Source organism: Phocoena sinus, chromosome 17 (genome assembly GCF_008692025.1).
Source record: "Phocoena sinus isolate mPhoSin1 chromosome 17, mPhoSin1.pri, whole genome shotgun sequence".
Taxonomy (NCBI): domain Eukaryota; kingdom Metazoa; phylum Chordata; class Mammalia; order Artiodactyla; family Phocoenidae; genus Phocoena; species Phocoena sinus.
The window spans coordinates 29420222-29481169 of NC_045779.1; the positions used below are offsets into that span (position 1 = coordinate 29420222).

The 60948-nt window shown below is 39.5% G+C and overlaps 1 protein-coding gene across 1 annotated transcript; it reads right to left on the bottom strand.

Annotated features, from left to right (window-relative positions):
• Window positions 1–31898: 31898 nt before the first annotated feature.
• PSKH2 (protein serine kinase H2) lies at window positions 31899–57867 on the bottom strand. The gene is given in 8 exon segments (XM_032609562.1): window positions 31899–32083; window positions 32086–32116; window positions 52685–52792; window positions 52795–52907; window positions 52910–53015; window positions 53017–53353; window positions 57215–57287; window positions 57738–57867. Coding segments are annotated over 8 exon segments (1083 nt in total).
• Window positions 57868–60948: the final 3081 nt, after the last annotated feature.

The following is a 60948-nucleotide window of genomic DNA, read 5'->3' on the forward strand; positions in this document are numbered from 1 at the left end:
AATCTTTCAGGAAAATGCCAGAAAGACAAAATTGGTTTGGGAATGTGCATGCAATATTTATAACTCAGTAGAAATGCTGACTGAGGGATTAACTGAGATTGTGAGACCTTTGATGTTCTGTGCTAACCATACTCAGTGTAAAAATTACCTTCCAAAGAAAGCAACCAGTCACACAGAAAAAACTGAAAAGCATCATTTTTGCACAAATGTTTGCTTTTCCAAAACACTCTGTGTACATTTTCTTGGCACATTTCTGTATGTAAGCAGCTCTAGAATGCAGAGATATAGGAAAGCCAGCATGGTGCACAGTGGAGCTGATGTCTGCAGATATGAGCTTCCTCGGGAAGAGCTTCCCAGCCCTATGAGATGTGACTCTGAGAGCCACCAACACTTTTACTGCACCTGAGACATGTTTTAGATTATTTTAGCTAAGATGCATTGCAGAGTGATGGCCATGTGATAGGCTTCAGCATACAAGAAGCATGATTAACATGAGCCTTAGGCCTAGCCAGCTTCCAGAAGGGAATACAGACATTTAAGAACCAAGATGATCCCTTGTACACCTGAAACTTACATAATATTGTAAATCAACTATACCTCCATAAAAAAGAAAAAAAGAACCAAGATGATCCTAAGATCACTTTAGACTGAATTGTTTCCTTCTGAGAGGCCGGGGACAAAGCACAAACCTCACTGTCTCTGTTTTCTAACCTCTGAACAGGGAGTAATAACACCTTTGTTTATGGGAGTTCTCAGGAACAGTGATGAGTGAGGTCAATGACTGATATGTAAATGTTGCTCAATAGATGTTCCATAGTTTTTCTTGCTGTTATGCAGATTTTTGAACTGAATTTCAAATAATTGGGTTCATTCCTAGAAAATAGAACCTATCAAAATTAGATACCCTTCAATAAAAACAATGAAAACATAAAACAAGGGTGAAGTGGTGAGAATAATTGTTGACCAATGACATTCTCTCTGAGGAGGTGGGATTAAAGAGGCCCTCATGTAGCCTTGGATCTGAGCCACTTCGTGAGGTTGGGAACAGAGGCAGGAGGCCCAGGCAGGAGACTGCTGCAGGGGTCGGAACTAGAAGCTTACCAGACAATGAATTGGGCAAGGGGTCTGGAGTCCAGCTTTCTAGCCGTGCCCCATCCAGTAACTACAGGAGAGTCAATTCCTGCACTTCTGTCTCCCTTATCCCTTTAGTCGTTGGTACTGCTCAGTCATTTGCCAGTCAAACGTTTATACTGCTCTTCTCAACATGTGCTCCTTCAAGTTTGGACAACATTACAACTTAGTTCTGACTTCATCGAGATCCCACAGAGTGAAAAACGGAGAGATTGACCTTGCTAATGTGGGTGGGCCTCATCCAATCAGCTGAAGGCTTTAGGGAAAAATCTGCAGTTTCTCAGAGAAGGAGTTCTGCCTCAAGACTGTAACAGAGGAATCCTTCCTGAATCTCCAGCCTATTGGCCAGCCCTACACACCCCACACTCAAGACTGCAAATCAGGGCTTCCCTGGTGACACAGTGGTTAAGAATCCACCTGCCAATGCAGGGGCTATGGGTTCGAGCCCTGGTCTGGGAAGATCCCACATGCCACGGAGCAACTAAGCCCGTGAGCCGCAACTACTGAGCCTGCGCTCTAGAGACCGTGAGCCACAACTACTGAAGCCTGTGCACCTAGAGCCATGCTCCGCAGCAAGAGAAGCCACCGCAGTGAGAGCCCACACACTACAACAAAGAGTGGCCCCCGCTCGCCACAACTAGAGAAAGCCCACGTGCAGCCACAAAGACCCAACGCAACCAAAAATAAATAAATTTATTTTTTAAAAAAAAAGAAAAGACTGAAAATCACCTCTCACCTATGGTTTGCCCTACAGCTTTAGGACTTTCCAGCCCTCACAATTGCATGAGCCAGCTTCTTAAAATAAGTCTATACCTGTATCCAAAAAAAATTCTCAAAAAGTTCTCTTCTTGTTGGATCTCCTCTGTAGTGTTTTTCTTGGAAAAATATCTTTCTTTTTTGATGGAACAAACAGACAAAAAAACACAAATGAAACAGCCAAGGCCTTCAACTTCATCTTTGTCCCCTCATCTGTAGCAGGGTGTGTTCTTACTGCCATTTGCTCTGTTCCGAGATTGTTTGCTTTGTGATTGTATTCGGTAATGCTACAACAGAGCCTGGAATGAGAACACAATCATGGGAGTTCCCTGACGGTCTAGTGGTTAGGACTCTGTGCTATCATTGTCAAGGGCCTGGGTTCAATCCCTGGTCGGAGAACTAAGATCCCATAAGCTACACAGCATGGCCAAAAACAAAAAAACAAACAAAATAAAACAAAATCATAACTGATTCAAGATTAAAATCAACACGATATGTGTAAATATGTATAAAGCAAAATGCTGATATTCCATTTGCTATTCATTAATCTACAGTCATATAACTGCAGGAAGGATTTTGTATTAGGGAAAGAGCTGTGAAGCAGAGAATTTGATTTCTAGTCTGCCATAATTCTAGGCAATTTAAGCAATCTCCCTTTTCTCTGTTTATTTGATTGTGAACTACTGCTTGATGATCATATGTAGTCATAGTTTTAACGAACATAAAATGAAGTAATGTTATAGGTTGTGTCACCCAAAAGATATGTTGAAGTCCTAACTCCCGGTATCTCACAATGTGACTTTATAAATAGGATGTAATTAGCTGGAGGTGTAATTAGTTAGGTTGAGGTTATACTGGAATACAGTGGGCCCTTAGCCCACAATGACTGGTGTCCTTATAGAAAAAGGAGAGACAGACTCACAAGGAGAACAGCATGTGATGATAGAGGCAGAGACTGAAGGCTGCAGCTACAAGGCAAGGACTGACAGGAAACCACAGGAAGCCAGGGACAGGCAAGGGAGGAGTCTCTCCTACAGATTTCCAGGGGAGTATGACCCTGCCAACATCTTGATCTTGGATTTTTAACCTCTAGAACTGTGAGACGATAAATTTCTGTTTTAAGCCACCCAATTTGTTGTACTTAGAAATAAGATAAGGGACTTCCTTGGCAGTCCAGTGTTTAACACTCTGCGCTTCCACCGCAAGGGGCACGGGTTCGATCCCTGGTCAGGGAGCTAAGATCCCACATGCTGCAGGCACAGGCAAAAAAAAAGAAGAAGTAAGATGATAAATTTTTTGAAAGATACAACACCCTGAGTGAAAGGTGTCATGGTGCATTTACAAATATGGGGCATTATATTAGTAAACAAAGGACACGTGTCAGGCACCACAATACATGCTTCACTTGTGTCATTTCATTATATTATCACAATAACCAAACGAGGTAGGAACTACTTTTATTCATATTTTACAGCTAGTAAAAGCATGACACAGACAGCTTAGATGCTTACCCAAAGTCACATTGCAAGTAGATATAGGCTGTTGTGAGAACACCATGACGTTTCTTGCTCTTAAGGACTTTAAAATCTAGTAGATAAAAATTAAAATATATGCATGTTAATTTAGCCATTCATTGGTTTTGTTTCTAATGTTTTTCCACTTGAAATATTACTGAAGTGATTCAACAAGGGGATTGAAAGAGAGAGGGGGGCTGAAAAAGAGAGACAGAAAAAACATGTACTGGGGCGATGAAATCCTCAGCAGACGTAAGAAATATTAAGTACAAGCCTACTAGGTTCTCCATATAATCATCACATATGAGAAGAGTTCAGTTGCACAATCCCCAGAGTCATATCAACATTCTGGTTTGAGGTGATTTTCTAAGTTAACGTCATTTTTTTTCTTGGAATTTCTCAAGTCTTTGTGGATTCTGCACATAATTGCCTCCCTCCCATTTTCTGTGGTCACCCTGGTGGCGAGCAAATATGGGTTAAATGAAAAAGATCTTTCCCTTCATGATGAAATGTGAAGGAGAAAAAAATTACCAACATTTTTGTTACCGAAAATCTTTTCTGCATATTTTGTTGTGTTTTCTTTTTTAAACATTCACAATGTCTAGGACTGGACTTTGGAAGTTATCGTTGTCTTGGCTGTGCTAACCCAGCCTCTCAGCCAGTCCCTCCCCACTGCATCTCACCCTCCACTCCTGCCAAGAGAAGGAGAGACAGAGATTAATATCTGCTCCTACCAGCCATTTCTTTTAAAGCTCTTCTATTATGGCCTTTCTCATCCACGGCCTTCCACTTGCCTAACTACAACTTTTCTTTGAATTTTCTAAGCCACGTTGTATAAGAATTTACACATAACTCTCCATTAACTTGCATGTTTTAGCTCATTCCATTCTTTCACTATGATGACAAGAGTAATGACTGCTCCAAAGTTACTCCAATCTTTCTGCCTCCTATTAACCAAAAATGTGATTTGCAGAGCTCTTAATTGTCACAAAAATAATTAAGACAAAACTACTTGTATTCAGATTATGACCTTAATGACTTCAGGGTCTCAGGGTGACAGATGTGCAGATAGCTGTTGTTCATCAGTCACTGGGATTTCATCATACAGAGCCTGGGAAGGAATACTTAATAAGGTCTCAGAAAACAAGACTCATTTCTAACTTCAGTGAATTTCTAATGAGGCAGCTCTCGAGTTGAACAATGACTGATTCAGGCTCCATGGACAGGAGACAGGATTCTGATGTGCACTAAATACATCTCGGATAACAGTTGGACCTTTTGTCAGCTAATATTTATGCAGTGTTTCCCTGTGCCAGAGGTACTGAGCTAAATACTTTACAAGCATGATCTCCATCCTTTTGCAGCCCCATGAGGTGAGTAACATTATTTTCATATCGTTTCACAGCTGAGGAGACTGAGGTTTTAAGGGGTTACTAGTTTACTCAAGGTAGAGCCAGGATTCAAACCCAGACAACCTGAAGCCAAACTTTTTGCTCTGAACCACTGTATTATACTGCTTTCTGTCTCCTTCTAGAAGAACTCCACTGAGGAGAAAATCTGCACTTGCATTTGAAATCCTCTTAATTGCCAAAGTAATAAAGGCAGTCACATTTATGCTGAAGAATCCTCTTACTGTATTTTCTAGTGTGAGAACCTCAGAAAGCATGATTCCACCAGAGATATGCCAGACAAAAAGTGTATCTCCCAGGAAGTTGTTCATTGACGTGCTATTTTTAAATGGACGAAGTAAACCGTTTTCCCATTGTCATCCCTGAAAGATAACTTACACATTTCTCAGTATGGTGTAGAGGGTTCCTCACAACCCAACCACAACCTGGCCTCATGGCCGAGGTCTCCTCACTACCTCACCACCTGTCTCCACCCCGTTTCCACTCAGTGTCACTCTGATCTTCAGATTTCTTCTTCCTGGAATTCCCTTCCTTCTTTTTGCCAGGTTGCAAGCCTCCACTCATCTTTCAGGACCTCGTTTGTGGTCTCCTCCATACAGGCTTCCTATAGATGCTACAAAACAGAATTAATCACTCCTCTGTACTATCATGCATTTCTATTGATATCACAGGTATTGCTCTTATTTGCTCTCTTATAACTATCTGTTCAGTTGCCTCTTGTCCCCAAAGCTTGTCAGTATTGACACTATTTTAAGTCCCGCAGCAGAGAACGGTGATCTCAGTTGCTATGCTCTGCGTGTCAGTTTCCCTCGGCCAGCGTGTGTCTCTCTATTCTTTATGCTCAAGAAACATGAAGTCTCATATCCACAAGATAACAGATGCCATTTTTCCCTATCTTGGGTGCAACCAATCTATGACCTTTCAACTTCAAGTTCATTACCAATCTCCTATGTTTGAACAGTTCATCTATAACTTAATAATCAGAATGCAGAAAGCAAATATACAGCCAAGATGCCCAGTGTGCTAGAGGAGCAGCAATCAGAGTGGAAGGAAGGTTCATAAAGGATATTGGCTCCTTTTAGGCCTTTTAAAAACTCCCCAGGCAAAATAAAAATGACCCTCCAGGCACACCTCTAAGAGATCCATTCAGCTCGCTTCCCAAAGACCTGTGAGGGGCTTATTCGTACTCCCTCCACCCAAGTTCCTTGCTTCTCACTTCCCATCAGTGTCCATTTCTTCTGGTCTACACCTTGCCTGTTTCTTCTTGTCCCCCTGGACTGAGGACCCAACTTTGGTCTGTGGGTTCTGCCCCGGCACATCTTTGGATGCTGTTCCTAACAACTGCCCCTGGGCTCCACGCACTGCTGCTGAGTTGAAGTGAGAAAACCCGCAAGCCTGTGCACTGTCAACTCCCTGGAATAACATCCTGATAGGACCCACAGGAGTTGCCAGTAGGGAAGTTGACAGACAGGCCCATCATATGACTGTGAAGGGCCTTATCACCTGTAAAGGAGTTGCCTTGAGCCTTTGGGTTTGGGGCCGCCATCACCACAGGGGAGGATTGGGGCCAGGTCTGTGTTATTTTTGTTTGTGTGTGTGTGTGTGTGTGTGTGTGTGTGTGTGTGTTTGTTATTTTTTTGCGGTACGCGGGCCTCTCACCGCTGCGGCCTCTCCTGCTGCGGAGCACAGCTCCGGACACGCAGGCTCAGCGACCATGGCTCACAGGGCCCAGCCGCTCCGCGGCACGTGGGATCCTCCCGGACCGGGGCACAAACCCGCGTCCCCTGCACCGGCAGGCAGACTCTCAACCACTGCGCCACCAGGGAAGCCCAGGTCTGTGTTTTAGAAAGCTGCCTCGAATAGGTATGAAAATGGATTTGAGGGGGACAAGCCTGAAGTTAAGGACACTAGTTAGAAGGTACTAGGCAATCCAGGTGAGACTGATAAAGCGTGACCCTAAGTAAGGAAGAGCAAATACAACAGGGGGATACATTTGAGAGGCATTTTGGAGTTAGAGTTGACATGCTTCGGTGAATACTTAAACATAGGGGACAATGAAGAAAATATGCTGAGGATAGCTCTGAGGTTTCTAGCTTTAAAAACTGGGAGGACGGTGACGCCATTAAAAAAGCAGGAAGGGGCCTTCCCTGGTGGCGCAGTGGTTGAGAGTCCACCTGCCGATGCAGGGGACACGGGTTCGTGCCCCGGTCCGGGAAGATCCCACATGCCGCGGAGCAGCTAGGCCCGTGAGCCGTGGCCGCTGAGCCTGCGCGTCCGGAGCCTGTGCTCCGCAATGGGAGAGGCCACAACAGGGAGAGGCCCACATACCGCAAAAAATAAATAAATAAATAAATGTCCTTGGATGAAAGATACCTTCATTACAATGATTCCCTATTAGTAAATTCCCAAAGAATACAACTCTTTTTTTACTGAGGTATAATTAACATGCAAAAAATCTGTCCATGTTTAATGTATACATCTTGATGGGTTTGAAGATAATATACACCTGTGAAACCATCACCATTAAACAATATCATAAAACATAACCATGACCTCTAAAAGTTTCCTCCCTCTCACTCACTTTTTTTTTTCCCCAAAAACAATTTCTGTCTTAGATTCATAACTTTTGGAGGTCAGGATGTGGGGAAGTGGGAAATGGGGACTGAGGCAGAGGAAAGGAGAGACTATTGAAAAGAGAGTGGGTGGCAATAATGGAAAATGTGTTGGCACCATCTGGAGCACCTTCTGTATCAGCCTCTTACAAGCCTGGCAGCTGCAAGGGCCACATTCCAGGGCTCACAAAGTGGGTGTTGCCCAAACTGAGCAGTCATATCACCAGAGATGGGAGGCAGAATCATGGGAGGAGACTGCCTGAGAGGCACAAATCCTGCATTTTCTGCCAACATGAATCCACAGACAGGGTGAGAATTCCAGGGAGATTTCCAGATTGCTTCACCTGGAAGAAAAGAAAAGAGCAAAGTAGCTGTCAGAGCCACCCCTCACAGCTGATAGCCTTCTGTTTGTGATGGGTCAGGCAGGGGAGGCCCTGGGAACCCAATTCACATCACCCGAGAACAACTATTACTTGCTTCCCCTCCTTCTAACTTATCTTTCTCAAGGCAGGGCTCCTTTTCAAATGGTAAAAATGGACTTCCATTTCCTATGAGTAGGTATTACTATCATGCTTTATAAATGAGGAGACTGAGGTACAGAGAGGTTAAGTAACCTGCCTGAGATCACACAGCTCGGAACCAAAGATGTCAGAATGCAAACCAGGCGGTCTGACTCCGGAACCTCCATCTTTATTTAACCTCTGCACTAAATTTCTTCCCCAATAAGCTCTCTACAGCAAGAGGTAATGAAAAAGAGCAAACAAATTTTTTGAAATAAGAAATATAATTACTGGAACAAAAGATTAAAGAGTAGATTGGACAGAATTGAAAGAACTAGAATTGGAAGTTAAATTGGGGGAAATTACCCAGAATATGATATGGAGTGATAAAGAGAAAAAATAAAATATTTGGAAGATAAATGAAGGAGTTCCAATGTTTATTCACTAGAAGTAGCAGAAATAGTGAATCTAGATGGTCAGGGAGAGCAAAAGAAGAATTTTTCAGAATTAAATATTAAAATTCACATCAAAGTACACTTGGTCTTTGACAATCGGACACTATTTTGGCATTTATTTGGAGAGAACGTCATTGCTACTACTCTCCTGCTTTTGTGGAGAATTTTTTTCTGCCTCAGAAGAGTTAGCAGCTGACTGTTTAGCTCCTGACCTACCTGTAACTTATAGGCAACATTACTGCTATTTAAGTGATTATTTGCCTAACAAAGGGTGTTTTGGTTTTTTCTTTTTGGTAGATTATACAGTGCACAACTTTAGTGACTAGGTATGTGGATGATTTGGTGCGAGTAAGTGTACAAAACTTAGTGGAGTGGTATGGTATATTTTATGGAAGAGAATTCATTGGAGGGAAAAGTAAAGTATATTGTGAAGTGGGATTTAAACAGCAGGTACCCTCTGGTTTGCAATTTATATATGCTGTCTTACAAATTTTGTTCCTGTTACCTAAAGGAGAACTCCTAAATCTGTTAAGAAGGCCATGCCTGCCACAATGTTAAAACAGTGATTTTAACCCTGCCCCAAACCATCAGATTCCTCAGGATTTCAGAGAAGCTGCCTAATGGTTAGAATTAGAAGCTGTGCTAGAGATGATTTGGGTTATACTGAGTTCCATATACAAGTGGATGTGAAATCCTGATTAAAGCAAACCTACTACTTACCAGACAATAACCTCTAACCTCACCTCCAACCCCCAAGTATGTGGCCTTGCTGGGTCACATGGTGACTAACGTTTCCCAGATTTCCTCTAAATCAAGGTAGTAGCCCAATTGAACTGGGGGAGGAGGGAGTCAAGGAGGAAAGGCTGTTGAAGATCTTTCTCCTACTCAAGAGAAATATATGCCCTAGAGCTGTGCCAGCACCCTTGATGTCTGATTTTTTTTAATTGAATATGGGTTAGAAGAATGAAATCAGATGACACTTGACTGCAAAAATGTTTATAAGCAAATAGCTTAGCCTTCTTACATTTTGGTATAAAGCTGAAAACTTCCTAACTTTGTAAAGCAAGATATAAAGCAAATATAAGGGGAAAATAAAGTTCTTTCACTAAAAAAAAAAAAAAAAAAACCATCCTGGCATTTATTAACAACACTATCTATTACAAATTACTTAATATCTCTGAGACTTAGTTTTCCCCCTACCATAAAATGGGAGTCATGAAAACTATTTCAAATTTTTTCTTTATTTATGTTTGCAAAACACTTATCCCAGATCCTAATACACAGGGGCACTCAATAATTATTTATTTATTAAATCAAAATTTATTTAATCAAATATTTTTATACTGTAATTCTATTTTTATGATCTATTTCCTTACCAGTGTTATCTCTTCTTTTGTCAAAGTGTTCTGAAAATGAAGAGATTCATGGAATGCATCTTCATTATTACAAGTACTATTAACTTGACTTTTATACTATCTTGATATAGAACACAGTGAGTGCTTTCAAAGACAAATACTATATGAATTCACTCATGCGTGGAATCTAAAAAAAACAGAACAAAACAAACAAAACAAAACTCATAATACAGAGACCAGATTGGTGGTTTCCAGAGAGGAGGGGGGCAAAATGGGTGAAGAGGGCCAAGAGGTAAAAAGTTCCAGATAAATAAATAAGCCATGGGGATGTAACATACAGCATAGTGACTATAGTCCGTAATATTGTACTGAATATTTTAAAGTTGCTAAAAGAATAAATCTTAAAATTTCTCAGCACAAGAAAAATGCTTAATAAGCATTCCTAATTTAGCCTTGAGGAGAAAGTTTTAAAAATAGTGGCAGGGGCTTCCCTGGTGGTGCAGTGGTTGAGAGTCCTCCTGCCGATGCAGGGGACACAGGTTTGTGTCCCGGTCCGGGAAGATCCCACATGCCGCGGAGCGGCTGGGCCCGTGAGCCATGGCCGCAGAGCCTGCGCGTCCGGAGCCTGTGCTCCGCGATGGGAGAGGCCACAACAGTGAGAGGCCCGCGTACCACAAAAAAAAAAAAAATAGTGACAGTAACTAAACATTATGATGATCACTTTGCTGTGTTTTTGTCTAATCATTATGTTGTACACCTGAAACCAACATAATGTAGTATGTCAATTATACTTCAGTCTAAAATAAAAGACAGCAAGTGTTTAATAAAGGTTAGGCCTGAAAATATGAAAAATGGAACATTTTGCCATTTGGTAATAATATCTACATATCATTTTTAAATGAAAAATCTGTTTTGTAACCACATAAAATGTATGTCTATAATCCATTAGGTTTTGAAGATTTTATAACGGTGAAAAAGTGTAGACTTTAGAAACTGTGCCTTTTCCTTAATAAATTTTTTCAACCTCAAACTTTAGTTTGAACTAGTCTCACTGCAGACCGCCAAAATACTAACACATGAATGCCTTATGGCGCCATCTAGTGTCAAAGAGTTATTAATACAATAGGCTCTTCTAGGACTAAAGAATCCCTACTATACAGCGATTTCATGAGCCATTATTTGGAAGGGGCCAGTCCTTTGTCTCTGTTAGCATTATACTCTATACTTATTACCCGTTGAATTCATGTATTTGTTTGTTTTTTTCCCACACATGACCTTTTGCCGTGTCCTGCACAGGTAGGAACCCAGTCTCATTCCTCTCTGTGGCTACCATGCTGTTCGCAGTACCTGGAACAATGGATGAGAATAGAAACATAAACAATGTGGTAGAATTACAATGTGTTTTAAAAGGAAATAAATTATGGTCCAAATAATTTCCTTACAAGATAAAGGCGTATCTTTACAAAGAATAACAAAAATCTCTGGTGGTAAAATTATATACAATCATTTCTTCTGTAAGTTGCTCTTGTTGAGGCATTTGGCATTTTGAGCTTTGATGGCCTGACTGTGTTGATAGCCCTACTCACAGAGCACACCTCACATGTGTGTAGCAGTCTAGAGAGAGGCGCTGAGGCTAAGGGTTTGTGATGACAGTGTCCGCCTGATCAGAAGCACAGGCAGCCTCAGCTCTCTTGATCTGTATCCTTGGGGATGGTACACAAAGCCTCAGTGAAGAATAGCCCATTCTGTTTGTTTGATTCTGTTTTTGCTTGTGTGTTTTTCAAAAGTAGCAATTGGTTTCTTAATTGTAAATTGAATTGTCTCAGATATTTCAACAAAATAAAGTAAAAAATTGGTATTTTTATTGCTTGTGACAAGTTGTTAGCTATTGGTAAGAAGTGTTTCTACGTTTTGCCCTTATTGGATAAGGAAATACCTGTGCGACACGACTTCCCAAGTTTGAGCAAATCCACTTGACTGCAGCTTCCCTGAAAGCATAAACAAATAGAGCCACAGAATTCAGTGAGAGCAGGCACTTAAAGTAACAATAAGGTCGGTGTCCTTTCTTTTATCAGTATTTCAGCTCACAGAAATGCAGGCGCAAATGAAGTCTATCCCTACTCCTGCCTCAAACTGAAGGTCATGATCACACTACGGTCATTCAGTTCAGGTTGACACAGGTCTCAACCCTGACCGGGAAGTCAGGCAGCCCTTTCTAGGCTCTGATGTTGGCAGCAAAAAGCGGGGCACTATGGTTACCAAGAATAGCTCATTAAAATAAGGTCCTTTGTATAATGTGTCAATAAATTATAGAATAAGATATTTCTGCTCTGGATTTTGTTTGTTTTATTCCTGATAGGTAAAACAAAGGAGGGAGGAGGTGTTTGAATGTTAAAAGCTTGCCAAAATGACATAACACACTATCCTTGCATATGTATGTTTAGCTCTGTTCTCTATCCTCTAATTCATCTTTGGAATCATTTACAACTGAAAGGTAAAAAATCCAAGTTAATCAAGATATCATTTTTTTACTTATTTGAGTAGGCCAGATTGTTTTTAAACTACCAGTACCCAGTATATTGGCAAGGATGTAGGAGGTATAAACTTATATAAACTTTCTAGAGAATAAAAAGTGCATGCCTTTTGACACATCAATTCCATTCTGAAGATTTATCCCAAGAACAAATGTGGAAAGAAGGATGTTACATGGATTTTCATTATACCTTTTACTTATAATAACAAAGTTTTAGAAACAACCTAAACACTCAAAAATAGGATAAAGGCTAAATAAGTTATGATCCATCCACATGATGAAGCACCGTGTAATCATTTTTAAAAGTGTATGAAAGAATAAAGAGAAACTATTCACAATATAAAAATAAAGAAAAAACATACTATGAAACTGTGCATATTTATAAAGTATGGCAATATGAGCAGTAGCTATCTTTGGGTGTTGTTATTATGGGTAATTTGATTTTCTCTTTGCAGTTTATGGATTTGTACAATGAGCATGTATGCCCATTGTAATCTGAAAAATAAACAATAAAGGTTTTCTATAAAAAATTAAGAAGAAGAAGAGTCATGTGTTGGATAGAGTCATGAGCCTGAATGAAGAAACAGAAACATCCCTTGTTCTTCCAAAATAATCATGACTCTGTAACTGCAACTCAGCAAATATAACAGGGGCCAGCCAAGTGTCATTGCTGTTTAGGACCTAGGTGATGGGATTACATGAAATTCCTCCAGCTTTTATTTTCATAATAACTTATCCTAATGTCCTGCAGCAGGACTAGCCTAGGCAATGTGCCTGTGTAAGGTTCATGCTGAGTCACATGATGAGAATGGGGTTCACACAGTGCGCCAAGACTACACAGTCATGGTTGGGAGAAGCTGCAGTGTGCACGGTGTTTCAGTAACCGGGAGGCTACAGTGTGACCACAGCTCATGGTGCAATTAGGGAACAGGGAGAAAACCGGAAAGATGACTTTAAATGCCTTGGAAAGATGGTGTGAAAGAATTCTACTTGGAATTTGGACATATTCAGTAGGTCGCTGGCAGGACATTTTTTCAAGCATTTTCAACACATTTATGCCACAATTAACATCTGTGTTTTAGAAACGTGTGTGTGTATGTGTGTGTCATGTGGAAGATGAATTGAGAGAAAAGAAACCAGAGGCAGATTTGCCAGTCAGGAAGCTACTACAGTAGGGCAAATTTTAGGGCAAATAAATGGCCATTATCAAAAAGTCTACAAATGTTGGAGAGGGTATGGAGAAAAGGGAACCCTCCCACACTGCTGTAAATGTGATAATCCAAACTCGTAAATTGGTGCAGCCACTATGGAAAGCAGTATGGAGGGTCTCAAAAAATTAAAAATAGAGTTGCCAAGAGACTTCCCTGGTGGTGCAGTAGTTAAGAATCTGCCTGCCAATGCAGGGGACACAGGTTCGTTCCCTGATCTGGGAAGATCCCACATGCCGCAGAGCAACTAAGCCCGTGCACCACAACTACTGGAGCCCGCGTGCCTAGGGCCCATGCTCTGCAACAAGAGAAGTCACCATAATGAGAAACCTGCACACCACAACGAAGAGTAGCCGCCGCTTGCCGCAACTAGAGAAAGCCTGCATGCAGAAACGAAGACCCAACATAGCCAAAAAATTAATTAATTATTTAAAAAAAAAAATAGAGTTGCCAAATGATCCAGCAATCCCTCTTCTGGGCATATATCTGGAGAAAACTCTAATTTGAAAAGATATATACACTCCAATGTTCATAGCAGCACTATTTACAATAGCCAAGACATGGAAACAACTAAATGTCCATCAACAGATGAATGGATAAAGCAGATGTGGTGTATATATATATAATGGAATATTACTCAGTCATATAAAAAGAATAAATACCATTTGCAGCAACATGGATGGACCCAGAGAATATCATACTAAGTAAGTTAGACAGAGAAAGACAAATATCATATGATATCACTTATAAGTGGAATCTTAAGAACTGATATAAAAGAACTTATTTACAAAACAGAAATAGACTCACAGACATAGAAAACAAACTTTATAGTTACCAAAGGGGAAAGGGGTGGGGAGGGATAAATTTGGAATTTGGTAGATACAGACTACAATATATAAAACAGATAAACAACAAGGACCTACTTATAGCACAGGGAGCTATAAACAAAAAATAAAAATAAGAGGCCTGAAATAGGACTAGAACAACAGAAATGGTGGTGAGAAGGAAACAGATTAAAGAGGCATCGTGGAGGTGGAGAGAACAGGGCGTGGTGATCCAGTGGAATCAGAAAGTGACTGAGAAAACATTTAGGTGACTGCTCAACCGTGATGGTGGAACCAGCACACACTTTGGAAGTTTTGATTATCACAATTTATGTGAGTGGAAAACATCCTACAACTACAAATCTGGTCCCCTTTAGCACGTGACAGTGTGCCACTCTACTCTTAACTTCTTATAGCCACAAAGAGCCCCTACAAACCTTGGAGCAATAAATGGAATTTATTACTATATGTCCAGCTACCTCTGCATCAAGCACAAGGTCAGAAGAGCAATGATATGTATAACTTAAAACTGGATATTTTTTAAATATTAGTTTTAGAATATAAGTTTATTTTTTTTAACTTTTAATTTTATTTTGGAGTATAGTTGATTAACAGTGTTGTGATAGTTTCAGGTGTACAGCAAAGTGATTCAGTTATGCATATACATGTATCTATCCTTTTTCAAATTCTTTTCCCATTTAAGTTGTTACATAATATTGAGCAGAGTTCCCTGTAGGTATATTTATTAAAGAAGCACATTTTGACCTAACCCTCCCACCAAAAAAAAAAAGAATTCATTACAGGTATAGGGGTTTTTTTGTTGTTGCTCCTAGTGCTACAATTTTACTATTAAGTGACGTGTGAAGCAACATCCTCAGCTTTTACCTGAGCCTCGTGTCACCTCTCAGGGTCGGGGCTCAACTTGGGCCAGACAGAAGGGGGCTGGTGGGTGAGGGTGATGGTTTTCCTCATCCAGCAGGGAAGCCACATTTGAGTCATATGTCTGTCTCACTGGCTCCCCGTGGAAACTGCAACAAATCCTTCAGGCAAAGCTTATGTGTATTTTCTGGTCATTGACTCCTATAGGCTGCATCTCACTTCTCATATTCCTCTCATCTACTTACATTGGTAATGTTCATTGGCTGAACAAATTTCAAAATCGGCATTATACTTTTGAGAGTATATTTACCATTAACTTGGAAAGGCTACTACAGTCTATTGAAGACTTAAAATAGAACCTGGTAAATATATGGTTATATTATTCTTTTTTGTTGTTGCTGTTGTTGCGGTACGCGGGCCTCTCACTGTTGTGGCCTCTCCCGTTGCAGAGCACAGGCTCCGGACGCGCAGGCGCTGCGGCCATGGCTCACAGGCCCAGCCGCTCCGCGGCATGTGGGATCCTCCCGGACCGCGGCACGAACCCGTGTCCCCTGCATCGGCAGGCGGACAGCCTGTGCTCCGCAACGGGAGAAGCCACAACAGTGAGAGGCCCACACACCGCAAAAAAAAAAAAAAAAAAGAAATACTCTTTTGATAGCTTAGATAAATGATCCCCAAACTTATCTAGTTTTTATCAGTAAATGTATTTATATATTTATATTTAAAATTATTTGCAAATACCATTATATTAATAGAGACTTTAGGGAAAGTACACAAACTAGTGATTTCAAAATAGCAAACTAAAGGTAAAATAATATTTTTTTAATTTAAATTTTATTTATTAATGATAAAATGTCATTTGTTAATAAAATATATTTCACTTTTATTAAAATATATATTTGATAAGATCATATAATTAATTATGCTTCATTATTGTTGGAAACCTTGTCTAAGCTTTGCAACATTGTAATTAGATATTTGTTTCTAAATGAGATGTATTTCTCTGCTTGTTTTGAATGTCTGTCACAGTTGTGAAATGTCCTCACATAGATGTGTACATTCCAATGGAAGCAATGTATCAAAAGTTGCATTTTCTAAGTTACAACACATATTTCAACCTATCTACCAGTTATATACAGGCTTTTGATAAAGTTGTGTTCATAGGTTTCCTTCCTTCTTGAAGACTTGAATGGGTAGGAATTTTGAGGACCCAATTCTGGACTGATTTTTCCCTCCTTTTTTTCTCTCTCTTTTTCCATCCAGCAGCTACAAGGGTTTTGTTTGTTTGTTTTGGTGTTTTTTTTTTCAAGACTTTAAAGAAAGCCCTATTTTCAGAAACACCCATATCTGAACATGGAAAACAGTTGCTCCTGTAATACTGGTCTTTCATGGAGAATAATTCCCATTGGGAGCAATGCACTGTCCACTAAGAAGACTTTTGTTCACGGGGCACTTCACAGTGGCTTCTGTGTACAGTCACATTTCCAAAGTGCCACCTTCCTCCCTGGCTTTCCTGCCAGACAGCGGTGAGCATGCCCCCCTCAGCTGTTGGTGTCTCCTGCTTTGCCAGGGATGCCAGTGGAGACCAGCCATCCCTTGGAAAGTTGCCTGTCCAGGTCCTCTGTCTTGGCAGGAACCTGGATTAGTGAAAACCTCAACCCAAGCTGGGATTCACGACTCCTTCTGGGTCGCCTTCTCCACTCCAGAGGGCAGCTTTGCTTCAGATTCGCTCTGGCTGGGGAAGAAGAGTCCCTTGGTTTCCTCAACAACATTGGAGTGTATGATAAGAAGCGACCTTGTCCTTGACTCCCTTCCCTTTTGTTTTCTGTTTCTCTTTGAGCACAAATCTCTTCTAAAAGGCCGTGAAATGCTCTCTCCCACACCATCTATCCCCTTCTCACTATTCTGCTTGTCCCTAACCCACACTGAGTAGTTGGCAGTTATCGTGGCATAAATGTTCTTAGCACTGAAGTGCTGCTAATGCCTGGCATCTAGCACTGGGCTGCACTAATCACTTTCAACCTGAAGCCAGCCCTGGCACAGAGTGAGCAGGGCTCTTCTGAAGTTGCTCTAAACTGTAGCCAGAGCCGCCGCATCAAGTGAGTACCAGAAGAACTGCCTGGGGCATGAATCTAACTTTAGATGGTTTGTAAGAACAAGCAGAACTCTGCCTCTGTATCCAGAAGAAAACTATCCAACTGCACCCTGCAAGTTAATCCCCTGGACAGCCCTACAGACACGGAGCAGCATCTGCGCCCTCCTGCTCCAGGCTCTCTGCCACATTTTTTGAATGCTGGAGGTACTGGTGTTTAAGGGGACAGGAGGTATGTGTGGTCAAGGACCCAGCCTAAAAGTGACAATCCTTTCAACCATCCCAAGCCTCTGCAGTGATGGCAAGCAAGTCAAATTGCCTTTTCTCCAGTCCTTGCCACTGAGAGGAGATTATCTTCTATCCGTAGTTAGATCACCTATTTTATTAAGAAAATGTGTTAATTATTTGTAAGGAATCCTGTATAAAATAAAATCATAGGCAGTCACTTTTTAAAATGCAGGATAAGAGGCTCTGTTGCCATGAACTAGGTATGCTATCAGTAGATGAGTGAGCCTATTTGATATATGTTGGAAAGAAGGGCTAGTGATCTTTAGAATCAAAGCCATCATTTTTCTCAGATGATTCCCAACTTTTAACTAGCATAAAGCTATTAAGTCTACACAACATGTTAATTTACTGTTACCCTAGAAATCGTTTTTTATGCTAGTTTATTTCAGAAGTTACACCAAGAAAAAGCACTATTTAACAGTAAAGTTTCTGTGAAACTTTATTGAAATGTTTTTACATATGAAGAAAATATTTTGCCATAGACATTTAAAGATTTTTCAAATAAAAAACATCTACACCATTTGCTGTGGAGTTTTGGTGGCCCTGGTTGCCCTCTCCTCAGGGCACTGCAGCAGGCCCCAATTCCTGGAGAAAATCCTGGTGGCCCCCAAAGCTGTGCCCTCATCCTCCCTCCACGTGCGGAGGGTGGGCAGCTTCTCTTCAGCATGTGCGCAGCATAGGTTGTCAGCTTACCCCTCTGGCTGCCAGCTGGAGCACATGACAGCTGACATTGCAGGGAGCCACCCTCCAGGTTATTTTCACTAGAACAGCCTGATGTAACTGCTGTGCAATACAAGCCAAAATCGTACTGAGAAACAGTATATTTGGAATATCACTTGGAAGACAGGTTAGCTATCCCTTCTTTTTGATTTTCTAAAAATCCCTCCCTCCAGCAATCCAGACAAACACTGAGCTCTGTACCTGGACCAAATGCTTTTGAGCTCCCTGTAACTATTTTCACCAAATCACCCAGAAGTTTATATTGAGGGACATTACAAACAAGAAACCTGTTGAAACTTCTCACTGTGTTTAAAGATGCTGCTAATTGCGTTGCACTTGCTAATTACATAGCACATCCTCACCTGGAGATCCCACAAGAAATTTTCTCAGAGTCAGAAATGAATGTACTTCCTCCAAGCAACTAATTAAAATTAATTTGTTTCAATTTTATGGACACTTTGAAGCGCATACCTATTTTCTTCTTTGAATGGACTGCTAGAAAGCTGAGAGTCAAATTTGAAGTTTACCTTTAGCAAATCATCTTCTACCATTTATGGGTTTTAATATTTTTATTTATAAATTTTATGTAATAATTTTACCTTCTAGCTTCTTCCTATCCCTTCTACTCTCGTTTTCATTTTTCCTGCTTTCCTCTTCTATTTAATTCAAATTGATTTTTACCTCATTTTTATCTATTTATGTAAGATACCTTAAAACCTTTGGAACAGGGAAATGAATAAATAAATAAAGACTGGAATATCTGGTACTTTAATTATTTATCAGAGGCAAATAAAAGTGTTCTCTTTTCCTGATATACTAGGAAATAGAATAGAATTATAGAATTGGAACAATTCTATGGAATATAGTTTTTTAAAAATCCACTAGTTAATACTCTGAGTGCCATTTCATGAAAGATTGGAAGTGGAGCCCCAAGGTCAGGGCCACAGGCAACAGACAATGATTTAGGAAGCCAGGTCTAAAGGAGGACGCCAAGTGTGACCTCAGAGCTGCAAATATAGGTGATAATTCCCATCTGTAATGGGTTGAATGGTGACCCTAAAACACATGTCCAAGCAGAACCTCAGAATGCAATTTTATTTGGAGTAAGGGTCTTTTAAAGTATAAGTAAGGTAAGGATCTAGAGATGAGATCATCTTGAATTAAGGTGGAAAATCCAATGACAAGTGTCCTTATAAGAGTCAGAGAAGGAGACACAGACACACAGAGAAAAGCCATATGAAGACTGATGCAGATACTAGAGGGCAGCTGCAAGCCAAGGAGTGCCAAGCATTGTCAGCAACCACAGGAAGCCAGGAGAGAGGCATGGAGCAGATTCTCCCTCGGAGCCTCCACAAGGAATCAAACCCACAGGTTCCTCGATTTCAGACTCTGGTCTCCAGAACACATTTCTGTTGTTTTAAGCCACCCAGTTTGTGATCATTTGTTCCAGCAGCCCTGGGAAACTAATGCACCATCTTAGCTCTCCAGATTCAAATTCACACCAATCCATGTTTTAGGTTTCAGAACCTTTCTTTATGAATTTGACTCTTGATTAAAGTGACTTTTTGAAAGTGAAGCTTCTTCACTTTGAAAACATATTTCAAACACAAATCAGTAATTATTAAGCTGAAGATATTTATACTGTGGCCTAAATGTTTTGACTTTCCAGAAGTTTGTACACTTAAATACTATTCTCCATCACATTTTTATATTATGCATTTTAATAAACAATGGTATGATTTTCAATAGAATGAAAAACTACAGCTCTATGTGCATGATTTCTATTTCTTTTTTAATTTTAACATTTTTTTTGAATTTTATTTTATTTACTTTTTTATACACCAGGTTCTTATTAGTTTTCCATTTTATACACATCAGTGTATACATGTCAATCCCAATCGCCCAATTCAGCACACCACCACCCCTCCCCCAATACCATTTTCCCCCCTTGGTGTCCATACATTTGTTCTCTACATCTGTGTCCCAATTTCTGCCCTGCAAACCGGTTCCTCTGTGCCATTTTTCTAGGTTCCACATATATGCGTTAATATACGATATTTGTTTTTCTCTTTCTGACTTACTTCATTCTGTATGACAGTCTCTAGATACATCCACGTCTCTACAGATGATCCAATTTCATTCCTTTTTATGGCTGAGTAATATTCCATTGTATATATGTACCACATCTTCTTATCCAGTCATCAGTCAATGGACATTTAGGATGCTTCCATGACCTGTCTATTGTAAATAGTGCTGCAAGGAACATTGGGATGTATGTGTCTTTTGGAATTATGGTTTTCTCTGGGTATCTTCCCAGTAGTGGGATTGCTGGGTTGTATGGTAGTTCTATTTCTAGTTATTTAAGGAACCTCCATACTGCTATCCATAGTGGTTGTATCAATTACATTCCCACCAACAGTGCAAGAGGGTTCCCTTTTTTCACCCTCTCCAGCATTTGTTGTTTGTAGATTTTCTGATGATGCCCATTCTAAGTGAGGTGATACCTCATTGTAGTTTTGATTTGCATTTCTCTAATAATTAATGATGTTGAGCAGCTTTTCATGTGCTTCTGGGCCATCTATATGTCTTCTTCGGAGGAATGCCTATTTAGGTCTTCTGCCCATTTTTGGATTGGGTTGTTTGTTTTTTAATGTTGAGCTGCATGAGCTGTTTATATACTTTGGAGATTAATCCTTTGTCCGTTGATTCGTTGGCAAATATTTTCTCTCATTCTGAAGGTTGTCTTTTCGTCTGGTTTATGGTTTCCTTTGCTTTGCAAAGGCTTTAAAGTTTCATTTGGTCCCATTTGTTTATTTTTGCTTTTATTTCCATTACTCTAGGAGGTGGATCAAAAAAGATCTTGCTGTGATTTATGTCAAAGAGTGTTCTTCCTATGTTTTCCTCTAAGATTTTGACAGTGTCCAGTCTTACATTTAGGTCTCTAATCCATTTTTAGTTTATTTTTGTGTATGGTGTTAGGGAGTGTTCTAATTTCATTCCTTTACATGTAGCTGTCCAGTTTTCCCAGCACCACCTATTGAAGAGACTGTCTTTTTTCCATTGTATATCCTTGCATCCTTTGTCATAGACTAGTTGACCATATGTGTGTGGGTATATCTCTGGGCTTTCTATCTTGTTCCATCGATCTATATTTCTGTTTTTGTGCAAGTACCATACTGTCTTGATGACTGTAGCTTTGCAGTAGAGCCTGACGTCAGGGAGTCTGATTCCTCCAGCTCCGCTTTTTTCCCCTCAAGACTGCTTTGGCTATTCAGGGACTTTTGTGTCTCCATACAAATTTTAAGATTTTTGGTTCTAGTTCTGTAAAAAACTGCCATTGGTAATTTGATAGGGATTGCATTGAATCTGTAGATTGCTTTGTGTAGTAGAGTCATTTTCACAATATTGATTCTTCCAATCAAAGAACATGGTATATCTCTCCATCTGTTGGTATCATCTTTAATTTCTTTCATCAGTGTCTTATAGTTTTCTGCATACAGGTCTTTGTCTCCCTATGTAGGTTTATTCCTAGGTATTTTATTCTTTTTGTTGCAATGGTAAATGGGAGTGTTTCCTTAATTTTGCTTTCAGATTTTTCATCATTAGTATATAGGAATGCAAGAGATTTCTGTGCATTAATTTTGTACCCTGTAACTTTACCAAATTCATTGATTAGGTCTAGTAGATTTCTGGTGGCATCTTTAGGATTCTCTATGTATAGTATCATGTCATCTGCAAACAGTGACAGTTTTACTCCTTCTTTTCCAATTTGTATTCATTTTCTTTCCTTTCCTTCTCTGACTGCCATGGCTAGGACTTCCAAAACTATGTTGAATAATAGTGGTGAGAGTGGACATCCTTGTCTTGTTCCTGATCTTAGAGGAAATGCCTTCAGTTTTTTACCACTGAGAATGATGTTTGCTGTGGATTTGTCATATATGACCTTTAGTATGTTGAGGTAGGTTCCCTCTATGCCCACTTTCTGGAGAGTTTTTGTCATAAATGGGTGTTGAATTTTGTCAAAAACTTTTTCTGCATCAAGATGATCATATGGTTTTTCTTCTTCAGTTTGTTAATGTGGTGTATCACATTGATTAATTTGCATATATTGAAGAATCCTTGCGTCCCTGGGATAAATCCCACTTGATCAAGGTGTATGATCCTTTTACTATGTTGTTGGATTCTGTTTGCTAGTATTTTGTTGAGGAATTTTGCATCTATATTCTTCAGTGATATTGGTCTGTAATTTTCTTTTTTTGTAGTACCTTTGTCTGGTTTTGGTATCAGGGTGATGGTGTCCTCAGAGGATGAGTTTGGGAGTGTTCCTTCCTCTGCAATTCTTTGGAGGAGCTTGAGAAGGATGGGTCTTAGCTCTTCTCTAAATATTTGATAGATTTCACCTGTGAAGCCATCTGGCCCAGCACTTTTGTTTGTTGCAAGATTTTTAATCACAGTTTCAACTTCATTACTTGTGATTGGTCTGTTCATATTTTCTATTTCTTCCTGGTTCAGTCTTGGAACGTTATACCTTTCTAACAAGTGGTCCATTTCTTCCAGGTTGTCCATTTTATTGGCATAGAGTTGCTTGTAGTAGTCTCTTAGGTTGCTTTGTATTTCTGCGGTGTCTGTTGTAACTTCTCCTTTTTCATTTCTAATTTTATTGATTTGAGTCCTCTCCCTCTTTTTCTTGATGAGTATGGCTAATGGGTTATCAATTTTGTTTATCTTCTCAAAGAACCAGCTTTTAGTTTTACTGATCTTTGCTATTGTTTTATTCATTTCTATTTCATTTATTTCTGCTCTGATCTTTATGATTTCTTTCCTTCTGCTAACTGTGGGTTTTGTTTGTTCTTCTTTTTCTAGTTCCTTCAGGTGTAAGGTTAGATTGTTTATTTGAGATTTTTCATGTTTCTTGAGGTAGGCTTGTATAGCTGTAAACTTCCCTCTTAGAACTGCTTTTGCTGCAACCCATAGGTTTTGGATGATTGTGTTTTCATTGTCATTTGTCTTTAGGTATTTTTTGATTTCTTCTTTGATTTCTTCAGTGATCTCTTGGTTATTTAGTAACATATTGTTTAGCCCCCATGTGTTTGTGTTTCTTACTTTTTTTCCCCGTAATTCATTTCGAATCTCATAGCATTGTGGTCAGAAAAGATGCTTGATATGATTTCAGTTTTCTTAAATTTACTGAGATTTGTTTTGTGACCTAAGATGTGATCTATCCTGGAGAATGTTCTGGGCGCACTTGAGAAGAAAGTGTGATCTGCTGCTTTTGGTTGGAATGTCCTATAAATATCAATTGATCTATTGTGTCATTTAAAGCTTGTGTTTCCTTATTAATTTTCTGTTTGGATGATCTGTCCATTGGTGTAAGTGAGGTGTTAAAGTCCCCCACTATTATTGTGTTACTTCGATTTCCTCTTTTATGGCTGTTAACAGTTGCCTTATGTATTGAGGTGCTCCTATGTTGGGTGCATATATATTTATATTTGTTATATCTTCTTCTTGGATTGATCCCTTAATCATTATGTAATGTCCTTCCTTGTCTCTTGTAACATTCTTTATTTTAAAGTCTAATTTATCGATATAAGTATTGCTACTCCAGCTTTCTTTTGATGTCCACTTGCATGGAATATCTTTTTCCATCCCCTCACTTTCAGTCTGTATGTGTCCCTAGGTCTGAATTGTGTCTCTTACAGAGAGCATATAGATGGGTCTTGTTTTTGCATCCATTCAGCAAGCCTGTGTCTTTTGGTTGGAGTGCTTAATCCATTCACATTTAAGGTAATTTTCAATATGTATGTTCCTATGACAATTTTCTTAATTGTTTTGGGTTTGTTTTTGTAGGTCTTTTTCTTCTCTGTGTTTCCCACTTAAAGAAGTTCCTTTAGCATTTGCTGTAGAGCTGGTTTGGTGGTGCTGTATTCTCTTAGCTTTTGTTTGTCTGTAACTTTTTTGATATCTCCATCTAATCTGAATGAGATCCTTGCTGAGTAGAGTAATCTTGGTTGTAGTTTCTTCCCTTTCATCACTTTAAGTATATTGTGCCACTCCCTTCTGGCTTGTACAGTTTCTGCTGAGAAATCAGCTGTTAACCTTATGGGAGTTCCCTTGTATGTTATTTGTCATTTTTCCCTTGCTGCTTTCAATAATTTTTCTTTGTCTTTAATTTTTGCCAATTTGATTACTATGTGTCTCTGTGTGTTTCTCCTTGGGTTTATCCTGTATGGGACTCTCTGCACTTCCTGGACTTGGGTGGCTCTTTCCTTTCCCATGTTAGGGAAGTTTTCGACTATAATCTCTTCAAATACTTTCTCGTGTCCTTTCTGTTCCTCTTCTCCTTCTGGGGACCCTATAATACGAATGTTGTTGTGTTTAATGTTGTCCCAGAGGTCTCTTAGGTTGTCTTCAATTCTTATCATTCTTTTTTCTTTATTCTGTTCTGCATGAGTGAATTCCACCATTCTGTCTTCCAGGTCACTTATCTGTTCTTCTGCCTCAGTTATTCTGCTATTGATTCCTTCTAGTGTAGTTTTCATTTCAGTTATTGTATTGTTCATCTCTGTTTGTTTGTTCTTTAATTCCTCCAGGTCTTTGTAAAACATTTCTTGCATCTTCTCGATCTTTGCCTCCATTCTTTTTCCGATGTCCTGGATCATCTTCACTATCATTATTCTGAATACTTTTTCTGGAAGGTTGCCTATCTCTGTTTCATTTAGTTGTTTTTCTGGGGTTTTATCTTGTTTCTTCATCTGGTATATAGCCCTCTGCCTCTTCATCTTGTCTTTCTGTGAATGTGGTTTTTGTTCCACAGGCTGCAGTATGGTAGTTCTTCTTGCTTCTGCTCTCCCCCCTCTGGTGGATGAGGCTCTCTAAGAGGCTTGTGCAAGTTTCCTGACTGGAGGGACTGGTGGTGGGTACAGCTGGCTGTTGCTCTGGTGGGCAGAGCTCAGTAAAACTTTAATCTACTTGACTGCTGATGGGTGGGGCTGGGTTCCCTCCCTGTTGATTGTTTGCCCTGAGGAAACCCAACACTGGAGCCTACCTGGGCTTTTTGGTGGGGCTAATGGCAGACTCTGGGAGGGTCACCCTAAGGAGTACTTCCCAGAATTTCTGCTGCCAGTGTCCTTTTCCTCACGGTGAGACAGAACCACCCCCTGCCTCTGCAGGAGACCCTCCAACACTAGCAGGTAAGTCTGGTTCGGTCTTCTATGGTGTCACTGCTCCTTCCCCTGGGTCCTGATGTGCACACTACTTTGTGTGTGCCCTCCAAGAGTGGAGCCTCTGTTTCCCCCAGTCCTGTTGAAGTTCTGCAATCAAATCCCGCTAGCCTTCAAAGTCTGATTCTCTAGGAATTCCAACTCCCGTTACCAGACCCCCCAGGTTGGGAAGCCTGACATGGGGCTCAGAACCTTCACTCCAGTGGGTGGACTTCTGTGGTATATCTGTTCTCCAGTTTGTGAGTCCCCCACCCAGAAGTTATGGGATTTGATTTTATTGTGATTGCGTCCCTCCTACCATCTCATTGTGGCTTCTCATTTGGTTTTGGATGTGGGGTATCTTTTTTGGTCAGTTCCAGTGACTTCCTGTCAATGTTTGTTCAACATTTAATTGTGATTCCTGTGTTCTCACAGGAGGGAGTGAGAGCACGTCCTTCTACTCTGCCATCTTGAACCATAACCCGCATGATTTCTGTTATTCAGATTTTGTCAATCAAACATAGAACTCCTCAAAATGTAGTTATCACCTTATATCACAGAAGGTGGATCTTTTTGAGAAACATTTTTAAAATATGCAAGCAAAGATAATAGTAAACAATCACATAACCACCAGGAGACAGGGAGAAAGGGTAAGACAGAATATACTAAGATAAGAAAATTCAGAACAAATACTAATGCAAGACAAAATCTAAATGGATATTAGACGGTGATGAAAGAGGAAGTTCGTATTATTATTCAGGATAAACCTGTTTTCTCTATTAGAGAAAGAGAGAAGTGATTTCATAAAAGTAAAAAAATGAAATGTAAAAGGAAATGTGAGATTTAATTATCTTTTATAAAATAATCTGTTTCTTTTCACTTAGTTCATATTAGCAATGTCCAAGTGAAGAATATCCAAATATTTTAAAATTGGTTTGCAATACCTAATTTCACCAGAGGATGGTAGAAGAGGGTCGACACATATGAAAAAATTGCGAATTTATATTTTTCTCTCAGGAGTTGACTACAAAATTCGGTGATTTGTAGAACTGTCAAAATCATTTTATTCAAAAATAAAATTTTGGAAGATGATACAGCCGGGAATGTAGTTGATTTGCTCCTTAGACTGTTTCTTTGTGGTGGAGAGAAGAGGGTGGGACAAACTCCATCCTGGGGTGTTAAATATGACCTACAAGTTCCTTGTCACATCAAATCAACATAACAAGAAAGTGAGCCTGTGAAAGAACTATGAATTTTTCAGAGAGACAACTAAAACCAAAGTGAGTTGATTTGTAAGAACTTTACAAAAGTTGGAGTGAAGGGGACATTACCTAACCCACAGCCCTCCATTCAAAATCCTTTAAAGGGTTCTGGACTGTTAGTGACGGTCCACAAATAGCTAGCAGGAAAAAGAAGGGTGTTTTTTCTGCTCATGAAAATTCAGTGTACATCCCGCTAGACATCTTGAGCCTTTCCCATCTCATCCACCCAACTTCTACAAATGATTAAGAGATTTAGATCAATGGGAACTTTGGCTGCTAAGCAGGGAATCCTTGGGGCAAGGGCAGGGGGAGAACTGTCCACATTTCAGTTTCAAACAGTGACTGCCTGCTAAGTGCACATTACCAGGCTCTGGGGTTTCAAAAATAAATAAGGTCTGGTCCCTGCCCTTGAGAAGTTAAAAATGTAGGCGTCATGAGCAACTGTCTGCCCCTCGGTCCTTCCCTCTTATAGGTTTTCTCACTAATGGTACCTAGTTGCCATGTAAACAAGGGCTCTGACCCTGAGGAACACTGGACTCAGTGTCAGGCTCATCTCCTGGGGCACTGAGTTCTTATTGTCTCCCTCTACCTGGGTTCCTGATGCTTCTTGTCTCGTCCCTGCTGCCCCAGACTGCCTCCCTGGATTCCAAGCTCCCTGCCGTTGTTCATCTCTGAGGCTCGACCCATCTTCCTAGACAGCCCTACCCCTCCTAAACATTTCTCCATGCCCTGCATTCAACACCCTCTGTTGGCCCCACAATAACCCAGTGCTGACTCTGGACTAGAGCAGCGGTCCCCAATCTTTTTGGCTCCAGGGACCGGTTTCGTGGAAGACAATTTTTCCACAGACTTGGCAGGGGAGATGGTTCAGGCGGTAATGCGAGCGATGGGAAGCAGCAGGTGAAGCTTCGCTCGCTAGCCCACCTCTCACATCCTGCTGTGCGGCCCGGTTCATAACAGGTCTCTGACCGGTACCGGTCCGCAGCCAGGGGTTGGGGACCCCTGGATTAGAGGATGCCTGCAGGTGGGCTCTTTAAATCTGGGTAACCTGCATAAGCAAAGGACATGAAAGTAAATTATCCATGGATATTACAAATATTTATGCCATAACTTCAGGTAATACTGTATTCCACTATTTCTCTGTGTCAATATAGACAAAATCTAAGACCTCAGAGCCTTCGTCTTGCATTCTAATCTCCTAGAAGTAATCCAACATAGAGATTGTGGGCGGAGTTCTGAGTTTCTAATTCCAGAGCTATTTACCTGCTGTGTGATCATGAATAAGTTACTGCACATCTCTGAGCTATGTGTAAAATCAAATTAGGAATAATACATGCATCGTAAATTTGTTGTGAAGAGTAAACAAGATAATATATATTAAAGGTGTTGGGCATAGTTCTTGGCACAGAGTAATACTGTGTTCAATAAATGTTAGAATAACATGACTGAATGTTAAAGCTATTTCTATTCGTTTAAGAAGTCTGAAAGTATTAGCATTAGAATTTTTTATTGTAGTATAGCTGATTCACAAAGTTGTGTTAGTTTCAGGTATACAGCAAAGTGATTCAGCTATATATAGATATATATATATAGATATATATATATATATATATAATCTTTTTCAGATTCTTTTCCATCATAGGTTATTACAAGACATTGAATATAGTTCCCTGTGCTATATATGTGTGTGTGTGTGTGTGTGTGTGTGTGTGTGTGTGTGTGTGTGTGTGTGTATGTTAATCCCAAACTCTTAATTTTTCCCTCCCCCACTTTCCCCTTTGGTAACCATAAGTTTGTTTTCTACATCTAGCATTAGAGTTTTTATTACTTGTACTTTTATTGCTTGTACTTTTTCAATTGAAAAATTTCAATTGGAAAAGATATAAAACTTCCAATTATATAAAGAACTAGTTTTCACAGCTTAGTCAGTCAGTCCCCAATTTTTTTAGGACTGCTTATTCAAGCTTCTCTCTTTTTGATTTTTTCACTTCTGCCACTTGTATTTTCAACTGGATTTTCTTTCACTATAGACAAAGTAAATACATCAGTTTTTAAAAATGTAAGGTAGAAATAGGTATAAAATGAAAATAAACCTTTCCCTTCCACCCCAGACCTCCTACTTTTTTTTTCCCCCAGATATAATCACTATCTTCATCAAATTCTTACAACTTTCAGGCTTCTAAATGCATTTTTCACACAAATGAGACCATACTGTAATAGTTCTCTGCACCTTGCCTTTTCATTTTACACAATAACATATCATACAGATCTACCACGTCATTTTTAATGTGGAGTTGCCCTATGCTTAGATGTACCATGCTTTATTTAAAGAGTTCCTGTACCGATGGGCATTCTCTTGGGATTCTTGTTTATATAAATAACAATGCTTTATACACTTTTTCACGTATTATCTTTTCACACTTTGGCAAGAATATGGATAGGGCAAATTTCTAGAAATGCCACTATTAGGTCAAAGGGGCACTGCATTTTTAATTTGAATAGATATTGCTGCCAAACTTTCCCCCCGTGAAGTGAAAACAGCTTGCACTCCTCTGTCTCAAGGGTGCATGACAATGTCTGCTTTCCTGCAACCTCCACCAGACATTTTATCCAAGTGTCAAACTGCATTCATCTGGTAGGTGAAAAATTCCTATCTCTTTGTTGTTTTAATTTTCATTTTTAAATTATGAGTGAAATTGAGCATTTTCACATGCTTATTAGCCATTTGTATTTTTATGAACTACCTGTCAAGATATTTGCCCATTTTTTTTCTATTTTTTAATGAATTTGTATTTTTTCTACAGTAAAGGAATTAACCACTGTTTTCTGTATATGATACAGCATTACAATTTATACTGGAAATATTTCTGTCAGTAATTAACATTCACATTTATATATCACACACAATTGTTCCATTTATATAACCTAAAAGAGAAAAATAAAATAGAAAATTAAGACTGATTTTATGGTTATACTAAATGTCACTCTAGTATTTTATTATTGTACTTAACAAAATAAAGTGATGTCAGCTGATGAATCACTATTTACTATATTTATCCATTCAAAGAGTGATATTAAGTGATATACTTAATAATATTTCAGTCTTTGTATCACTTTGCAAAAATTTATTGTACAAGGGATCAGACCATATGTGCCTTGCCTGGAGAACTGAGTTTTGGAGTTTATTTCTTTTAATACACCACTTAAAATTATTCCATGCTGGGTATTTAGAGCCGTCAAGTTATTTGATTAAATGATTCTGGAAGAAACCCGGGCTAACCAAAAAAAAGTTGACAGTAGAGGAATGAAGCAAGATGATCACATACATATTCCTTTGTAAACTCTGGTGGGTGATGGATGCTAACAGTAGAAAAATATCACTATTGTCTGATTCTGTAAAATCCCATTTTCCAGTGAATAATGGTCCAATTAGATTGTAAGCTTCTGATGGATAGCTACAGAATCTTAAAATTCATTTTTGGTTTTTTAATTTTATTGTGGTAAGATGAGATCTATCTTCTTAACAAATGTTAAGTGTACAGTATATTACGTATTGTTGACTATAGATACAAGGTTGTACAGCTGATCTCTAGAAACTTGCTTGACTAAAACTTTACACTCATTAATTACTGACTCCCCATTTCCTCCTCCCCTCAGACCCTGACAACTAACCATTCCACTCTTCGATTCTATGAATTCGAATATTTTAGATACCTCATATAAGTGGAATCATGCGGTATCTATTTTTCTGTGACTGGATTATTCAGTTAAGAATAATGCCCTCAAGGTTCATCCATGTTGTCACATACTGCAGAATTTCCTTCTTTTCTAAGGCTGAATAGTATTCCATTGTATGTATACACCACATTTTCTTATGCATTTATCTGCAGATGGACATTTAGGTTGTTTCCACATCTTGGTTTTTGTAAACAATGCACAATGAACATAGGAGTGTTTATCTCTCTTTCAGATCCTGACTTCAGTTCTTTTGGATAAATACCCAGAAGTTAGATTGCTGGATCATACAGTAGTTCTATTTTAATTTTTTGAGAAGCTGCCATACTGTTTTCCATAGTGGCTGTACCAATTTACATTCTCATCAACAGTGTACAAGGATTCCCTTTTCTCCACATCCTTGCCAACACTTGTTGTCTTTTGTTTTGTTAATGACAGGTGTGAAGTGATATCTCACTGTGGTTTTGATTTGCATTTCCCTGATGATGTACCTGATGGCCATCTATACATCTTCTTCAGAGAAATGTCTATTCAAGCCCTTAGCCCATTTTAAAAATTGGGTTTATTAGTTTGTTTTTTTGTTTGTTTGTTTGTTTTTTACTATTGAGCTATACAAGTTCATTTTATATTGGAGATTAACCTCTTATCAGATATATGGTTTGCAAATATTCTTTTCCATTCTGTGGGTTGCCTTTCGGTTTTGTTGTTTCCTTTGCTATACAGAAACATTTTAGTTTGAGGTAGTCCCACTGGTTTATTTTTATCTTGTTACCTGCTAAGCTTTTTTATATGCCCCATAATTAACAATTTCTATGAATACTTGCAGACTAAATATGGAATTAACAGACACCTGTAACTATCCTGAGTGTTATCCAGGGGTTAATAACACCATATACTGGTCTTAACTGCAAATCAGTAATTTCAGGATAAGTACATTTATTCTCCATATCTAACAATGCCTGCTATGTCTCTGATTCATCATTCCCTCACATATTCATCCCTTATTCCTATAATCTCATATTTTATTTAATCCACCAATTATTAAGAGATTTTCTTTATCTACTCTTTCCTATTACATAAATGCACTAAGTATTTACTATGTTAGTCATCGTTTACAACAGTAATTTTGGAGAATTTATTTCCTATATAAATATGGGACAAATTATAGATCAAAAAATGTTAAAAGTGAAAGTCACCGTTATCCAACAATAACCACATACTCTCAGATCCCTGGAGCTTTAGGGTGCCTTAATCATGATGAAATGGTCCCTACTGACGTAATGCTATTAATGAAGTTAATGTATCTGGCTTGAAATTGGATAAAGTGATTTTAAAGTTCATCTGCTCACTAAAGTGCAGATAGTGGTGATTCTTCTACCTTTAAGTTTCTCTTGCTCCACATATGCCTTGATTTATGATAAGAACATCACTTAGAAGATTGTGCAGATCTGGGACTCTGGGGTTGGGGAGATGCCCTCCGCATGAAGTTTTGGGAAATGACCCTCTAAAGATTCTTCATGGAAGATCCTGCAATCATGAGGACCCAGGGATGGTCCAGGGCCTGCCCAGCTGACACTTGATGTTTAGCCTCCAAAATCAGTAGTTTGTTAAGTCCTTCACCCAGTGGGAAATAGTTGGCCAAGGCTAAGAAGAAAAGTAAATAAATAAAATAGAATAAAATAAATAAAATAAAAACACACATACAGAATCATGTTCTTAATTACAAAGGTCAATGCTTATTAAATCCAAATGACTTCTTCAAATAAACCATTCGGAGCTTATATCATTAAACATGTAGTGAACCTAAAATTCCACTTTTGAAAAGACAAAAAAAAAATCTCTCTTTAGCAAAAGAAAAAAAACCAACACAAAAATTCTCTTCCAAACTCTCTGTCCAACGAATGAGAATTCTTTTCCAGAAATCTGTCCAGTGTGCTGCCAGCAGCGATGCAAGTTTCCACATCCTGTTCACGTAAGCTGGATAAGGCGAAGCAGCTCTTGTTGGTGAACTCCACCAGTATCAGGTGAGTATTTACCCCATTGTGGTCAAGTCAGAGAGCCCCTACGATTCCAGGAATGAGTTAGAATGGAAAGTGGAATGGACTGGGAAATCATCAACTTTTCTCTCCCTTTGAAAACTTACTCTGGACTTACGATGCCTACCTCTCCACTGCCTGGAGAGAAAAGAGGACTTTGGGGAAGAATCCCTCACAGCGCCTTTCCTTTGAGCACACAGGGCCCTCATGACTCCCAGTCAGTTGCCTACAAGCGGGATTCAGCCCGTAGCAGAGATATGACATGTTCAACCAGCTATTTGATGTTTCAAGGACGTATTCTGGCAAAATCTACAGCTTTTGCACATAATTTAAGTACAATGACAGAAATTCATAGTGACTTTTGTGAGGATGGGGACAAGAGGGCTGTTGTTTTTCCTCACACTTGTTTTCTGTATTACCTATCAACATGTAACACGTATCTGGAAAATAGTATGGTTTTGTATCCCTCCTTATCTAGAAAGGAGAGAGATTGAGAAAACTGACCATATATTTGCTATATTGCAAACAGAAATTTCTGGTTGATATGTGTATCTCAAGAAAAATAAGGGAATCCTTACAAGCTATTGCTTTGTCCTTGTGGAAGGAAAAATCAAACTCCATACATAAACATCACAGCCTCCAATCTCTTAGCATTCTGAGAATCTGGATCAAAGAAATCAGTAAAGAAATTACTCTTCTTTTTTTCCTTCAGTTTATTTAGATAAGTGAGATACGAGAAATGTTTATCCCAAAAATAAAATTCCTGAAATAAATGAACACACTTGCCAAACACAGGGAAAATAAAACATAAACCTTGCAACTCTAGACAAAACATGTCAGTAGCTGAAACTCATGATGGCATGTCCTCTGATTTTGGCTAGACATTTATTTGGCCCTGGATCCAGACATATTTATCTGGGCTCATGTCTAGTTAAATGAAGGTTAAATTAGATGTCTTCAGTGGAGCATTATAAGACAAGCAACTGAATCTTTCTGGAAAGAATATAAAATATGTGCAATGAGATTTATGGAGAGCTCATTAAGATGACCAAATGAATATATATTGAAAATGCAGTTGCAGAAAATAAGGTAACTAGTGTCCTGGAAAAGAACTCTTCAGACAAAGCTCATTATTCAAACACAGGTTATAAATGACAGAATCCCTGAGCCACAAAGAACAACTAGAGGGTATGTAGAAGACAGTTTCAAGTTACGTATTAGAAGACAACAGGTACAAGGAAAAAAATTTTAGGACTTCTACTGTATTTTTATCTTCTTAATCCAAACTTTATTTTTGTCTCTGTTTTATAAAGTATAAAACAGATTAATATACATACATGTACATATTCTAGAAATGCATAAAAACTGAGTGTGCACGCTCAAAATTTTTGAACTAATAGTGTTATATGACACAAACCAATCAGGTTGTGGCACCACAGGTTGAATCAAATTCCTACTCTGGACCAACTGTCACCTGATGACATCACTAAGTTCTGTCAGCAGCTTTCACATCCACGTTATGTCCAATGAGGCTTTCCTCACCATTTCTCTTCTTAGACATGGCCACTCCCACTCTTTGACTTGAAAATTCCCATTTGGCTTTTCTCCACAGTCTCAGGGAGACACTGCTGTCAGCCAGCCAGTTAACCCGTCTTAATGTGGAAAGAGCTGCAGATTGAGGTAAGGGGGTCTGGACCAGACAGGCTGACTGGCCACACTCAGCTCAAGATCTTGGTTTCCTCATCAGAAAAATGGGGATCATCATATCTCCTATTAGGAACAAATTAATAAAGTATGTGAAAAATGGTTTTCAAAGCATAAAATATTAGGAAGATTGTTGTTGCTTTTGTCGTGGTTACTATTAAATCACAACGTAACTTCCTCCTCAGTACTTCTATAGACACCTCACTAACAATATTTAGAGGACAAGAAGATGCAAATTATCCCAAACTTCTCAGACTAATTCCACTTATTATTACCATGATAAATGTAAGTCCTTAAAAAAAATTATTCTGTGTGAAGCAGTAATGAACCATGTAAAAAGAAAGACAGCACTTTCTTTTATCCCAAGCTCATCCAATTAGTTACAAGTACATTGTAATATTTGTGGACAATATGGGGCTTTCTCCACTTTCTTCTCTCTTCCTTTGTTCATTTCTGCCTATTTCTCTGTCCTCTCTAATAGAAACTAGCTAAACTGTAAAAAACAACAACAAAAAAGGGTATAAAAGTAAAATTCAATACTAGCAATTGCACTATTAGCTTTGGAGGAATTAAAAAATTTTAGAAGGATGGTATCATATTCTATTGATGTCTTGACTCCTTTGCCTCTAAACAGAGACGTAGGGGATGATAGTACTTTATTGCTTTCCAATCTGTTGATGAATACTTTTCTCTTAATGTGACCCAAGTGCGGGGCCTTTGAAAGAGTCTGGCTCTCTGGATCCTGCCCCAGTGAGGCTCTTGCTGGCTTATTGTTCAGCAGAGTCTTCCAGCTTCCCCTTCACCTGGTGCTCCCTGGCCTTCTCTGCAGTATTCCATTCACTGGCTCTGTCCTCCACCCCATCCTTTCCTGCCCTTCTTCCTCATTCTGACAACCAGACCCTACTTTCACCTCTAATTTTATGCATCAGCTCTCAAATTAAATTATTTGTCCAGGATTCTCTTACCTAGGGGTTGCCCACAGCTTTGTATCCTATAGTCTCCTTCACTTTCCTCCCCAGGAGCCCCAGGAGTCCCCATAGAGATTCCCATCTCCCCCTGCAAGAGACTACAGAGTCCTATATTCCAGATTCCCATGTTAATTCTTTTCTTTTAATGAACACTGATTAATAAAGGTAATGTAATAGCTTGTGCAGAAGGTTACCAAATATACAAAAACTGACTATGTAACTAGTTTAAAAATGAATAATATTCATATGACTAGTCAAAGCTTTCATATTTTTTGGTTCCTTTGAGGCATTCCCACAGAGAATCATTATTAAACATCATTATTAAAAACTAGACACCACAAGCACAAGCACATGCGATATAGATGTAGTCCCTAAAATTTTGGATGCAATGTCTTAAATTTTAAACATTGTAATGATGATCATTTTTTAATGTACAGAAATATTGAATCACTATGTTGTGCACTAGGAATTAACACAGTGTTGTAGGACAATTGTACTTCAAAAACAAACAAAACTCATAGAAAAAGAGATCAGATTTTTTGGCTACCAGAGGCAGGTGGTAAGGGGGAAGAGGAATTGAATGAAGGTGGTTAAAAGGTAGAAACTTCCAGTTACAAGATAAATAAGTATTGGGGTTGTAATATACAAGATTTAATAATTAGTACTGCTGTGTGTTATACATGAAAGCTGTTAAGAGAGTAAATACTAAGAGTTCTCATCACAAGGAAAAATATTTTTTCTTTTTCTTTTATTTTGTATCTCTATTAGATGATGGATGTTCACTAAATTTATTGTGAAAATCATTTCATGATGTATATAAGTCAAATCATCATGCTGTATACCTTAAACTTATACAGTGTGGTATGTCAATGATACCTCAATAAAACTGGAAGAAAAAAATTTAAGGATTATAATTAATGTTGAAACTTGATAAATATAGAGCTTATAGAAGTAAAGTGTAATTACTGGTGGATTTAATCATAAGTTTTCATAAAACTACAAACATCTATTTTTCTAGGTAGATAGTTAAGCTATCATTCAAATCCTTGGAATAGGAGCACTCAAGGTAACATTAATCCCCTCAGAAACTGTAGTTTTTATTAAAATTTCTCCTGGTGATAAACCTCCGACAAGCATTTCCCTTCCTTCTTTGAACTTTAGCCTTATGGCCTTGGTAGGATTTCACTTAAGCTTTACAATTAAATTTTATCTAAATGTGCCCCAAAGTACTGACAACTCTCCATAACTTTGTTAGCAGTAGACTGGGCAAAATCATTTTTCCTCATTTCAAAAAGCAGGAGATTCTGTACATCATCTTTATGTCATAGATATTTAAGGGGTTTTCTTTCTTCCCAATATTCAGACTCCCTAGACTTCAAATTAGGTCTTATATTTGCCAAAGCTGAAACTGCTCGAAGTCAAGATTTGACTAGTTATGTCACAATGCTCTATCTGATTTGACTAATTATGTCACAATGCTCTATCTGTTGGGACATTTGTAAACCCTGGAAAAAGTGAATAGACATTCACAAGTTATTATAGGTGACATCTAATAAAAAATGGAGAAGGAGCCAATTAATCCTACATGAGGCTCATAAAGAAGATATTTTTGTAAGTTAATAGGATAATTTTGAGGCTCTTGACATGGGGGGAGGGATGGTTTAAGTTCTTCACTGATAAAGAAACTGCTGAAACTTTAAAAGGATTCGGCAGAGATTATCCTCAAAGAAGGATGATAAGAAAAATAACAAAAAATTGAATTGGCCTTTGAATGCTAAATCATCGGTTGCCCCATTCTTCCATACATAAAATACATTTAGAACTAGTTCCTATATTATGTCTCATAAACCATAATATAAATAATATAAATATAATATTAAATCCAGATATTTCTAAGTTTATGAAAACTTTATGCAAATAGTTCTTTTCCCCTCAACTCCATGAATTCCATTGATAAGATCAACGTCAAGAAGTGCAACATAATCAAGGAAGCCAATAGGTATTTTCCACTCTAATCACTATCCCTTATGCCAAGGCTAACATCCACACAGTCAAAGTGAGATGAACCACTGTTCCAATTCTTTTTTTTTTAACATATTTATTGGAGTATAATTGCTTTACAATGGTGTGCTAGTTTCTGCTTTATAACAAAGTGAATCAGTTATACATATACATATGTCCCCATGTCTCTTCCCTCTTGCATCTCCCTCCCACCCTCCCTATCCCACCCCTCAAGGTGGTCACAAAGCACTGAGCTGATCTCCCTGTGCTATGTGGCTGCTTCCCACTAGCTATCTATTTTATGTTTGGCAGTGTATATATGCCCATGTCACTCTCTCACTTTGGCCCAGCTTACCCTTCCCCCTCCCCGTATCCTCAAGTGCATTCTCTAGTAGGTCTGAATCTTTATTCCCGTCTTTCCCCTATGTTCTTCTGACCATTTTCCTTTCTTTCTTTCTTTTTTTTTTAATATTCCATATATACGTGTTAGCATACAGTATTTGTTTTTCTCTTTCTGACTTACTGCACTCTGTATGAAAGTCTCTAGGTCCATCCACCTCACTACAAATAACTCAGTTTCATTACTTTTTATGGCTGAGTAATATTCCATTGTATGTATGTGCCACATCTTCTTCATCCATTCACCTGTTGATGGACACTTCGGTTGCTTCCATGTCCTGGCTATTGTAAATAGAGCTGCAATGAACATTTTGGTACATGACTCTTTTTGAATTATGGTTTTCTCAGTGTATATGCCCAGTAGTGGGATTGCTGGGTCATATGGTAGTTCTACTTTTAGTTCTTTAAGCAATCTCCATACAGTTCTCCATAGTGGCTGTATAAATTTACATTCCCACTAACGGTGCAAGAGGGTGCCGTTTTCTCCACACCCTCTTCAGCATTTATTGTTTGTACATTTTTTTATGATGGCCATTCTGACTGGTGTGAAATGATATCTCATTGTAGTTTTGAGTTGCATTTTCTAATGATTAATGATGTTGAACATTCTTTCATGTGTTTGTTGGCAATCTGTATATCTTCTTTGGAGAAATGTCTATTTAGGTCTTAACCCAGTCCATTATTGGATTGTTTGGTTTTTTGTTACTGAGCTGCTTGTAAATTTTGGAGACTAATCCTTTGTCAGTTGCTTCATTTGCAAATATTTTCTCCCATTCTGAGGGTTGTCTTTTCGTCTTGTTTATGGTTTCCTTTGCTGTGCAAAATCTTTGGAGTTTCATTAAGTCCCATTTGTTTATTTTTCTTTTTATTTCCATTTCTCTAAGAGGTGGGTCAAAAAGGATCTTGCTGTGATTTATGTCATAGAGTGTTCTGCCTATGTTTCCCTCTAAGAGTTTGATGGTGTCTGGCCTTACATTTAGGTATTTAATCCATTTTGAGTTTATTTCTGTGTATGGTATTAGGGAGTGTTCTAATTTCATTCTTCTACATGTAGCTGTCCAGTTTTCCCAGCACCACTTCTTGAAGTGGCTGTCATTTCTCCACTGCGTATCCTTGCCTCCTTTATCAAAGATAAGGTGACCATATGTGTGTGGGTTTATCTCTGGGCTTTCTATCCTGTTCCATCGATCTATATTTCTGTTATTGTGCCAGTACTATACTGTCTTGATTACTGTAGTTGTAGTATAGTCTGAAGTCAGGTAGCCTGATTCCTCCAATTCCGTTTTTCTTTCTCAACATTGCTTTGGCTATTCAGGGTCTTTTGTGTTTCCATACAAATTGTGAATTTTTTTGTACTAGTTGTGTGAAAAATGCCAGTGGTAGTTTGATAGGGATTCACTGAATCTGTAGGTTGCTTTGGGTAGTAGAGTCATTTTCACAATGTTGACTCTTCTAATCCAAGAACATGGTATGTCTCTCCATCTATTTGTATCGTTTTTAATTTCTTTCATTAGTGTCATAATTTTCTGCATACAGGTCTTTTGTCTCCTTAGGTAGGTTTATTCCTAGATATTTTATTCTTTTTGTTGCAATGGTAAATGGGAGTGTTTTCTTAATTTCACTTTCAGATATTTCATCATTACTGTATAGGAATGTAAGAGATTTCTGTGCATTAATTTTGTATCCTGCTACTTTACCAAATTCATTGATTAGCTCTAGTAGCTTTCTGGTAGCATCTTTAGGATTCTCTATGTAGAGTGTCATGTCATCTGCAAACAGTGACAGCTTTACTTCTTCTTTTCCGATTTGAATTTCTTTTCTTTCTTTTTCTTCTCTGATTGCTGTGGCTAAAACTTCCAAAACTATGTTGAACAATAGTGGTGAGAGTGGGCAAACGTGTCTTGTTCCTGATCCTAGTGGAAATGCTTTCAGTTTTTCACCATTGAGGATGTGTTGGCTGTGGGTTTGTCATATATGGCCTTTATTATATTGAGGAAAGCTCCCTCTATGCCTACTTTCTGGAGGTTTTTTATCAAATGGCTGTTGAATTTTGTCGAAAGCTTTCTCTGCATCTACTGAGATGATCATATGTTTTTTCTCCTTCAATTGGTTAGTATGGTGTATCACATTGATTGATCTGTGTATATTAAAGAATCCTTGCATTCCTGTAATAAACCCCACTTGATCATGGTGTATGATGCTTTTAATGTGCTGTTGCATTCTGTTTGATAGTATTTTGTTGAGGATTTTTGCATCTATGTTCATCAGTTATATTGGCCTGTAGTTTTCTTTCTTTGTGACATCTTTGTCTGGTTTTGGTTTCAGGGTGATGGTGGCCTCATAGAATGAGTTTATGAGTGTTCCTCCCTCTGCTATATTTTGGAAGAGTTTGAGAAGGATAGGTGTTAGCTCTTCTCTAAATGTTTGATGGAATTCGCCTGTGAAGCCATCTGGTCCTGGACTTTTGTTGGTTGGTAGATTTTTTTTTTTTTTTGCGGTACGCGGGCTTCTCACTGTTGTGGCCTCCCCCGTTGCGGAGCACAGGCTCCGGACGTGCAGGCTCACCGGCCATGGCTCACGGGCCCAGCCACTCCGCCGCACGTGGGATCCTCCCGGACCGGGGCACGAACCCATGTCCCCTGCATCGGCAGGCGGACTCTCAACCACTGCGCCACCAGAGAAGCCCGGTTGGTAGATTTTTAATCACAGTTTCAATGTCAGTGCTTGTGATTGGTCTGTTCATATTTTCTATTTCTTCCTAGTTCCGTCTCAGAGGGTTGTGCATTTCTAAGAATTTGTCCATTTCTTCCATTTTATTGGCATACAGTTGCTTGTAGTAATCTCTCATGATCCTTTGTATTTCTGTAGTGTCAAATGTTACTTCTCCTTTTTCATTTCTAATTCTATTGATTTGAGTCTTTTCCCTTTTTTTTCTTGATAAGTCTGGCTAATGGTTTATCAATTTTATTTATCTTCTCAAAGAACCAGCTTTTAGTTTTATTGATCTTTGCTATCGTTTCCTTCATTTCTTTTTCATTTACTTCTGATATGATCTTTATGATTTCTTTCCTTCTGCTAACTTTAGGGTATTCTTGTTCTTCTTTCTCTAATTGCTTTAGTGTAAGGTTAGATTGTTTATTTGAGATGCTTTTTTTTTTCTTAAGGTAGGCTTGTATAGCTATAAACTTCCCTCTTAGTACTGCTTTTGCTGCATCCCATAGGTTTTGGGTCATTGTGCTTTCATTGTCATTTGTTTCTAGGTATTTTATGATTTCCTCTTTGATTTCATCAGTGATCTCTTGGGTATTAAATAGTGTGCAGTTTAGCCTCCATGTGTTTGTATTTCTTACAGATTTTTTCCTGTAATTGATACCTAGTCTCATAGTGTTGTGGTCGGAAAAGATAGTTGATACAATTTCAATTTTCTTAAATTTACCAATGCTTGATTTGTGACCCAAAATATGACCTATCCTGGAGAATGTTCCATGAGCACTTGAGAAGAATGTGTATTCTGTTGTTTTTGGATGGAATGTCCTATAAATATCAATTAAGTCCATCTTGTTTAATGTATCATTTAAAGCTTGTGTTTCCCAAAATTGAGCTATTTGTAATGAGGTGGATATACCTAGAGTCTGTCATACAGAGTGAAGAAAGTCAGAAAGAGAAAGACAAGTACCATATGCTGACACATATATATGGAATTTAAGAAAAAAATGTCATGAAGAACCTAGGGGTAAGATAGGAATAAAGACACAGACCTACTAGAGAATGGACTTGAGGATATGGGGAGGGGGAAGGGTAAGTTGGGACAAAGCGAGAGAGAGGCATGGACATATATACACTAACAAATGTAAGGTAGATAGCTAGCGGGAAGCAGCCGCATAGCACAGGGAGATCAGCTCGGTGCTTTGTGACCGCCTGGAGGGGTGGGATAGGGAGGGTGGGATGGAAGGAGACGCAAGAGGGAAAAGATATGGCAACATATGTATAACTGATTCACTTTGTTATAAAGCAGAAACTAACATACCATTGTAAAGCAATTATACTCCAATAAAGATGTAAAAAAAAAAAAGCTTATGTTTCCTTATTTCTATTTTGGATGATCTGTCCATTGGTGAAAGTGGGGTGTTAAAGTCCCCTACTATGATTGTGTTACTGTTGATTTCCCCTTTTATGACTGTTAGTATTTGCCTTATGTATTGAGGTACTCCTATGTTGCATGCATAAATATTTACAATTGTTATATATTCTTCTTGGATTGATCGCTTGATCATTATATAGTGTCCTTCTTTGTCTCTTGTATTAGTCTTTGTTTTAAAGTCTATTTTGTCTGATATGAGAATTGCTACTCCAGCTTTCTTTTGATTTCCATTTGCATGGAATATCTTTTTCCATCCCCTCACTTTCAATCTGTATGTGTCTCTAGGTCTGAAGTGGGTCTCTTGTAGACAGCATATACACAGGTCTTGTTTTTGTATCCATTCAGCCAGTCTATGTCTTTTGGTTGGAGCATTTAAACCATTTACTTTTAAGGTAATTATCGGTATGTATGTTCCTATTACCATTTTCTTAGTTGTTTTGGGTTTATTATTGTAGGTCTTTTCCTTCTCTTGTGTTTCCTGCCTAGAGAAGTTTGTTTAGCATTTGTTGTAAAGCTGGTTTGGTGGTGCTGAATTCTCTTAGCTTTTGCTTGTTTGTAAATCTTTTAATTACTCCATCAAATCTGAATGATATCCTTGCTGGGTAGAGTAATTTTGGTTGTAGGTTTTTCTCTTTCATCACTTTAAATATATCCTGCCACACCCTTCTGGCTTGCAGAGTTTCTGCTGAAAGTTCAGCTGTTAACCTTATGGGGATTCCCTTATATGTTACTTGTTGTTTTTCCCTTGCCACTTTTAATATTTGTTCTTTGTATTTAATTTTTGATAGTTTGATTAATATGTGTCTTGGTGTGTTTCTCCTTGGATTTATCCTGTATGGGACTCTCTGTGCTTCCTGGACTTGATTAACTATTTCCTTTCCCATATTAGGGAGGTTTCCAACTATAATCTCTTCAAATATTTTCTCAGTCCCTTTCTTTTTCTCTTATTCTTCTAGGACCCTTATAATTTGAATGTTGGCACATTTAATGTTGTCCCAGAAGTCTCTGACACTGTCCTCAATTCTTTTCATTCTTTTTGCTTTATTCTGCTCTGCAGTAGTTATTTCCACTTTTTTATCTTCCATGTCACTTATCCGTTCTGCCTCAGTCATTCTACTATCGTTCCCTTGTAGAGAATTTTTAGTTTCATTTATTGTGTTGTTCATCATTTTTTGTTTGCTCTTTAGTTCTTCTAGGTCCTTGTTAAACATCTCTTGTGTTATCTCCATTCTATTTCCAAGATTTTAGATCATCTTTACTATCATTATTCTGAATTCTTTACCAGGTAGACTGCCTATTTCCTCTTCATTTGTTAGGTCTGGTGGGTCTTTGCCTTGCTCCTTCATCTGCTGTGTGTTTCTCTGTCTTCTCATTTTTCTTAACTTACTGTGTTTGGCGTCTCCATTTCACAGACTGCAGGTTTGTAGTTTCTGTTATTTTTGGTTTCTGTCCCCAGTGGCTAAGTCTGGGTCAGTGGGTTGTGCAGGCTTCCTGGTGGAGGGGACTAGTGCCTGTGTTCTGGTGGATGAAGCTCGATATTGTCTTTCTGGTGGGCTGGTCTACGTCTGGTGGTGTTTTGGGTTGTCTGGGCCTTATTATGATTTTAGGCAGCCTCTGTGCTAATGGATGGGGTTGTGTTCCTGTCTTGCTAGTTGTTTGGCATGGGGTGTCCTGCACTGTAGCTTGCTGGTCTTTGAGTGGAGCTGGGTCTTGGCTGAGATAGAGAACTCTGGGAGATTTTCACCGTTTGATATTACATGGAGCTGGGGAGGTCTCTTGTGGACCAGTGTCCTGAACTTGCCTCTCCCACCTCAGTGGCACAGCCCTGACGCCTGGCTGGAGCACCAAGAGCCTGTCCTCCACATGGCTCAGAATAAAAGCGAGAAAAAAGAGAAAGAAAGAAAGAAGGTAAAATAAAATAAAGTAAAGTAAAATAAAATAAAATAAAGTTATTAAAATAAAAAAATTATTAAGGAAAAAAAGATTTTTTTAAGGAATTAAAAAAAAATGGGCAGACAGAACCCTAGGACAAATGGTAAAAGCAAAGCTATTATGACAAAATCACACACAGAAGCATACACATACACACTCACAAAAAGAGAAAAAGGGAATATATATATATATATATATATATATATCGTTGCTCCCAAAGTCCACCTCCTAAATTTGGGATGATTCATTGTCTATTCAGGTGTTCCACAGATGCAGGGTACAAGTTGATTGTGGAGATTTCATCCGCTGCTCCTGAGGCTGCTGGGAGAAATTTCCCTTTCTCCTGTTTGTTCACATAGCTCCTGGGTTTCAGCTTTGGATTTAGCCCCGCCTCTGCGTGTAGGTCGCCTGAGGGTGTCTGTTCTTCTCTCAGACAGGACGGGGTTAAAGGAGCAGCTGATTTGGGGGCTCTGGCTCACTCAGGCCGGGGGAGGGAGGGGTACGGATGCAGGGTGAGCCTGTGGCAGCAGAGGCCAGCGTGACATTGCACCAGCCTGAGGCGTGCCGTGCGTTCTACCGGGGAAGTTGTCCCTGGATCACGGGACCCTGGCAGTGGGGGGCTGCACAGGCTCCCAGGAGTGGTGGTGTGGATAGTGACCTGTGCTCGCACACAGGCTTCTTGGTGGTGGCAGCAGCAGCCTTAGCTTCCCATGCCCGTCTCTGGGGTCCGCACTGATAGCCGCAGCTCACGCCCGTCGCTGGAGCTCCTTTAAGCGGTGCTCTTAATCCCCTCTCCTCGCAAACCCGGAAACAAAAGAGGGAAGAAAAAGTCTCTTGCCTCTTCGACCAGTCCAGACTTTTCCCCGGACTCCCTCCGGGCTAGCTGTGACTTACTAGCCCCCTCAGGCTGTGCTCATGCCGCCAACCCCAGTCCTCTGCCTGGGATCTGACGGAAGACAGAGCCTCAGCTCACAGCCCCGCCCGCCCCGGCGGGTGAGCAGACAAGCGTCTCGGGCTGGTGAGTGCTGGTCGGCACAGCTCCTCTGTGCGGGAATCTCTCCGCTTTGCCCTCCGCACCCCTGTTGCTGCACTTTCCTCCATGGCTCTGGAGCTTCCCCCCTCCGCCACCAGCAGTCTCCGCCCGTGAAGGGGCTTCCTAGTGTGTGGAAACCTTTCCTCCTTCACGGCTCCCTCTAACTGGTGCAGGTCCCGTCCCTGTTCTTTTGTCTCTGTTTTTTCATTTTTTACTTTTGCCCTACCCAGGTACGTGGGGAGTTTCTTGCCTTTTGGGAGGTCTAAGTCTTCTGCCAGCGTTCAGTAGGTGTTCTGTAGGAGTTGTTCCACATGTAGATGTATTTCTGATAAATTTGTGGGGAGGAAGGTGATCTCCGCGTCTTACTCTTCCACCATCTTGAAGCTTCTCTATGTTTTAATTCTTACAAACACTCACTATTGGTGATGGAGTTTAAAAGAAGATATACATACATTCAATTTAAGGTGAGTCAAAGAAGAGATGAAGAAAGTGACAAGCAGAAAATGAAATCCAATTTGAAAGATTTATAATCTTTAAATTATTTCTGTAAAACAACTTTTAAAGTAAAAATATCATTAAAGAAATATTAAGCACCACTTTTTTGTGAGCAGAAGTACTTAGGAACTAAAACACAGGAATAGGAACCAAATTACAAGAATTATGGCCTGAGATATAGTGTAATGTTCATTATTGGCATTCTGGTCAGGATGGAAAGAGAATGAACGGGAGTTAAAGGACCAAATCTTCTGCTCGCCTCTCCTTTTTTTCCTACTTAATAACCTGAGTAGAGGAGAAATATAGTAAAGAAAAAAATGTGAGAAACTAGTGGAGATAAGGAAATAGAAAGAAACTGGGGTCATGGCTGGTGAGCATAATCCATCAGATCTGTTCCTTTCAAGGGAACATATCAGTAAATTTCTTCCTAACAGTACATCAATCATAGGTGAATCTAAGCAGATGGGCACCACTTTCTATTAACGTCCATGTGGGTTATTTTTAAAATATCTTTTTAGGGCTTCCCTGGTGGTGCAGTGGTTAAGAATCTGCCTGCCAATTCACAGAACACAGCTTCGAGCCCTGGTCCGGGAAGATCCCACATGCCGCGGAGTAGCTAAGCCCATGCACCACAACTACTGAGCCTGTGCTCTAGAGCCCGCAAGCCACAACAACTGAAGCCCATGTGCCTGGAGCCCGTATTCGGCAACAAGAGAAGCCACGGCAATGAGAAACCCGCACACCACAATGAAGAGTAGCCCCCACTCACCACAACTAGAGAAAGCCCGCGCACAGCAACAAAGATCCAACGCAGCCAGAAACAAATAAATAAATAAAATAATTTTATTAAAAAAAATATATATATATATCTTTTTAATACCAGTGTTTATCCTTGTCAGCTAGCTAATATGGTTATGACTCACTTTATTATCAATTTACTTCACACCAAAAAAAGATTTCTGTGATATAGTGGAGATAATTAGGCAAAATATGTGTTTCTTAACTAATTGGCAAGAATGTGTAATTGATTTATCATCAATATTAAAAATCTAACACCACACATTTCTCACTATTCCATTTAAAAGGTGAGACAGGTACAATTGATAACTATATATTCTCTCTCTCTCTCTATATATATATATATATATATATTGCTTAAGTAAAATTCAAACTTTCATTCCCAATATTTCCCTTATTAATAGTAATAATAACAGAAATAGCCAACACATATATAGCACTGACTACATATGTACTAACATATAAATCTATTCTAAGCACTTTACATCTATTAGCTCATTTGATCTTCACAACAACCCTGTTAGGCAGATACTGTCATTATTTCTGTTTTACAAATGAAGAAACTGAGATACAGAGAAATTAAGAAGCAAGCCCAGAGTTACACAGTTAGTAAATGGCACAGCTGGGAGTGAAGGGCAGCCAGTATCGCTCCAGACTGTGCTCTTAACATTTACACTATGCTACTTTACAAAAGACTCATATACATATGCATTCACATGCACACAAATGCTCTAAAAGTCTTAATTTTTACTAGTCAACTTATTCTGTTTCCTGTGCTTTTGCATATGTTGTTCTGTCTACTTAGAATGTGCTCATCTCCCATTCAGAAACTCCTACTCTTCCACCAAGTCACAGCACAAATGTCCCCTTCTCCAGGAAATCTGACCCAGCTTTCCTACACTGTGAGAGGCTCTCTTCCCTTGCTCCATGGACTTTGAGCCGTTTTTCCTATGTGTATCACAGCCTTCATATTTGAAGAGATACATAGTAATACGTGGACTGTCAGACAAGAGCGCTAGATCCCTAAGAGCAGGGACACCGAGCATTTTTCATGTGGGTATTCCCCAAGCTGAGCTTGATTCCTGACATGAAGAAAGCCTAGCCAGGAAGAAGGAAGGGGTGGAGACACACAAGCATGCGTCAAATGGTCTCCAGGAGAATTATGGATGAGACTCCAGCACAAGCCCTGCCACCATGCTGAAATCCATTGTGATGGCATTGGTGACCAAGTAGATAAGCAAAGGTCTCCCTCACATAGTGGGGAAGAACTCTTTGCTCTCTTCCACCTCTTTCCACCATGTGCTGTGTTTTGTTACCCTGGTTGCTCCTCAGGCATTGCCAGGAGCACCTGGAATGGGGAACCGCCACCTCTATCCTGCAAAACCCAGTAAAATAAATGCAGCCTTTAAACCACCTGAATATTCCAGAATGTACCTAATTAATTCAGCAACTAAAAATATGAGTTATCTAATAGCCTACCATACCATAAATTAAAATTTGTATTCTATGCTCAATGCAATGATGGTTGAGATCCATTTACTCATGTAGGTATAAATCAGAATCTCAATTTTTAAAAGTAATTTAGTTTTAAGAAATGCGATGTCTATGCTTACCTCTTTGTGATATCATATTGGAGACGGTTAGAAAAACATGACAGAATCCCAGCCTTCAAGGAGCCTACAATATCTTAGAAAGATGACACATAGATTAAATGTCAAAACAAAAGAAATTTATGGTAATCCTAAACAGTATTCAGAAAAGGAAAGAACAACAGTGGAATGGTCCTAAAAGCTTCATGAAAAGGAATGTATTTCACACTAAAATCAAGAAAAATTAAACATTAACATTATAGCTAATTTTTTGCCTAGACATGGGTGAGACTAGAGTACAGATCTGCCAGGTGTCTAGTAAAGTATCAGCTATTTATATTAAACATGTCTCTCTTCTTTACCATAAGAGATCTCTGGATGTTCTGATGCTATTTATTTCACTCTTCCATCTGACTTCTAGAGCTAAGAAGTGGTTCACACAATGTGTCACACCTGGAATTTCAGTTATAGACAACAGGACTTTTTAAAAAGACAATGCAAATCTATCATCTTATAGCTTTGCAGGTCAAAAGTCTGAAATGGATCTTAGGGACTAAAATCAAGGTGTCAGCAGAGCCGTGTTCCTCTTAGAGATGGACTAAAAGCAAGGTGTCAGCAAAGCTGTGTTCCTTTCAGACGTTCTAGGGGAGAATCTGTTCCCTGCCTTTTCCTGCTTCTAGAGACCACCCACATTTCTTGGCTCGTTGTGACCCCTTCCTCCATCCTCAAAACACATTAATCCAACCTATCTTTCTGTCTTCACATGTCCTCTAACTTTGACCCTTCTTCCTCCCTGTTACATATAAAGACGCTTATGATCACATTGGGCCCACCCAGATAATCCAAGATAATCTCCTCATCTCAAAACCCTTAATTTAATCATGTCTGCAAATTTCCTCTTGTAAACTAGTATAAAGACCTGTAAACTAATATAGCCACAGATTCTGAGTATTAAGATGTGGACATCTTTGCTGGGTGTGTGGGAGGAGGGTGGTGGCATTATTCTGTCTATCACACCTATGCTTCCAGACTTGATGGTCACCCTGGTTTTTAAATAAAATTGGTGCATTTAGAAATTACTGGACTTCTTGATAGGTATAGACAACAATATTATGACAGAAAAAACATGATGATACCCTTATCTGAGTCTATCGACATATGTTTCCTTGGTGTCATGGAATGAATGTTTGTGTCCCTCCGAAATTCATATATAGAAGTCCTAACCCCTAGTGTGGCTGTATTTGGAGATGAAATTTCTAAGGAAGTAATTATGGTTAAATGAGGTCATTATGGTGGGGCCCTGATCTGATAGGATTAGTGTCCTCATAAGAAAAAAACACCAGAGAGTTCATTCTCTCTTTCTCTGTATGCACACAAAGAAGAGGTCAAATGAGCACACAGTGAGATGGCAGCTGCCTGTGAGCCAAGAGAAGAGGCCTCAGAATGAAACCTACCTTGCTGGCATCTTGATCTTGGACTTCCTAGACTCTAGACCTGTGAGAAACAAATTTCTGTTGTTTAAGCCACCCAGTCTGTAGCATTTTGTTATGGCAGCTCAAGATGACTAAGACACTTGGTAATATTAAAAGAAAATGTTAATATGTAGACATGTGTGGCTGACAAGTATGGGGAGGAAGGCCAAGGGAATATAAATCCAATAAGTTATTAAAAGCAGTTGCACTTCTGCTCTGTGGTATGTGCTTTCAGTACTCTGGGGCTACAGACAGGCATTTCCTCAAGAGATAGAGCATGACATCATGGAGATATCAGTGCTCCATCCTGCCGCTGAGCCCCTCTTTTCAGTATGTGTGTATACTCTACTCTTTTGGAGTGTTTTGCTTTTGAAACGCAGCACCTCGATCTTTTTCATCATCACCCTTGGGCTTCGGGGGTCATTCTGTCTTGATCCCAGAGAGCAGTGAGTATTTGCCACAGCATTCTTATCACCACCACCCCACGGGTCAGCAGAGAGGGGTGGGAGTGAAGACCCAGCTCACCTGCCTCAGGATGGAAAAACGCTGTGGGATGAGGCTCACCTCCATGGCCTTGGCCTCCTCCCCTATCCATCCTGGTTCCCTCACTCCCTCACCTGTGTCCATGGGAGTCTATCCTTAATAAATTACTTGTACATGAACCCTCTTCTCAGGGCTGCCTTCTGAGGAACCTGATGTTAGAAACCCTCTGAATTAAACCTGACAAAAGGACCTCTTAATAGAATAATTGTTTATTATTTTTGCACATTATAAAAGGCGTTGTGATATCTAGTCCAAATGTGGCCCCAATGGACCAGGCCCCCTGGAGCCACACTTTATGTGGTCTCCTTGCACGTGGAATCTGGGTTGATCTAGCACTCACAGTAGCCAATAGAATGAGGCAAAAGGGATGCTGTGCCATTTCCAAGCCCAGCCTTGAAGAGGACTGGCGACTTCTTGTCTCCCTCTTGGAATACTGCCTTTTGGAAAGCTTAAACCGCCATGTAAAACGTCTGACTGCCCTGCTGAAGAGAGCACGTGGAGAAACCCCATGAAGAGAAAAGGGCCCTGAGATGTACAGAGAGAGGAGAGAGAAAAAGGCGGAGTGGTCCCAGTGACCTAGTTAATCCAGCTTTCCCACCAAGAGGTCAGCCATTTGAGGGGTCATCAAGGCTACTCCATCGCAGTCAAGAACCAGATGACTGCAACATCATGTGAAGCAGAAGTGTCACCAATCTGAGCCCTGTCAACCCACAGAATCATGAGTCATGATAAAATGGTTGTTATTTTAAGGCATTAGGTTTAGGGAAGGTTTGTTATTCAGCAATAGATAACCAAAACAGAAATATATGTTCTTTGTAAACAAAACCAAAACAGAAATACAGATATACTCAAACTATAAAGAGGAAAACTAAAATGGTACATAATCCGTAAACCGGGAGATAAGCTCTGTTAACATTATACTGCATTACACTGTATTTCCTCAAAGACTTTTTCCTATGCATACATTTTCCCACATGATTTGTGTTAATACCGTGTACACAATTTGTATTCTGTTTGTTTGTTTTAATTTGGCAGTATATTGGAAATATTTTCCAATACCCTTATAATTTTTAAACATGAATAATTTAGGGACTACCATATGAATGTTCAATAATTTATTCAAACATTCTCTTAGCGCTCCTTTCAATTGTCCACTTTTGTAGTATAGCCCAGATGAGCCTCTTGACACTGAAATCCTTGCTGCATCTCAGATTATTTCCTTAGATTCTTAAAAGTGGAATTAGTAGATCAAAATACGTAAACTTTTAAAAGTTCTAGATGTATCTTTCCAAACTACTTTCCAAGAAATCTACAACAATTTATCCTCTACCAGTAGTGAATAACAGGGCTAATCTCTTAGTATTCTTAGCAGCAATGAGTAGAATTAAGTTGAGTGTTTTTTTTTTATCTTTATCAGTTTGAAAGACAAAGATATTGTTGTCTTCATTTGCATTTCTTTGGTCATTAGTGAAGCTAGACATTTTTTTCAAGCTTTTAAATCAGTGGTTTACATTGTCTGTGAATTCTTCCCATCCTTTCCTATCTCCCTATGTAATTCTCAGTTCTCAATTGTCAATTTGTATCAGTTTTTTAAAAAATATATACATATACTATAAGATATTAAATCTTGGGGCTTCCCTGGTGGCGCAGTGGTTGAGAGTCCGCCTGCTGATGCGGTGGACGTGGGTTCGTGCCCCGGTCCGGGAGGATCCCACATGCCACGGAGCGGCTGGGCCCGTGAGCCATGGTCGCTGAGCCTGCGCATCCAGAGCCTGTGCTCTGCAACGGGAGAGGCCACTGCAGTGAGAGGCCCGCGTACCGAAAAAAAAAAAAAAAAAAGAAAAAGATATTAAATCTGTCAGAGTATAGACAATATTATTTTTCAATTTGTTATTTAGCTTTCAATTTTGCTTAAGATGTTATACATATAGATGTCACACTTTAAGTAGGTAAAATCAAACTATCCATACTTTTCTTTATGTGGGAAAAAAAGCCCTTTTATAGTTAAACATAAAATAAATTTGCTCAACAGGAAGTGAATTTCCTATTTTGTCAGGCTTCCCACAGAGAATTATTGGTAACTTTCCTTCCTTAAACAAAACAAAAAAGTTAACACATTCGTAAACACTGGGAGTTCCAAGTTTAAACAATGGATAAATATTGTACACAAACTGTGAAGTTAAACATTTCACTGAGGAAACACTACATCTCAAAAAGCGTGTGGATCATCTAGAATCAAGGCAGAAAATCTCTCATCAAACACCCAAGCAGCATGCTGAGCCTCTGAGTACACATTAATCCACTCAGCTGGCTCAGGCTCTGCGTGATGATTGGAGAAACAACAGCAAACTCACTCATCTACTTGATTGTCAATGTCATGGGCTAACCACAGACAACTCAGTAATGGAGGCTCTTGCTACCTTGAGACCAGGGGCTCTCAGCCAGGGGTGATTTTGCCCCCTTGGGGACATTTAACAATGTCTGGAGACAGGGCTTCCCTGGTGGCGCAGTGGTGAAGAATCCGCCTGCCAATGCAGTTCGAGCTCTGGTCCAGGAAGTTCCCAGCAAATAAGCCTGTGCGCCACAACTACTGACCCTGCACTCTAGAACCCATGAGCCACAACAACTACTGAAGCCCGCGTGCCTAGAGCCCATGCTTGGCAACAAGAGAAGCCACTGTGATGAGAAACCCGTGCACCACAACGAAGAGTAGCCCCCACTCGCTGCAACCAGAGAAAAGCCCACGCGCAGCAACAAACACCCAATGCAGCCAAAAAATAAAATAAAAATAAAAATAGTTCTTTAAAAAAAAACAGTGTCTGGAGACAATTTTGATTGTCACAACTGGGGGAAGGTGTGTATCTAGTGTAGCTACTAGAAATCAGTATCTACCAGTATCTGCTAGTAGTGTACCTACTTGTACCTAGTTGGTAGAGGCCAGGGATGCTGTTAAACATCCTACAATGCACAGGACAGTCCCACCCCATCACCTCTTCCCACCCCAACCCCAATAAAGAATCATCTAGCCCTAAACGGCAATAGCGCTAATGTTGAGAAACTCTATTCAAGACCAAGTCAATAGAAAGAAAGTGAGCGCTTACATCTCCTCTGTAATTATATTTGCCTTTCAGAATCGTCCTGTAAATTCTCATATGGCTTTCACCATCAAAAGGCAGGAATCTATGAAGTAAAACATATGTGATTAGGCCTTAAAAGCCCACATGTCAACTGCACTGGTGTAAGGTTTCCTTAGCAAAATCTCAGAGGCTATTTACTCTGGGATCCCACAGAGCATCCTCACTGTACAGTCACCACTTTTGTTCCCAGTGTTGCCAACCCAAAATCTGTGATAAAAATTTTTGACTCTGCACCTGGGTGATGACATAAGAGATTTTCGGGCTTTAGGTCCCTGTGAGTTATTTTCAATGCGTTGCAAATACCTCATGCCATCACCAGCCATGTGGAGGATTCTGATAGCATCCTGCTCTGTAAAGTATCCCTGAGAGATGAGTCCATCAAAGAATTCCCCTCCTGTAGCCAACTCCATCACCATGTAAACTTGATCTTGGGTCTCAAAGATCTCCAGGAGCTGGACGATGTATTGATAGCTAACCCACCACAGGATGGAGAACTCAGATTCACACGCCTCTCTGCCTTCTCTCATTCTGGTTTCCATCACTTTTATTGCAAAAGGTTTCTTGGTGGTCTTCTGCTCCATTCTGACAAACTTGCTGAAACTGCCTGTCCTGATAAGAGCCTTGATATCATATCTGTTGGAAGAAAGACCAAATAAATCTGTTACCCTCTGAAGTGATGATTTTTAAAATTATTTAATTAGATGCTTTATATCATCCTTTCGAGCTTTATATTCCCCCCATCCAATTTCCTTGCATATCTGTGTTCATTATTTTTGAAAGTTACCCCAAATCCTCTTTTGAAATGGAGGCAAGTGATATAAAAGTAATTAGTTAGTAGAAAGACAAATAATCTTAATAACAATAGCTACCATTTATTACACATTTATTATGTGCCAGGAATTATATATTTTTAAAAATCTTATCCTATAAAATTCCTGCTGGGTGATATTAAAAAGTTAAGTGATTTCCCAAGGCCACACAGATTGTATTGATAGTTGCAATAGATGGTATTTAAATCCAATTCCTTCAAATGCATTTCTCCAAAATTTCCTTGAAGAATTTTGGGGCCTCCATCTACCATTTTCTTTCCTCCCTCCAACTCTTGTTTTTATCATTCTGCAACAGCAACCACCAAACCAGGTGGAGAGAATAAAAAAGAAGCTTAGTCCTATTTATAACTTCTCCAAAGATGGAGGAAACCATATCAGGAGACAGGGTACAAAGAGTAGGCTTCCTCACGTTGCTAGACTGTGAGCTCTCAGTCCCAGGCATAACTCGTATCTCACCCAAGGTATCACCCCAAATCGCCCCTCAGTAGATGTACCATTGCGAAAGTCAGCATGGTTGCGCTATTATAAGTGCAGCTTTCAGAAGACAGGCGGCAATGGTGTCAGGACCCCCTTGCAGCCAGCAGCTCTCAATAGATCCCCCTACCTGACGCAACTGTGCTTGCAATTTTACACAGCCAACAAATTTTAACCTGGGATGTATGTCAGTAATGTGTAAAGTAATCATCTCTCAGAAAGACCAGGAAGTCAGCTAGGATTTCAAAGGCTAGGGATCTTAAACTTTAGTTACCTGTGTTAATGTCTATGTAAATTTAAGAATCCTATCAAAATTTAACCTTCTATCTTTATTTAAGAAATGTTGAGAAAGTGCTTGACTTAGAATCATGATTTTAAGCTGGAAAGAATATTAGAGAATGATTTAATCCAACCCCTCATTTTACAAATGAAGACATTTGAAGATCAGGTTAGCTGATTGGTTGTTTAATTTGTGGAGTGAGGATCAGAACCCAGGTCTCCTTACTTGCATCATAATTTGGTGCTTTTCCCACTTTACTAAAACTTCTCCCAGGTAAGAATGCCAGTGAATGGCATGTACTCAAGGAGGACACAGGGAGAAGGTAATTCTTTAAGTCACATACTGAATACCAAAGATTCAAATGCAAATATCAGTCTGTACTTTAAACAGCCTTACTTCTTACTGCTGAGTTTATTCTTCCTGTAGTTTTTTTCATTTGTCTACTTACTTATTCCTTATATTCCTGTGTTTACTGAATAAAAATGGCATTTGGCTGTACCAGCTTACAGAAAATAGCTTTGTTCTATATGGTGCATTTAATTTTCTGGCCAATTGCCTTATCAAAACAGATAGCAATTTAGTAATCTTAAATGGATTCTGTCCCCTCTTCTCTTTCCAACTCTGCTTTTTTTATTCACATGCATTCCCAGTGTGATTTTGAAGATAATCACAGGCATTTCAAATTCTGTTACTTTGCAGACCAACACATTACCTCTAATGTGGATGAGAGCACTTTGCAAATACTAATTTATGACTATGCCCTCAAAACCGCAGGAAAATTCATTTGCTCATGGGATTAATCATCAGCTATCAGACGAATTACCATTTCTGAGGAACTACACTCTCACTCAAATAAAAGGAGTGTTATTCAACACTGTTACAAGCCTTCATAAACCAAATGCTTAAAAAAATGTCAGTAATTTGGCATTGGAAGAAACAGTAAGCTTTAAGCCAAAATTTATAGTGCAAATAAATGCTTTCAGATAACAAACGTCCCACAACAAAAGCCTGAAGCTGTGGCCTTGCTTGTGAACCCTTGATGGCCATGGATGGTGACTATTTTTAAGAGGATGGTGACAATTTTTATGACAATGGTGACTATTTTTATGACTTGGGTGACTATATCTTGTGTAGCGCCTGGCACAGAGGGGACAGCAATAAATGTTGAATGAGAGAACAATTCACTGAATGAATATTATTTCCAAATTATCGCCTTATTTTGAAAACATTAAGAATGGAATCAGGCATGGGAGGATGCATCTACAAGGCCAACCCACCTCCTCCATTTCCACCCTCCACTCCCACCCTCTCACAAAGCAGCCTCAAAGTCAGGTTTGTAGGTCATGCAATTTTACATCATCCCAGAGATTATAAGAAACAAAATTATTACTTTGACCTCAGCTGCCACAAACTGAACATGATAAAAAAATGAAACATGGAAACAATAATAATATCGCAACCGGTTTGACAGAAGCTATTGTAATGAACTCCCAAGAAGAAAGTGAATATAGTCAGACTTAAATTCTATCATCTATCATTTGGGCTCACAATGGAGAGTAAAGACAACTGTGTTCTAGACCCATTTCTGTCACCAACTTGGATAAGTCACTTAATCTTTTTGGGCTCAATTCCTCATTGGTTAAGGAAGAGCCTTTAGTTAGTCTCTAAAGCTTTCCAATATTGAGATCCTCTACTTCTATGACTTTGTCATAATCTAAGGGCCTGGGACTAACCCGGAGGTGGAGGTTATGAGGGTGGATAAAGACTAGACCAGACCCCCTGGTCACAGATGACCAGAGATGCCACCCAATCAATTCAGTCTTGACAAGACCCCATATCCCCTCTGATTCAAGTTCAGTTGCATCAGCCAACTTTGTTCTTCTCTAAGCTTAGCAGATACTAGACTAATCCTCAAGTCATCCTTGTACCAGAATTTCCCAAGGATGCCAGGAAATGGCTCTGCATAGACTCTGGTCAGAACACTGTGATGAGGTGAGCGTATAATCCTAGGACTAGAAGGGTTCCTGAGAATCCAGTCAAGCCACCTACCACTGTGTCCAACCAAACGCTGCAGAGTGGAGGGGATTCCATGATGTCCTTCCTCCACCTGGCCAACGTGGGGCACCCTGAGGAAATTCTTTCTCAGGCCGACCAACTGGCCAGACTTCCTTGTTCATTTCTTACATGGTCATCTTATGAAGACAATAACAGTATCTACATGAGGACCTGCACCATGCACTGTGCAGCATCATTTACATATATTACTTAATCATCCTCACAGCATTCTTACGAGGCAGCTATTATTATTATTCCCATTTTACAGAGGTGGAAATTGAGGAAGGAAAAAGGCTAAGGAACATTCCCAATGACACACAATAGAAAAGACGGGAGTGGATCTCAAGTCTGGTTGATTCAAAGCCCTGTTTCTATTACCACTAATTATGATCTCCTTTTCTAGAACGTAACAGAAGATCCTTCACACACCCCAGCTCCAGTGTATGTATTGCAAGTCCCCCCAGGGCTCTGAGGTCAGGGATTCTCTCCCTCTCCTCCCTGCGGCTCCTACTTCTTCAGTCTTTTTATTTTTTTGGCTGCATTTTTATCTTTGGCTGCATTGGGTCTTCATTGCTGTGTGCGGGCTTTCTCTAGTTTCAGCAAGTGGGGGCTACTCTTTGTTGCGGTGTGCGGGCTTCTCATTGCGGTGGCTTCTCTTGTTGCAGAGCATGGACTCTGGGTGCGCGGGCTTCAGTAGTTGTGGCTCGCGAGCTCTAGAGCACAGGCTCAGTAGTTGTGGCGAACGGGCTTAGTTGCTCCGTGGCATGTGGGATCTTCCCGGACGAGGGCTCGAACCCGTGTCCCCTGTATTGGCAGGCGGATTCTTAACCACTGCGTCACCAGGGAAGTCCCTACTTCTTCAGTCTTGAACTTTCCCTATCTTCTGCACTTCCCCCCTCTTTCAAAGAGAAATTGCACTGGACACTTGCTAAAAACATCAAGGAAGACTTTATTCCAGACTATTGCAAGAGGGGTCAAAATTACTGCGATGGGAGAGACTGAACTCAACTGTTGAAACACAAGGCAAGAGAGTTGTAAGGCTGGAGTGAACTTGTAGGAAATTGCTCAAGGGCATTAGGGGAGGAAGGGGTGTCATGGAAGTGAGATTCCTACCCTCCCACAGACACTGGTAGATAGAGCCTCGATCTTTCTTTGATTACATTTCAAAAGGTTGGCGCCCAGGTCCTTGAGAAAGACATTCCTGGGTTGTAAAAGATTTACATCTCAAAGGGCAGAGACGATTTAGGGAGGTCTGAGGCCTTTGATCAGAAAGAAGCGTAAGGTCGGGTCAAGTCGAGGGGAACTCTAAGGGCGCCTCGGTCAGCGGTTCACCTTGCTCAACCCAGCCCCTCCGCCTGCGGTTCACGTCCCGCTTTACCTGGGAAGGACCCGGGGTCGAACTTGGCGCGGAGGCGGGCCACCTGCATCCTTAGAGACTCCGGGGCGGCCTTGGCCTTGACTCTCCCGCTCGACCCGGGCCGGCGCGGGCAGCTGGCGCCACAACCCATGGCCACGGCAGGGAGCGGGGCCCGAGGCTCCCGGTGCCGGCGCCCACTTATCCCCGGCTAGCAGAGGGAGAAGAACTGAGCCCCCGGCGCAGGGGCCCTCGTTAGAAAGAAGGCCCGGCCTACAGTCCGGCCGCCTTGATCCGCACTAACCACTCATCCATAGTAGAGCTTGACTGGTAAAAACAAAGTGGGCGAGAAGTCAGGAGCCTGGGCTTAATTCTCAAGGGCTCAGTTTTCTCATCGTGAAATGAGGACGTGAACATGTAAAGTTAAATAGTTTATAAAGGAGATCTTCCTTCTAAAGGACTTTTATGTCTCCAAGGCAGAGCACACTCATATCCAGATGATATGAACATTAAATATAATATTTTTAAGCTCTAAGAGCTTATAATATTTAAAGTATAAATTATCACTGTCCTCTACTGCATTAATTGAGCACACTAGTCTGTGTCTGGCACTCCACTAACTCCTACATCTGTAAGAGACATGAGCCTCACCCTCTGAGTGATGCATCTGAGACAGAAACCCATCCCAATACACTTTGCAAATACAAGGGTAAAATCTGTGGGGGAAAAAAATAGTATTAATTATGTATAATATTAATTATTAATTGTAATTATTATATGATATATCATCTATTTTATCTATTTCATCCTTGTGTTCATAATTATTTATACATGAGTATATGTTATACATATCATTTTAGTAAATGATATTTTATGTATTGGTCAGGTATCAATATATTGATTATGTATAATTTACATTGATAAATTTTATATAATTGATGTGTGGGGAGTGAAATTCAGTCAAAACCAGCCAGGCACGTCAAGATCAGGTACCCCTCAGAGGTTGAGGAGCCAGAAGTGAGGGCCAAGTCTCCCAGTCTAGTGCTCTTTCAATGGTCGTATCCTTTCTAATTTTGTTTAATGTTTAGTTTGGCTTAACAGAGACCATCTGTGATGAGTCAGTTAGTCATGGATTTGCCCAGAAGAACTGTACTTTGAAGGAAAATGTAAAATACACCTTGGGTTTAGCTTAGAGAAAATAAGCCCATCCTGCAAAGGGAGCTTAAGTGCCAAATAGTAGACTTTTCATGAAAAAGAACCCTCAAGATTCGCCAGGTACTGGGAAACAAAGAGAGAAAGTTGGCTGTAAGCAGGTGAAGAATTTATGCTTTTGTGTCGCAAGTTTTTAACTAATTTTCAGAACAGGCAAAATAAGCAGAATGGAAAAGAGAAGAAAAGGGAGGAGATGGAGAGAAATAAAACGTTCAGGTGCTGCTGAAAGAGCAAGCTCTCCTGTTCAGGGAGCACAGGCCTGTGAGGATACATGCGGCCCAGCAGATAGGAAGCGTCTACCGTGAATCCTGGCCCTGGGCAGCGGTGACGGCCTGCCTCAGTCCCGCGAGGCAGTCCCTCTAGGCAACTGGCCACCCAGCAGGGAGAGCTTTGTCAAGAGCCTCCTGCTAAGCCTGAATTTTCCTTGAAAATTGTCTAAAACAAACACTGGTTTTTAAGCTCTTTAGAAATGAAAACAGTAAATAGAAACCACTGATTAGTTCTCTTTTGGAAAGCACCAACAATTAAATGGAAGTGTTGTTGACAATATAAATTCCGTTCCAGGAGACAAAATTTACTTATGCATTCGAAACTTTTAAGGGTTTTCACCAAGCTTTAAAATGTTAAAATGTTAACCACACATCTTCAGTGTGTTCTTTTAGCCCAACGAACCCCTCCAAAAGGATAAGTAACGTGTAGAATAGCATCCTACTGCAGGGTCTCCTGTGTGTATTTCTCTTTATTGTGCGTAATTGCCTCATTGTTTTGGAGACCACACAAACATTGTTTGGGACCACATGCTACTTACACATTAATTATTTATAGTTATTTAAATTATATATTTTATCTTAATTGAAGTAATAAAATTGTTCAAGTAAGTTTTAGACTTAAGGCCCATTTTAAATGAACTTTTATTTTTATGTCCTTGTGTTTAGTGCCTATAAATGGCTTCCTGTAACACTCACACCAGTTGAAGAAATGAAAATGGTGTTCAACACCTGATTCTGCGCTAAACTTTACTCTAGTGGTGTTTTCTGAAGAGTATTAAATAAATTGAACCTCCAGTTTCTAAAGAAAAAGAACTTACCTCATCCTCAGCTCCCACTTATTACCCCAAAGTCACAAATTCTCATTAAATAGTCAGCCATAATGTTCAAAACAATATGTAACGCATAGCTCCAATCACTCAGTGCTGGGTTCCCTCCTATATCCCGTTTTTAAAAAGCAGAGTTAGAAGGGCACATTGAGTCCTAGGCAATAGAGATTCTGAACCCATAGGAACTTCCTAGAATAACACTCTGGCTTATATGTCATAAATTGAGTCAACTAAGTAACTTGGTGTGTGAAAGATATACTCAACAAATTATAATCCAGTCCCTAAAGAATATTGCACTGAAAGGATTTACAGAATAATGCCAAATCTAAAACTCATTAAAGACTTAGACTATCATTTAGGGAAAACTCATTTCTCTCTTACATGAATAATATTGGTGGAAAACAGAAAAATATTATGAATTTTTGTATTCTATTCTATTGTAAGTATTTAGTACATTTCAGAGAAAGAAAGAGAGCAACGCAAGAAATTAGGGAGGTCTCAAGGAGTGATACACTGGGAAGCCCTACAATTCTATACTCTCTTCTTTAGATTAAGAAGAAAAAAATATAACCAAAAGGCATATTTAACAGAAAAAAATGAAGAATTTGCTTCATTTGGAATGAGTTTTTCTTGGAATAGCTGCAATTTTGTTGTTGTTTTTCAAGTTTTCCTTTTCTTTAGATCCCACCTACTGGGATTAATTTTCTCTAGAGTGATCTAATGCCTGAAACATCAGTTTGAAGGTGTAGGTGTTCATCTTATTGACTTCCTTTTCCCCAAGGTGCAGGGTTTGTGTTTGTAAAGATAATTAGCATGGGGCTCTTTTAAGCCAATTTCACATACAAAGTGAAGTGTGGAACCAACAGTGCAAAGCTCCTCTCTGAGCTTTCCTCTCATAAACCAATAATAAAGAACCCTAAGTAGGAT